General features: G+C 46.0%; 2 protein-coding genes across 3 annotated transcripts in view; both read right to left on the bottom strand.

Moving 5' to 3' along the window:
- Positions 1–4,689: 4,689 nt before the first annotated feature.
- Positions 4,690–35,030, bottom strand: LOC135454092 (trifunctional purine biosynthetic protein adenosine-3-like). Its single transcript, XM_064726277.1, has 18 exons — positions 34,956–35,030; positions 32,107–32,255; positions 30,546–30,641; positions 27,746–27,920; positions 26,334–26,445; positions 25,828–25,887; positions 24,504–24,629; positions 20,873–20,960; positions 20,053–20,138; positions 19,462–19,630; positions 14,869–15,100; positions 14,640–14,734; positions 13,897–14,006; positions 10,525–10,723; positions 9,437–9,688; positions 7,009–7,158; positions 5,825–6,031; positions 4,690–5,104 (listed from the first exon to the last, which is right to left on the bottom strand). The coding sequence occupies exons 2-18, from the start codon at positions 32,249–32,251 to the stop codon at positions 4,839–4,841; spliced, it is 2,568 nt and encodes an 855-aa protein (XP_064582347.1). The 5' UTR covers positions 32,252–32,255; positions 34,956–35,030; the 3' UTR covers positions 4,690–4,838.
- A 4,426-nt stretch (positions 35,031–39,456) lies between these two features.
- CLIC6 (chloride intracellular channel 6) overlaps positions 39,457–65,397 on the bottom strand; it is a 35,181-nt gene continuing 9,240 nt past the window's right edge. Inside the window, exons 1-6 of one of the 2 annotated variants that reach the window (XM_064704171.1) lie at positions 50,589–50,896; positions 49,046–49,155; positions 48,009–48,134; positions 46,585–46,691; positions 44,384–44,565; positions 39,497–39,831 (exon numbers count right to left, since the gene is read on the bottom strand). In XM_064704171.1, the coding sequence (XP_064560241.1) occupies positions 39,670–39,831; positions 44,384–44,565; positions 46,585–46,691; positions 48,009–48,134; positions 49,046–49,155; positions 50,589–50,657 (756 nt within the window). In that variant the 5' untranslated portion in view covers positions 50,658–50,896 and the 3' untranslated portion in view covers positions 39,497–39,669. Of the gene's footprint in view, positions 39,832–44,383; positions 44,566–46,584; positions 46,692–48,008; positions 48,135–49,045; positions 49,156–50,588; positions 50,897–65,397 lie in introns of those variants that run through there. The other variant, XM_064704161.1, reaches the window with a different exon arrangement.

The raw sequence follows: 65,397 nt of genomic DNA, 5'->3' as shown, positions 1-65,397 counted from the left end.
AAAGATAATTTGAACTGAATTTCCTTAAAAATAAAATGAGGTGTGATCATCAGTCCAAACCCTGAGCAGTACGGAAGGAATTCTGCTCTTCCAAGAGCACATGTGCAGCAAAATTACCAAAGGAGCCTGTCCAGGCTGTCAGTGAGTAACTCCTGAGCAAGGCCTCAGGAGCTGGCACTCACTCACTGCTCACCCCTCACTCACTCAGGGCACATACAGAGCTGTGTCAGGGTGTGCAGGACACCACAGGAGGCAGAAATTCCTCCTGGGAATGGATAAATGCATCTTTCTCCCATTTTTCTGAGTGAGAACTGTGGGGGCTGAGTTCAGCAGGACTCCCCAGCACAGCTCCCTGGCAAAGGATGGGACCAAGCTCCTTCCCTGGGGAAGGCACAGAGCCACCTCACATCCCCAGTTTGCCCCTCTCTCACTGCTGAGGCAGCACAAGGAGTTCCTCTGGCAATCCTCAGCCAGAATCCCAATACAATCCCACTGCCAGAGGGAATGGAGGCAGAATCCCAGCACAGCCCCACTACCAGGGGGAATGGGAACAGAATCCCATATTCAGAATCCCCACACCAGAATTCCCACAGTCCCACTGCCAGAGGGAATGGAAGAAGAATCCCATATTCAGAATTCCCATACCAGAATTCCCACAGTCCCAATGCCAGAGGGAAGGCAAACAGAATCCCAAATCAAGAAATCCCTACAGTCCCACGTCCACTGAGGGAAGGGCAGCAGAATCCCAAATTCAGAATTCCCACAGTCCCAATGCCAGAGGGAAGCACAGGGTTTCCTTCCTGGAATGTCAGCAGTGCCAGCAGGGCTGAGGGATTTAATCAAAACACAAGGAACTGTGACAGCACAATCCTGGTGAGACCAGCCACCCCTGCTTTAGTTTCTCTTTTACATTTGATTCCTCACCTTTCCATTTTCGGAGAAAAGGGCTGGACAGAACTCTCATGAACCCTGACAGGCAGATCAGCTCCACAGAGAATTCCTCCAGGACTCGGTCAATGGTGCTGTCGAATTCCGAGCGACTCCCGTACAGTTTGTGATCAATCACCTGGGGCAGTGAGACACAGCACAAGGTGGGATTGGGAGCAGCTGCTTGGGCAATAAAGAGGAATAAACCAGATTCATTCCAGGGCACTCCATGATTTGAAAGGAGGGTGCAGTGAGGTGGGGTCGCTCTTTTCTGCCGTGTCCCAGGTGAAAGGGCGAGAGGAAATGTTCCTAAATTGCACCAGAGGAGGTTCAGATTGAGATTAGAAACAATTTTTCCCTTTTAAGAGTGGTCAGGCATTGGAATGAGTTGCCCAGGGAGGTGGTGGAGTCGACTGGCCAGACCCTTGGGTAAGGGGAGGAGGAGGTCCTTTATTTCTACCTAATCTCTCATTTTCAGCCCCTGAGGTGAGTGCTGATTCCTGACTCTCCTGAGGACCTTCAAACAAGGGGCTCACAAAACTTTGTGCTCTTGCTTGTGAAAATGTGAGTGGATTTTGGTATCATTTTTTTTTAGACACGAGTGAGAAAAATATCACGTGAATCTAAGTCAGGAGCTGAAGAAGCTGCTTCAGAACCTTTCCATGCAGGGACAGCCTCTAGCAGAGTTTATTTCAATTTGTGCACAGCTGTAAAAACACCTCCTCAAAACCATTTAATATCAGAAGGAGGAGTTCCTGCCTTTGACATCCCAAGTCACGGAATGTTCTCAGCCAATGCTGGTGGTCCTTGCCAGGGGTTTTTATGGAACAAGCCAGAACAAATTCCTGTCCCAAAGAGCTGCCTTGTGGCCCACAGGCAGGAGAAAACTTGTGTGGGACTGGGCACAATGTGAGACTCAGGTTTTCATCCTGGAGAGGAGAAGCTGCAGGGAGAGCTCAGAGCCCCTGGCAGGGCCTGAGGGGCTCCAGGAGAGCTGCAGAGGGACTGGGGACAAGGCCTGCAGGGACAGCACCCAGGGAATGGCTGCCAGTGCCAGAGGGCAGGGCTGGGTGGGATCAGGGCAATGAGGAATTGTTCCCTGGCAGGGTGGGCAGGCCCTGGCACAGGGTGCCCAGAGCAGCTGGGGCTGCCCCTGCATCCCTGGCAGTGCCCAAGGCCAGGCTGGGCACTGGGGACAGTGGGAGGTGTCCCTGCCATGGCAGGGGTGGCACTGGGTGGGATTTGGGGTCCCTCCAACCCAACCCAACCCAGTCTGGGATTCTGTGATTCTAAGGAGGGATAAACCCAGGAGATAACACATCCTGTGCTTTAAAGAACCTGAAGTTTCACTGATTTCAGCCAAAGCTCGAGGCTCATGGGCTGCAGTTTCAGACCCAAACCATCCATTGAAATCCCTTCCCTGGGATGCAGCACTCACTGCTGAGCTGGGAAAAGCCCCCAGAGCCCAGTGAGGACTCCCAGCTCTGTGCTCCATCCATGGGGGAAGTTTCACACTGAAGTGAAACCTCAACACTCAACCAGCATTTCAGCATTTCCTGACCAGCCACAGGCTCAGCAGCTGGGAATAGAAAGGAGGAGGGGATGTGTCCTTACTGTTATAGATGGATAATGAGATCATTAGCTCTTGCAATTAAGGGATGGATACTGTGTGTATATTAAGAGAAGCTTCACTGATGTATAGTTATGTTATTGTGGTTTAGATGTCCTCTGTTCTCCCCACAGTCCCCTTTCCCCTCTGTATTGTTCCCAGCAGACAGCCTGGGCTGTCTAGGACAGGCAGAAAGAAGCCATGTGCATAAACCCCTTGCATGGGAGGGTCAGGAATGGAAAAGCTTGGTGCTGGGGGGGCATGACAACACCTGACCCTCCAATCAAGGCACAAGAAGTTAACATCCACCAAAAAACTGCAAAGAAGAGCTGACTGACAGACTTTGGGAGGGCCCAGGGGTGGCTGGTGCAACCCCCAGGGGTGTAAAAGGCAAAGCATCAATCTTGAAGATTAGGCAGCCACGAGGGCAGCTCCCAGCGCTGCAATTTTTCCTTATTTCATCCTTGTGCTGTAATCCCTGTTAAGGTTTAATGTTACAGACATCTTTTATGAAAAATCCTTTCCTTAGGATTTTTCCTCCTGAGAAGCTGAGAGGCCTCAGGAACAAAATGTAAACAATGATTATCTGCTGCTGTGGAATACAACAGGTAGATCTGTGATTGGCCCATGTTAGTTGTTTCTAATTAATGGCCAATCACAGCCCAGCTGGCTCGGACAGAGAGTCTGAGCCACAAACCTTTGTTATCATTATTTCCTATTCTCTTCTTAGCCAGCCTTCTGATGAAATCCTTTCTTCTATTCTTTCAGTATAGTTTTAATGTGATACATATAATAAAATAATAAATCAAGCCTTCTGAAACACGGAGTCAGATCCTCGTCTCTTCCCTCAAACTAAGACCCCTGTTAGCGTTTACCAAACCCTTGAACCCTTTTGCAGCGAGCCGTGGTTTCGCGCTTACCCGCGTGGGGATGCCGGCGCGGGCGGCGCTGCGCAGCTCGGGCACCCCGGGCCTGTTGGAGATGACCAGCACCAGCTGGGCACAGCTGCCCGGCTCCCGGGCACCGCCGATCAGGGCAGGCAGGGCCGTGCCTCCAGCAGGGAGAGAGCACACAGGGGACACGTCAGCACCCGGCCTGGGCAGCCCTCTGAACCCTTCCCTCAGGGACATCCCCAGAGCCCGGCCTTGGAAGAATTTACCACAGTTTCCCCCACCTGGATGGACAGTTTCCCTCCCATGGACTCTTGTTTAACAATGAACCACTCCTGTTCCCTTCCCCACATGTCCCAAAGTCTCCTTTCCCTGTTCCCTCATTGGGTGTGGTATCCCTGGTGGCCAGCCCCATCTCCCCTGCCCTTTACCCTGCCCCTTGTGCCACCCCAGTGCCCTCAGACCATTGGCCACTGACCCCACACTTAACCTTGTGCTTTGTCTTTTGTCCCTGGTTTCCCTTCAGCCTGCTGAAATAAACCTTGCTGGAACTGACCCTGCAAATGCCCTCCTGCCTCTCTTGGCTGAGCAAGCCGTGGTGAGTGTGGATGTTATAGATACATTTTATAATAATGGGTTAGTGCAAATATTAAAGTGCATCTTATATGTGTGATGTTAAAATAACTTTGTTATAAAGATATTTTTTTATTTCTGATGTTAATTAAGCTCAGTGAAATAGCTGATATCAGTGTGCTTGTGTTAAACTCCCTGCTTGGGTGGGATAACACCCAATGCACACAGGATGAGCACACCTGTACACATCTGCCAGCTATCAGTGCTCACTGTCTGAAGGCAGGGTGGGCCAGGGCAAAACTGAAGGTGATGATGAAAAAGGGACTGAAACCACACCCAGGGAATACACAGGCTCTAAAAAAGTGGACCCAAGAGGAAGATATGCTAAACAATTCTTAGAACATGTAAACTGGTTTGGGGAAAAAGTTTGGTATGCATAAGCATCTATGAATATGCAAAGGGCTGATGGAATGAAAAGGTATTTAAGGGGTATCCCTGAAGATAACAGGGTGCTCTTGGCTGAGTAACAACCTTTGCACTGTGGTCCTTGCCTCCTGTTGTCCTTTATTAAACTTTTTACATTTTCACAGGAGAGTGAACCTGTTTTTCACAGTGGACTTGACTGCCTTGCCTGAATGCCTCCCCAAGCAGCTTTTCCACAGGAGGTGCTTATTGGGGATTATAGGTAGCAGCATGCACCATGCAAACCCCTCTGTGCCACACCACAGCCCTGGGAGGGGCTCTCAGCTGCTGCTCACAGATCTGCTCACCCACAACCAGCCCTGAGGGTGGGGGCACTGACAAAGCTCAGTTTCTAAGCAGGGCAGCACAACTCTGACCTAAAGTGAAACCCTGGACTGTGAGGGGTCTGGAGACTCCACTGGAAGAAAGGCCAGGTGGTCACACCTGAACCAGCCTCTGCTGTGTGAGCAGTTTCTCTGTGCCAGGACAAGTGACAGCTCACCTGCTCCAGAGACAAGAACAGCCACCTTCACCTTCCTCCTCCTGGGCTGGGGCTGGATCTCAGCAGTGCTGGAGTCCAGCAGCTGCTGGGGGCTGCTCAGCTGCAGGGCCTCTGCAAGATTCTCCACTTCAATGCGAGAACCTGCTCCAAACACATAGGGAAAGGGTTAGATTTTACCTTTCCATTAAACTGACTTTGTGTAGTTTATTAATAATGTTTCAACAGCAAGAAATTGCATCAGCAGTGAGTTTATGCTGGCACAGCTGGAGCTCCAGAGGGATTCAGTGCTGGAACAGCCCAGGTCCCAGGAGCTGTGCTGGCCTCTGGTGCTCACAGAGTTGTTCACAAAGGCCCAGGCATGGCCATTTCAAGGATTAGTCCCATCATTATATCTCTCATGTTACAAAATGGTGCTGACAGAGCTGAGGGGACATTTTGGCTGCCCAAACTGTTGGGTTTGCAGAGGGATTCTGGTTCATGTCCTGCTGGATGCCAGCCAGTGCCACGCCAGGGTTCAGCCTGACCATCACCACATGTGACTGTACAAAGCTGTGACCTGTCCTCAGCCTTTACACAGATCTGTGTGAGCTGGGGAGGGCTGGACAGGAGGGGAGGTGGTAAAATATCCCCTGATTTTTGGAACAATCAGCACAGGGATTCCCTGAAGCCTCAGGGAGGGGAAGAGGTGATCCAGGTGCTGTCACTCTGAAACAAGAACTCATTTCTTATTTATTTAATACTGAAATGTAGATGTGGAGGTGTCCAGCAGCCTCCAGCCTAGTGAAACAACAGGAAAGTGGTGTGAACTACACAGACTTTGCAACAGGGAGACTCTTCAGTCCCACAAGGACACCTGCTCACCTGTGTGACAAGGGGCAACCACCCTCCCAATCAGCCAGGCCTCCTGCTGCCTCTGGATGTCCTGGAGAACGTGCTGGGCCAGCTCCTTCTGCACCACCAGGACAGCCCCAATGCCACAGGGAAGGCTCTGGGCCATCTCCTCTGCAGAGAGGTTCCCCTCCTTGTAGAGCCAGCCAAAGATTTCAGGGATCTTCCAGCTGAGAGCATCTGGGAAAGAATGAAATTGCTGTGTGGGCAGCACAAATGTTTATTATTATTTATTATTTACTGTCTGCAATGACGGGGATGTGTCACAAGAGCTGATAGAGAGCAATTCTTGCTGCCACAGAATCCCCAGATCCCTGCCAGCCCATGCAGTGCCAGCTGTGCCCCACGGGCACCTTGTGCCCAGCGCAGAGCACTCAGTGCCACCTCCAGGGCACACCTGCAGGGATGGGCACTGCAAAGCTCCCTGGGCAGCCCCTGCCAAGGCCTGAGCTCCCTTTCCATGGGCAAATTGCTGCTGCTGTCCCAGCTGAGGGGACCTTAAAACCCATCTCAATCCATCCTCTGCCATGGCAGGGACACCTTCCCCTATCCCAGGCTGCTCCCAGCCCCAGTGTCCAACCTGGCCTTGGAAATTTCTTTCTTTCCTTTCCAATTTCATTCTAAAGAAATACAACCCAACACACAGACACCTTTCTTTTCCCCTCCTCCTCCCCACTGTATTTTTAGACTCACATGAACATGGTTTTCTTTAGTATTTCAAACTTCTGAATTCTTTGCCCAATTTTGGCTTCATCAGAAAAAGTTCTGCCTTACAGATGTCAGATATGGTGGGGAAGCTACCAAAAAGTGCATTAAATGTGTGTGTGTAGAGCAAATCATGCAAATTTATTGCCCTACCAAACCTCAATATTTGGTCAAAATGTTTTGTTTGGAGAGGTGTCCTGAGGAACACACAATCTTCCCCAACACTTTTTGTCCTGGAGAGGTGCTGCCTTAATCTCCTTTGGAATTTCCCTTCTCCAACCAAGAGTGGGGATGGTGACTTGGAACAGGAGTGGTTTTGGCAGCCCCTTGGGAAGCAGCCCCTTGGGGCTGTTCCCCTCTGCAGGGACATTTGTGAGGACTCCACAGGTGAGGCTGGAGGTCAAGGCCGTGCTGGGCCTGAGTTCTGTGCCCCAGGAACCCTCAGCACTCACCCAGGACGGCGCTGACGTGCTCGGGCAGGAGCCTGGAGATGCCCCCCAGGAGCCCCTCGGCCGTGGGGGCAAAGCCCTTGACGTGCCCTGAGCGAAGGAGGGGCAGCAGAGCTGGGCTGAACATCTTCCCTGGGGTCAGCAAAACATCTCCTGCAAGGAACAGCCTCAGCTCAGTCCTGGTCAAAACTCAGGAGAGGTTTGGAATCAAAAATCACAGAAGGGTTTGGGTTGGGAGGGATCTTAAATCCCACCCAGTGCCACCCCTGCCATGGCAGGGACACCTCCCACTGTCCCCAGTGTCCAGCCTGGCCTTGGGCACTGCCAGGGATGCAGGGGCAGCCCCAGCTGCTCTGGGCACCCTGTGCCAGGGCCTGCCCACCCTGCCAGGGAACAATTCCTCATTGCCAAGATCCCACCCAGCCCTGCCCTCTGGCACTGGCAGCCATTCCCTGGGTGCTGTCCCTGCATCCTTGTCCCCAGTCCCTCTGCAGCTCTGCTGGAGCCCCCTCAGGCCCTGCCAGGGGCTCTGAGCTCTCCCAGAGCCTTCCATTCTCCAGGCTGAAGTCAAAGGATTTGTTTCAAAGGTCATGGGGTGTTTTTGGGAATGCCTCCTGGACAGGTTCTCTCCCAGTCCTTGCAGAAGGCCTTGGGAAGGAGGCAGATGTAGCCATGATATTTTCTGAAAAATCCTTTCCTTAGGATCTTTTCTTCTGAGAAGATGAGAGGCCTCAGGAACCAAATGAAAACAATGATTATCTGCTGCTGTGGAATGCAACAGGTGCATCTGTGATTGGTCTCATGTGGTTGTTTCTAATTAATTTTAATTAATTAACTAATTCTAATTAATGGCCAATCACAGTCAGCTGTCCGGTCTGTCTCGGTCAGTCACAAGCCTTTGTTTTCATTCTTTTTCTATTCTTAGCCAGCCTTCTGATGAAATCCTTTCTTCTATTCTTTTAGTATAGTCTTAATATAATATTTTTCATAAAATAATAAATCAAGCCTTCTGAAACATGGAGTCAGACCCTTGTCTCTTCCCTCATCCAAGAACCCCTGTGAACACCAGCACAGGCAGAAGTGCTGCCCACTCGTGCAGAGCCCTGGGCACCATCCCCACCCCACAGAGCCATGGGCACCATCCCCACCCCACAGAGCAGTGGGCACCATCCCCGCCCCACAGAGCCCTGGGCACCATCCCCACCCTACAGAGCAGTGGGCACCATCCCCACCCCACAGAGCCCTGGGCACCATCCCCACCCCACAGAGCAGCGGGCACCATCCCCACCCCACAGAGCAGTGGGCACCATCCCCGCCCCACAGAGCACTGGGCACCATCCCCACCCCACAGAGCACTGGGCACCATCCCCACCCCGCAGAGCCCTGGGCACCATCCCCACTCGTGCAGAGCAGCGGGCACCATCCCCACCCCACAGAGCAGCGGGCACCATCCCCACCCCACAGAGCCGTGGGCACCATCCCCACTCGTGCAGAGCAGTGGGCACCATCCCCACTCGTGCAGAGCCCTGGGCACCATCCCCAGCCCACAGAGTCGTGGGCACAATCCCCACCCCACAGAGCCCTGGGCACCATCCCCACTCGTGCAGAGCCGTGGGCACCATCCCCACTCGTGCACAGCCCTGGGCACCATCCCCACCCCGCAGAGCAGCGGGCACCATCCACACCCCACAGAGCAGTGGGCACCATCCCCACCCCACAGAGCCCTGGGCACCATCCCCACCCCACAGAGCCCTGGGCACCATCCCCACCCCACAGAGCAGTGGGCACCATCCCCACCCCGCAGAGCAGCGGGCACCATCCCCACCCCACAGAGCCCTGGGCACCATCCCCACTCGTGCAGAGCCCTGGGCACCATCCCCACCCCGCAGAGCCGTGGGCACCATCCCCACCCCACAGAGCCCTGGGCACCATCCCCACCCTACAGAGCCGCGGGCACCATCCCCACCCCACAGAGCCGTGGGCACCATCCCCACCCCACAGAGCCATGGGCACCATCCCCACTCGTGCAGAGCCGTGGGCACCATCCCCACTCGTGCACAGCCCTGGGCACCATCCCCACCCCACAGAGCAGCGGGCACCATCCCCACCCCACAGAGCAGTGGGCACCATCCCCACTCGTGCAGAGCCCTGGGCACCATCCCCACCCCACAGAGCCCTGGGCACCATCCCCACTCGTGCACAGCCCTGGGCACCATCCCCACTCGTGCAGAGCCGTGGGCACCATCCCCGCCCCACAGAGCCCTGGGCACCATCCCCACCCCGCAGAGCCCTGGGCACCATCCCCACCCCACAGAGCCGTGGGCACCATCCCCACCCCACAGAGCCGTGGGCACCATCCCCATCCGCACCAGCCCAGCCCCACGGGAGCAGCCGCGGCCCCGCAGACGCCCGGGGAGGAAGGGGAGCGCACCCAGCGTGGTGTGCCCGCAGGTGCCCGGGGCAGGCGAGGAGCAGCGCAGCGAGGATGTCAGCAGGACGCTCCGCACGAGGCCGAAGCCGCGGCCGTGGATGCCGGGGCAGCCCAGCCCCAGGAGCGCGTCCCCCTCCCGGGCCCGCTGCAGCCCCGGCAGGCGCTGGCCCCGCTCCACCGCGCCCACCGCGAACCCCGCCAGGCCACAGAGCCCCGGGGCACACGGAGCGGCCACTTCGGTCACCTCCTCACCTGCAACGGGAGACAGCGCTCAGCACCTCCTGCGTGCGGGCGTTTTACACTCACAGCATCACAGAATGGTTTGGGCTGGGAGGGGCTTTAAAGCCCACCCAGTGCCACCCCTGCCATGGCAGGGACACCTCCCACTGTCCCCAGTGTCCAGCCTGGCCTTGGCACTGCCAGGGATGCAGGGATGGAATTCCATCCCAGCTCCTCCCCACCCTGCCAGGGAACAATTCCTAATCCCCAATATCCCACCTAACCCTGCCTCCCTCAGCTCAAAGCCATTATTGCAACTCCATTTTAAATTTATGGCATCTCCTAAAGTCAGCAGCACATCCAGGGACACACAGGTTGGTTTTGTTGGAGTCTTGAGGTGAGGTAACAAACCAAGAAGATTCAGATGTATTTTTAAAATCCTTCTTGGTTTGTTACCTCACCTCAAGACTCCAACAAAACAAAGCTTCATGAGAGAAGAAGTGATTTTGTCATTATTGGTTCTGGTACTCACGTGGCAGCTCCCTGAGTATGGGAGAGGGCTTGGAAACATTGACACTGAGCAGTGTGAGGCTTCCAGTTCTGTTCCCTTTGGTTCAGGGATAAAAAAGGAAGGACAAGGAAGGTCTCTTCCAACCTTGTGATTCTGTGTGAATACTGAACCCCATCTTTCTGTGCTGACCCATTTTACAGACCAGGAAGAACTGAAACACAAATTCCCAACTGTTTTTCCCACCAAACACAAACCAACAACTCCAGGCCACATTCTGCCTCCACCTCCCAAGTCCATTTCTCTGGTGATAAATTCAACCTCAAACCCTTCACATCTCAGAGGAGAGGAGGGTCCCTACCCAGGAAAGCACAGCCTGCACTCCTGCAAGCCTCAGCAATTCCTTCTTTGATGGTTTCCATCACTTCAGCATCGAGTTTGCCACAGGACAAATGGCTGAGGAAGAAGAGGGGCTCAGCCCCCTGGGCCAGGAGCTCATTGACACACAGGGCCACCAGGTCCTGCCCAATGGTGTCGTGTCTTTTACACACCTGGGCCACCTGCAAAACATGGTGGGAAGGAGAAACAGGCAAAACTCAATTATTCATCAGTGAAATCAGCAGAAACCTTCTTCTCTCTGAAAGGAAGCATGTCTGGTTTTGGGCTGTTTGGAGGGCCTGGAAAGGCCCGGGGTGGCCTTGGGGCAGCCGCGTATCAAAGGACGAGAAGAGGCTTCAGTTCTTTTCTCGGTCTCGGTGTTTATTAATTGTTTATCTAAAAGATTTTCTCTGGGCCCGACAGAGCTCTGCTCAGCAGCCAGCCATGAGCACACTCCCTGCCCTCCGGGCGGTCACCTATCTTTATACCCATGGTTACGTGTACAATATTTATCATTTTTCCCCAATACCTTTCACCCTTATTGCCCAGTGCACTTTTAGTAATGACCAATCCCAAAGTGCCACCATCACCACAGAAGATGGAGAAGAAGAAGAAGAAGAAGGACAGGACACGCCCCAATTCCTCCATCTTACTTCTCTAAACCCCCCTGTACAGAAATCCTAAACCCTGTGTTTCACTCTCTAATTAACTGATCCCTTCACCATTCACCCCGGTGAAACCCTCCTGTCCTCATACAGGTGTCGTCTCCTGTGTGGGATCAAAGTCCAGCCACCAGACACTTCTGGAACATTCCAGGGCTCCCGAGCCCCCCAAGGGTGCTCTCAGTGACACCTCAGTGCTGAGCTGCTGAGATCTCACAGAAGCACTACAGGACATACATGGAAGACAGAACTTGGTGCATTACCTGGTTGAAATCAAGAGAAAACAGCTCATTTTCTTGCAGACAGAAAAAGAAAACTCTATTTTGCTTTTTTTTTAAATATTAGTTCAAATTTCAGCCATAGAAATTCTATTTCAGCTATTCTAGAAATTGTCATTTTGAGATTTTTGTTTTTTGATTGCTTTCTGGAATATTATCGTAGAAAATCCATGATTATCATAGAATCATGGAATGATTTGGGTTGGGAGGGACCTTAAACCCACCCAGTGCCACCCCTGCCATGGCAGGGACACCTCCCACTGTCCCCAGCGTCCAACCTGGCCTTGGGCACTGCCAGGGATGCAGGGGCAGCCCCAGCTGCTCTGGGAATTCCATCCCAGCCCCTGCCAGGGAACAATTCCTCATTGCCAATATCCCAAGGGTGCAAAAGGCCTTGAATGATCAGTGGATAAACTTCCAAGGAGGTTCCTTTCACTGGGCCAGTTCCACCTGTGCAGAAAGGGCCAGGACAGAGGGGTGGGTGAGGAGAAAACATGGAATAAACACCACTGGATTCCCAATGGGGAGGGAGCAGCACCCAGACAGAGCCTGGGCTTGGATTCCTGACTGATTTCCCTGGCTGACTGGGGAATGCCATGGAAACAGGCAGCCCATGGCCTCTGCTGCTCCTCCCTGCCCCGGATCCAGCAGCAATCCTGGCAGGCAGCTGCCAGCCTGCCCTTGGCCAAGGAGGAACCTTGGGGACACAGCTGGGGATGTCTCTGTGCCAGGCAGGGGAACAAAGGCCCACAGGAGCCTGCACCAAGCACTTTTCATGCCCAGAGGAGCCTGGGGAGGTGAGACTGCCAAAGACTGGGGGATGATTCTGCTCAGTGTCCTGCTGTTTGTTGTCCTGGCATTAAAGGCAGAAACTGTTGGAAACACAGGACATTGCTGTGCCTGGCAGTGAAAGGAGCTTCAGATCTCCACTCTCCTGATGGCTGAAAACCTCCTGATTCTATAGATAAATAAATCCCCAGGTCAGCTTATCCTGACTCAATGCATAAATATATCCCTGGTTCAATTTATCCCAATTCTCCACATAAATATATTCCTAACTCAGCTCGTCCTGTGTGTTCTTGGCTAATTAAAATTCTTTATTTCCTGGCTTCTTTAATGTTTATTTCTTCCATCCTTCCTCTCCCCAATGCCCTGGGCTGTTCTCCTTCTCCACACACAATTTATTAGTCTGAGTCTGCCAGTTGTCATTCCAACAACTCCCTGTGCTCCAACAGACTCTCCTCAAAGCCAATGGAACCTCCAATTTATAGCAGAAATTCTGGGCTTCAGTGCCTCAAGTTTTCAGCTAAATTTGGGGTTGTTATCATTTCACCACAAAATATCCCCATCCTCAGTTAAGTGTGCCCAGGCCTGGCACAAATAACAATTTCCAAAGTGCAGGTGCCCACTGTGGTGGACTCAGGAGAGTTTGTGGAGCTCAGGAGGTTGTAGCTGGTGGCACTGAAACAGCCCTGGCAGGTGGTTGGAACCCTGGTTATGGAGAATTTCAGACTTTCTGTGCTAACAAACACCGACCCCCAAGGGAACACTGCATTTGACCTGAAACTGTGGAGAAAGCTGTGAAAATTAAATGATAAAACTGAAATTATGGGGGTGTAGTTTAAATAGAATTGTGTAATATCATGTGGTAAAAAACTTAAGAGTTTAAAGTTTTAGAATATAGTAGTATATAAAAAATAAGATATAAGTTTTAAAGCAGAAGCTACTCCTTTTTTACCTTCTTCTTCATAGGTTTAAGTAGCATTGTGTAATTAGATAAAAAGTCCATATTACAAGTCATGGGTAGTTAGTTACTAAGTTAAAAGTAAAAATAATTCATGTGTAATTTCTGAATTAGATAGTTTGTCCTTAAAAAACCTTATAGAAAGAGAGACTCAGCTCCATTTACCTTGTTAGTAAAGTACTGTAAAACTCACAACTTGTAAGACTGTAACATAAATAAAAACTAATAAACATCTAAGTCCAAGATACAACAAGATACAGACATGTAAAGAAACAGCATAAAGACATCGAAGTGAGTAAAGAAAAACTGAAGTCCAAAATAGGGGGGATGAGGAAATGCCTTAATCTTAAGGCTGAAATCCTCTTGCAAAACTATGGAGAAAAACTCTTTTTCCCTATATGAAAGTATAGAGAGATGAAAGTGTTCAAATTGCTATCAAACAAAAGCCTCCATATTGAAGTTAGCAGATGGTAAAGTAGTTGTAATCTATAAGTAGTTTAAACAGAGAAAGAGACAAAAATGATAAGACCCTATACCCCCAAAGACAGAAGACCTCTATTCCCAGAGATAGAGATGATTTTAGAAATAAATTTAAAAAAAATAAAAATAAAAATCAACAGCAGGTGCCATCAGCTGTGCTGCAGTGGAGCTGCCAGTTAATTACTAATTACCTGCAGTTTGGGTCCAAGGCCCTTGGTCTGGGACACCAGGATGGGATCATCATAGCCAGATGCCTTCAGGTCAAAGAAAGCAGCAAAGCCTCCTCCCTCTGAGCGACCTCCTGCAGAGGGCAAACACAGCATGGGCTGGATTATGGGAAATAAAATACCCAAAACTCTCACCAGGAAAAGAACTGCAAATATCCCCAAATCCCTGGGGCTGGCACAGCTCATGGAGTGCCAGCTGTGCCCGGTGGGCATCTTGTGCCCAGCCCAGAGCACTCAGTGCCACCTCCAGGGCACACCTGCAGGGATGGGCACTGCAAAGCTCCCTGGGCAGCCCCTGCCAAGGCCTGAGCTCCCTTTCCATGGGCAAATTGCTGCTGCTGTCCCAGCTGAGGGGACCTTAAAACCCATCTCAATCCATCCTCTGCCATGGCAGGGACACCTTCCACTGTGCCAGGCTGCTCCAAGCCCCAGAGTCCAACCAGCCCTTGGTAATTTCATCTATTTATTTCCACTATATTCCTCTCCATTCTGCACCTCTAAGAAGCACAGTCCCCTCCATGGCAAGGCAGGCATTTGTTGATTCATCACAAGAGGAGTGACAAGAAAGAAATTGATTTTCTTTCTTTGTGCTGATCCCAGCTCCAATTTCCCAAGCTCAATTTCAATGCCACGAGTGCATTGCCCAATCCCCAGGGAGGAAAAAACCCCAAACACTGAGGGAATTCCCAGATTCTTCCCAGTCCTACCCGCCCTGGTGCCTCTCACAGCTGATGTTTGTGGCAGGCAGCTCAGAACCTCCCTGGCTCCAGCTCCCACGTGTCTGTCCTTGTACACCAGGGCCCTGTGGGGAGGGAAGGATGAGCTGGCAGCAGCAGGGACCCTTTGTGCAGGCCCAGCAGAGGTGGCCCAGATGTGAGGGGCAGGGGGGAACATCTGGGAGAGGCAGGGGGGGACATCTGGGCCGTGCTCACGTACAGGGGCTGGCGCAGCAGCCGCAGCCCCCGGTGCCCGATGTCCCTCCTGAAGGTGGCCCCCTGGAAGTGGATGGTGGCCACCCCCCTGTTGGCTTCTCCCAGGGCTTCCATCAGGTCCTGCCTGATGGCAGTGATGGACAGGACTCTGCCACCAGTGGTCACCACCCTGCCATCCTTCAGCGCCGTGCCCCCGTGGAACACCTGCAGCCCCAGCTCCTCGGCTTGCAGAAGCCCTGCAAAGACAAATAATTCTCTGAGGGTTTTGAATTGCATTCTCTGGGGACAATCTCAGATTTAAGGTGGGAGGAGCCCCCCAGGATCATCCAAATGCACTTCAGCCCCACCAGCATCACCCCAATCCCTGTCCCCAAGGCCACATCCAGACTGCTCTGGGACAATTCCAGTGACCCCAAACCTCCCTGGGCAGCTCAGCCCAAGGCCTGACCACTCTGCCAGGGAAATTTTCTGTGCCAATCTCCAACCTGAGCCTGCCCTGGTGCCATTTGAGGCCATTTCCTCTCCTCCTTTCCCTGCCCCTCCTGTCAGGAGCTGTGCAGAGCACTGAGCTCCCCCCTGAGCCCCCTTTGCTCCAGGCTGAGCCCCTTCCCAGCTCCCTCAGCTGCTCCTCCCAGGCTGTGTTTTCCAGACCTTTCCCCAGATCCATCACCTTCTGTGGGCAAAACACTGAAGATTCAAGTCCTTTATTAGTCAAGGGAGAACAACAGAATTTTCACCTTTGCTTTTTTTCTGGGAAACAGCATCATCAGTGAAAGACTGCATGGGCCCCAGGAATCCTCTTCTGAGCCATTCCATCATGGAATCCCAAACTGGTTTGGGCTGGGAGAGACCTCAAAGCCCACCCAGTGCCACCCCTGCCATGGCAGGGACACCTCCCACTGTCCCCAGTGTCCAGCCTGGCCTTGGGCACTGCCAGGGATCCAGGGGCAGCCCCAGCTGCTCTGGGCACCCTGTGCCAGGGCCTGCCCACCCTGCCAGGGAGGAAATTGTTCCTAATATCTGATCTAAACCTGTAATTTTTCAGTGTGCAGCCATTCCCTGGGTGCTGTCCCTGCATCCCCTGGCAATTGTCTCTCTCCAGCTTTCCTGGGGCTCCTCCAGGCCCTGCAAGGCCGCCCTGAGCTCAGCCCAAAGCTTCTCCTGTGCAGGTGAGCAATGCCAGCTGTGCCAGCCTTTCCTGCCAGCAGAGCTGCTCCATCCTCTGCCCATCCTGGAGCCTCCTCTGGGCTCTCTTCTACAAGTCCACATCTGGGGCACCCCAAAATTAAAGAAAAATCCCAGAGGAGCAGAAATGTGGGATCCAGGAGCCACCACAGGACACATCCCTGCCCTGGGCCAGGAAAGCTGTGCTCTCTCTGGGAGCTGTGGGGAGTTTGTGCAGGGTTTTCCTGCATGAAATCTCAATTCACAGCCATTTCCTGCCTGGATTCCCCCCTTTCCCTGGCATTAAACCATCAGTGCTGATGTTACCTTGCTATCTCCCACTATTCCATCCTGCCCACTCCACACAATTCCCTGGAACTGCTCCACAAACACTCACGGGGCTGCTCTGACACAGGGGAGCAAAACTGTGCAAGGTTTGGAGTTTGTTTGGTTTCCTGTTTGGAGGGAATGATAAGGGAACAGGAGGAACTGCTGCCATCACCTGGGGAAACGAGAACCAAGCACAGTTTGTTTAAATTCTTATTTTGATAAGGGGACAGGAGGAAGTGCTGCCATCATCTGGGGAAACGAGAACCAAGCACGGTTTGTTTAAATTCCTATTTTGATAAGGGGACAGGAGGAAGTGCTGCCATCATCTGGGGAAACGAGAACCAAGCACAGTTTGTTTAAATTCTTATTTTGATAAGGGGACAGGAGGAACTGCTGCCATCACCTGGGAAATGAGAACCAAGCACGGTTTGTTTAAATTCTTATTTTGATAAGGAGACAGGAGGAGGAAGTGCTGCCATCACCTGGGGAAACGAGAACCAAGCACAGTTTGTTTAAATTCTTATTTTGATAAGGGGACAGGAGGAAGTGCTGCCATCACCTGGGGAAACGAGAACCAAGCACAGTTTGTTTAAATTCCTATTTTGATAAGGGAACAGGAGGAACCTCTGCCATCACCTGGGAAATGAGAACCAAGCACGGTTTTCTCTTTGCTACAGGCTCAAGGGATTCTTTCCCCTGGCCCTGCTACAATGGAAATCCAGCCCCTTTGCATCCTGTTTTAAGGAATACTCAAGAATAAAAGGTTTGTAAAGCCATTAAGATCAGAGAATCACAGAATATCCTGAGCTGGAGGCGCACACAGGGATCACCCAGTCCCACCCCTGGCCCTGCACAGGACACCCCAACAATCCCACCCTGGAAGCATCATCCAAAAATATGTGATTCCATGTGAAAAAGAGAATAAAAACTAATAAACCCCATGAAACTCTTATGTGGAAGAAAATAACAGAATAATAACATAATAATTAAATAAATAATAATTATAATTATATCATTATAATGAATAAAAGAAATATAATAATATAATAAATAAATAAAAGAATAATAAAAGAATGGATTGGATTCCATTGGTTTGACTGGTTTTTTTTGTGATTAACAAGCAGGGCGTCAGAAACCCTGCCAGGGACAAGGCACCAGAACACAACATTGTCCCTGGGCAATGGAGAAATGGAGAATCTCTCTTTTCCCCAGAGAGAAAATGCCAAAAATTGCTGCCAGAACTGGGGAGCCCTGGCCAGGAGCTGACACCAGCAGAGGGTGGGACTGGCAGGGCAGGAGCTGAGTGGGATGGAAATGGTTCTGTAACAGTTCCCTCTGGTTTTAAACACTGGGAACATCTCCATGAGATCCTGAACCAGGAGTACTGGGACAGAGGAGATGGATATTGGATACCTGCATGAATCCTGAATATCTATATCAATGTCCAAATGGATATTGGATACCTGCATGTATCCTGAATATCTATATCAATATCCAAATGGATATTGAAGACCTGCATGAATCCTGAATAGCAATATCCAGATGGTATTGATATCTAAATGCATATTGAATACCTGTATGCATCCTGAATATCTACATCCAATATCCAAATGAATATTGAATATCTGTATAAATCCTGAATATCTACATCCAATATCCAAATGAATATTGAATATCTGTATAAATCCTGAATATCTACATCCAATATCCAAATGGATATTGAATACCTGCATGAATCCTGAATAGCAATATCCAAATGGTATTGATATCTAAATGCATATTGAATACCTGTATGCATCCTGAATATCTATAGCCAACATCTAAATGAATACTGAATACTTGTGTGAATCCTGAACATCTATATCCAATATCCAAATGAATATTGAATATCTGTATAAATCCTGAATATCTACATCCAATATCCAAATGAATATTGAATATCTGTATAAATCCTGAATATCTACATCCAATATCCAAATGAATATTGAATACCTGCATGAATCCTGAATATCTACATCCAATATCCAAATGAATATTGAATACCTGCATGAATCCTGAATATCTACATCCAATATCCAAATGAATATTGAATACCTGCATGAATCCTGAATATCTACATCCAATATCCAAATGAATATTGAATATCTGCATAAATCCTGAATATCTACATCCAATATCCAAATGAATATTGAATATCTGTATAAATCCTGAATATCTACATCCAATATCCAAATGAATATTGAATACCTGCATGAATCCTGAATATCTACATCCAATATCCAAATGAATATTGAATATCTGTGTGAATCCTGAATATCTACATCCAATATCCAAATGAATATTGAATATCTGTATGAATCCTGAATATCTACATCCAATATCCAAATGAATATTGAATACCTGCATGAATCCTGAAGAATATCAAGATATCAATATAGATATCAATATCAATATAGATATCAATACCATTTGGATAATATAGCTATTATAATATATCTATTATCCAAATGGTATTGATATTTAAATGATATCCAATATCCAAATGCATATTGATATCTAAATGCATATTGAATACCTGTATGAATATCTATATCCAATACCAAATGAATATTGAAAACCTGTATGAATCCTGAATAACTCTGTTGAATATCTATATGGATATTGAATATCTATTTCTAATATCTGTATGAAGATTGAATAGCAATATCAAATATCCATATGAATATTGAGTATCTATGTCTAACCTATATACAGATATTGGATACTTATGCAAATAGTGAACATGTGTATCAAATATCTATATTGATGTTGAATATCTACATGGATATTGAGTATATATATCAAATATCCATATAAATATTGAATATCTATATCTAATATCCAAATGAATATTGAGCATTTCTATCTAATATATGTCTATAGAATATCTATTCTAATATCTATATGAATATTGAATACCTACATGAATATTGAATACCCATCTCTAATATCTGAGTTACTATTGAATACCTACAGGAATACAGAATATCCCAATGCCCACCTTGCCCAGACCCCGGAGCCCTGTGAGGAAGCAATTAAATAATTAACAATCTCCCAGAGTTACCTGTTATCTCCATGCCCTTGTCAGAGTCCCCTGGGTATCCTGGGCTGGCCATGACCACACACACAGCAGTTCTGTTCTCCAGCCAGGCTGGCATGCAGCTGCAGAGTTTGCCATCAATTGTTGCTTGAATCACTTCATAAAAATCATTTTTAAGCAGAGGGAGAATTACCTGTAGAAAAGTTTTCGGAGTGATGGAAGTTTATTTTTATTTTGCTGGCTTGTTGAAGTTCACCTTAGGGAAAATTCAGTTGATGGAATACAATCTGTATGTGCCAAGCCAGTTTTCCCTTGGAAACTCTGGGTTTTAATTTAATATTAGCAGCACCTTTTGGAACCAAAAAATTTAGAAACATAAGGTGTGAGCTTATGTAGAATGAACATGAATTTAGGCCTCTCCCATTCTGCTTCTCTCCAGAAAAAACAAAATCTGAGGAACAGATGTTTTAACTAATAAAACAGGAGCTGACAAGTCAAAATGTTACCTCAGACATTGTCTAAGATGTTCACATCCAGATCTTTCCCTAGAAATAAACTACAACAGGAAGAGGTAAAAAATGGAGCAACTTTAATTTTCCAGTGTGTTCCACTCACCTGACACTGGGGATCCCCAAACTGGCATTTAAAGTTTAAAATCTTCACCCCCTCTTTGGTCAGCATCAAACCTGTTTGCAGCACACCTGGACACAAAGCCAAGCAAATAACTTAAACATTTATTTATTTCTTTCTTTGGAGAACTCCTTTAAAAGAAACAGAGCATTTTGGAGCATTCTGCAAATCAGAAGGCATTAGGAGCAAGAGTTCTGCAAGCCACAATAATTCCCAAATATCCATAAAAGTGACAAGCGGCCACCTAAGGAGCAGGGCACCACATTTTAAACCCCACAAAGCAAAGGTTCTCTGGCATCGTGCACCCAACTCCATTCTTACTCAGGCACTGTAAAAAAGGCCCCAAAAAGCAGAATTTGAAGATGTTGGTGGGAGCCCAACTCTTTGGATGTCTGAGATCTCCTCAGTGCCAACAGCAGCCCTTGGCATTAAGTGGCACCTGTGGGCACCACCTGCCTTTTCCAAAACAGCCTCTGGATAAAGATCTGGAGAAAATGGACATTGTTGTATGTGTAGGAGTGAGCAGTACTGCAGGACTGAAGTGTATGTTCTGCCCTGAACTGCAAATAAATTTGTTTTATTTCAAAATATTTAATAAAATCAAGCTGTTTTAAGGAAACAAGGCCAAGGTTCTCTCCCAAACAAAGAGCTGTGAACCAAATTGAGTGAAGCTTAACACTGCATGGAAAATGAGCTGCTGCTGGGTTACTTTTTTAAACAAACACCATCTGGAACTCAGGAGCATTCTCTGACAATGGAAGTGACCTGGAGAGGGGCTCACCTTGGCTTTCAGGTGCTCACTCACCTACATAGGCTGCTCCTTCTTGTCTCAGGCTGTCCACGATGTGCTGGAGGATGGCACCCCTGATTTGCTCCAGAAGAGCCTCTGGGACCTGACAAGCAAATGAGAGCCATGAGGCAGTGGTGGCATCTGCTGGCCCTGCTGGAACGACTGGGCAGGGCTGAGGAGCTGCCTGAGATGTTTGCTTAAATATTTTTCTCTATTACAATTTTGCTGCTTTTTCTTTATTACAATTTTGTACCCCCAAGTCCTGCTCCTTCCCTTGGAGCAGGGAACAGGCAGCAACATAAACTGCGTGTTCTTACAGAGCAAAACCAGTCAAAAAGTTGGTTTTATTAAAAAAACCCCCACAGTTCCACGAGTTTATCTCATGGAGCACTTGCCAGCAAGGACAAGGAGTCTGGGAACAGAACCCACAGGCAAAGAAATGGTACTGTTCTCCTTTACTTATGGATATTTGACCAGAACCTTCCAAATCATCCTCGGAGAGTGTTTTGCTGGCATCTATCTGAGTAGAAATGATTCTCAGCCCTTAACTAACAGAAAGATTTTAAAAAATATTTTTCTTTATTACAATTTTTTGCTGCTGTCCCCTCCAAGCCCTGCTCCTTCCCTTGGTGGGGGGGTGCTGCCTGAGGGGGAGAATCTCACTGCTCTGCCTCCCGAGGGGGTTTGGGTGATCCTGAGGGGGTTTGGGTGGTTCTGAGGGATGGAATCTCACTGCTCTGTCTCCTGAGGGATGGAATCTCACTGCTCTGCCTCCTGAGGGGGTTTGGGTGATCCCAAGGGGGGGAATCTCACTGTTCTGCCTCCTGAGGGGGTTTGGGTGGTCCTGAGAGGGGAATCTCACTGCTCTGCCTCCTGAGGGATGGAATCTCACTGCTCTGCCTCCTGAGGGGGTTTGGGTGTTCCTGAGGGGGGGAATCTCACTGCTCTGTCTCCTGAGGGGTTTGGGTGGTCCTGAGGGATGGAATCTCACTGCTCTGCATCCTGAGGGGGCTTGGATGATCCTGAGGGGATTTGGGTGGTGCTGAGGGTGGAATCTAACTGCTCTGCATCCTGAGGGGGTTTGGGTGGTTTCTGAGGGGATTTGGGTGGTCCTGAGGGGTGGAATCTCACTGCTCTGCCTCCTGATGGGTGGAATCTCACTGCTTTGCCTCTCGAGGGGGTTTGGGTGATCCCGAGGGGGGAATCTCCCTACTCTGCCTCCTGAGTGGGTTTGGGAGGTGCTGAGGGGAGGAATCTCACTGCTCTGCATCCTGAGGGATAGAATCTCACTGCTCTGCCTCCCGAGGGGGTTTGGGTGGTGCAGACGGATGGAATCTCACTGCTCTGTCTCCTGAGGGATGGAATCTCACTGCTCTGCCTCCTGAGGGGGTTTGGGTGGTCCTGAGGGGAGGAATCTCACTGCTCTGCCTCCCAAGGGGGTTTGGGTGTTCCTGAGGGGGGAATCTCCCTGCTCTGCCTCCCGAGGGGTGGAATCTCACTGCTGTGCCTCCCGAGGGGGTTTGGGTGATCCTGAGGGATTTGGGTGGTGCTGAGGGTGGAATCTCACTGCTCTGCATCCTGAGGGGGTTTGGGTGGTGTCTGAGGGGATTTGGGTGGTCCTGAGGGATAGAATCTCACTGCTCTGCCTCCCGAGGGGGTTTGGGTGGTGCAGACGGGTGGAATCTCACTGCCCTGCCTCCTGAGGGGTGGAATCTCACTGCTCTGCCTCCTGAGGAGTTTGGGTGGTCCTGAGGGATGGAATCTCACTGCTCTGCATCCTGAGGGGGTTTGGGTGATCCTGAGGGGGTTTGGGTGGTTCTGAGGGGGGAATCTCACTGCTCTGCCTCCTGAGGGGGTTTGGGTGGTGCAGACGGGTGGAATCTCACTGCCCTGCCTCCTGAGGGGTGGAATCTCACTGCTTTGCCTCTCGAGGGGATTTAGGTGGTGCTGAGGGGTGGAATCTCACTGCTCTGCATCCTGAGGGGGTTTGGGTGCTGTCTGAGGGATGGAATCTCACTGCTTTGCCTCCCGAGGGGGTTTGGGTGGTGCAGACGGGTGGAATCTCACTGCTCTGCCTCCCAAGGGGGTTTGGGTGCTGTCTTAGGGGGGGAATCTCACATCTCTGCCACCTGAGGGGGTTTGGGTGGTCCTGAGGGGGGAATCTCACTGCTCTGCCTCCTGAGGGGGTTTGGGTGTTCCTGAGGGGGAGAATCTCACTGCTCTGCCTCCTGAGGGGGTTTGGGTGATCCCAAGGGGGGGAATCTCACTGCTCTGCATCCTGAGGGTGTTTGGGTGGTGTCTGAGGGGATTTGGGTGGTCCTGAGGGGTGGAATCTCACTGCTCTGCCTCCCGAGGGGGTTTGGGTGGTGCAGACGGGTGGAATCTCACTGCTCTGCCTCCTGAGGCGGTTTGGGTGCTGTCTGAGGGAGGAATCTCACTGCTCTGCCTTGCCGAGGGCTATGGGTGGTCCTGAGGGGGGAATCTCACTGCTCTGCCTCCTGAGGGGTGAATCTCACTGCTGTGCCTCCCGAGGGGGTTTGGGTGATCCTGAAGGGAGGAATCTCACTGCTCTGTCTCCTGAGGGGATTGGGTGGTGCTGGGGGTGGAATCTCACTGCTCTGCATCCTGAGGGTGTTTGGGTGGTGTCTGAGGGGATTTGGGTGGTCCTGAGGGATAGAATCTCACTGCTCTGCCTCCTGAGGGGGTTTGGGTGGTGCAGACGGGTGGAATCTCACTGCTCTGCCTCCTGAGGCAGTTTGGGTGCGGTCTGAGGGAGGAATCTCACTGCTCTGCCTTGCCGAGGGCTATGGGTGGTCCTGAGGGGGGAATCTCACTGCCCTGCCTCCTGAGGGGTGGACTCTCACTGCTTTGCCTCTCGAGGAGGTTTGGGTGATCCCGAGGGGGGGAATCTCACTGCTCTGCATCCTGAGGGTGTTTGGGTGGTGTCTGAGGGGATTTGGGTGGTGCTGAGGGTGGAATCTCACTGCTCTGCATCCTGAGGGGGGAATATCACTGCTCTGCCTCCCGAGGGGGTTTGGGTGGTGCAGACGGGTGGAATCTCATTGCTCTGCCTCCTGAGGGGTGGAATCTCACTGCTCTGCCTCCTGAGAGGGTTTGGGTGTTCCTGAGGGGGGAATCTCACTGCTCTGCATCCTGACGGGGTTTGGGTGTTCCTGAGGGGGGAATCTCACTGCTCTGCCTCCCGAGGGATTTGGGTGGTCCTGAAGGATGGAATCTCCCTGCTCTGCCTCCCGAGGGGGTTTGGGTGTTGTCTTAGGGGGGGAATCTCACATCTCTGCCACCTGAGGGGGTTTGGGTGCTTCTGAAGAGGTCTGGGACTGGAACCTGGGCTGAACACAGCCAGAGTGTTTCTGTCCTTGGAGAAACACGCACTGCAAACGTGGTGGAGCAGTGCTGTAAGGACCAACAAGGACCCTCAGGTTATGCTCAGGCCCCACAGGGAATTCTGCAGGGATTCCTGACGTGGTGCTGATGGGAGCAGAGAAACACAAAGTTTAGGAATAACAGAAGAAGTAAAAGAGAGGTTACTCCAGAGAATTAAAGCCCAAAGGATGACTGTCAGGGTGAGAGCATTCCAGGAGCAGCAGGGCCTGCAGGGCTGTGCAGGGCAGGGCTGGGGCAGTACCTGAGGCACGGGGCAATAGGCGCCCATCCCTGCCGTGCTGGGGCCCTGCTCCCCGTCCAGCAGCCGCTTGTGGGGCTGAGCCGGGGGCATGCAGGCCACGGTGACACCGTCGGTGAAGCAGGAGCACTGCAGGGACAGAGACAGGCACAGCGGTGACAGCGGTGACAATGGCCACAGCACAAGGGACAGCACTGCTGAGCCTCAGCTCAGTTCTGCTGGAAAATATACAAATTGCAGAAGCCCACACTGCAAAGTGTCACCGAGATATTTTATGAAAAATCTTTGCCCAGGATCTTTCTCCTGAGAAGCCTCAGAAAAGAAATGTAAACAATAATTATCTGATTGCTTGGGATGTGGTCTGGAGGTTGCATCTTTGATTGGTTCCATATGAATTGTTTTAATTAATGACCAATCCCAGCCCCGCTGTATCAGGACTCTGGTCAGTCATGGGTTTTTAGTATTCATTCTTTTCTAGCCTTCTGATATATCCTTTCTCTCTTTGGTATAGTTTTAGTATACCATTTCAATACAATACAATATATAATATACAATATATAATATACAATAAATAACATAACATATCAGCCTTCTGAGAACATGGAGTCAAATTCTCCACAGCAAAGGATATTCAATCCCACTCAGTGCCACCCCTGCCATGGCAGGGACACCTCCCACTGCCCCAGGCTGCTCCAGCCCCAGTGTCCAACCTGACCTTGGGCACTGCCAGGGATGCAGGGGCAGCCCCAGCTGCTCTGGGCACCCTGTGCCAGGGCCTCAGCAGCTTCTGAGTGAAGAATTTCTCAGGATCCATTTATTCTGCTACAAGCCCATTGACCTGAAGGATTCATTGTTTCTTTCTCATGTTTAAATTACCAAGAGAAATGGTGGCTCTCATTACAATTCCCTTTTGATTAATCAGATTTTGAGTCACATGGGAACATATGCCTGTCCTCTGCCATGTGAATAGCCTAAAAGAGGCACTCAATATTAGCACAAAGTTACAGATGTAACACAAATTACCAAGGCAAAGTTCATAAAAACTTGTTTTGGGTCACTTTAGGGAAAAAAAAATTCCCCTTAAAATAACCACTATAAATGCAATGTCATTGTTGATGTAGAAGAAAAATCTACTGACAACGTGCATTGGTTAGCATGACACAGGGCTTAGATTTCATGGTATGCAATAGACATTAATTTCTCAAAGTGCAAATAAAACAAAAAAATAAAAAGAAAGAAATTTGAATAAATAAACATGGGTATGTATACAGAAGCACAGCAATAATGCCAAAAGGTAAGAGCACAACATCACACCATTAATACCTACAGAAAGTTCTTCCCCTTGAAGCAGTTCTTCAATAACAACCATCTCTCCAAACATTCTGTCCTGTAAAAGAACAAAACAAAAGAGATCCCCAGTGAGCAGATATGAATCCACTGCCTAAATCGTCTCTTCATTTTCTTCTAACAAAATAACCAATGTCTATGAGAAGTGCCGGCTTGCTTGAATGCCAGTGGGGAAAGCCACTGGAATTTCATTTGGACATGAGGAGGCAACACTGAAATATTCCCTATCAGGCCTGGGAGACAAGGAAAAATTCCAATTTGGAGGGGCAGAGAAGTGGAACCCGAGGCTGGAACAGCAATTCAGTCACAAAAGCTCCCAGCCCTGCCTGGGGCACACAGGAGGAGTCTGAGGAGACCCAGGGAAACTCTTGAGTCAAATGAACAATTTCTCCCAAAAACACTGGCCCCTGTATCAGGAATTACAAACTCCCAGAGTACAGAGCACCAAGATTTGGACTGGCAGGGGTTAATTACGGATTTTTGTACCTGCATAATCTCCTGGACAGCTCTGCAGGCCTCCTCCTTGCTGGCTGCAATGGTCACTTCCCTCCTGGCCGCTGGTCCCCGTGCCCGCACCACCCACGCAGGGAAGTCTGTGCTTTAAGGGAAGCACAGAGGGGTCAGACATCCCTGCTGCATCCAGAGAAATCTCCACTTTGCTCCTGGATGCTCCCCACACTCCCACTGTGCCTCCAGAATTCCCCCACTTACTCTGAAACACAAGCTAAATCCAGAACTTAAAAAAGAACAAAGCATCACCCTGGTAATGAATGGATTTTAACTTTACCAATCACCCTCTGGCTTGTGAATAACCAAAAAAACCTTTTTTGAAAGGCTGAATTTCCTGTTTCCTGAAATAACACCTCACTCTTATTTCCACACTGTGATTTCTGTTAAACCTCAGCCCAGTTTATACCCCCAGGCTCCCTTTTTCCCATCTCTCTGTGCACACCTGGGACAGTTTTCCCTTTGGAGCCCTGCACGTGCTGACAGAGAAGGTGTTGGCCTTGTCTCTGTGTGGCAGCAACATAAACTGGGTGTCCTTACAGAGCAAAACCAGGAAAAAGGTTGGTTTTACTCAAAAAAAACCCCACAGTTCCACGAGTTTATCCCACATGCACTTGCCAGCAAGGACAAGGAGTCTGGGAACACAACCCACAGGCAAAGAAATGGGACTGATCTCCTTTCGTTATGGATATTTGACCAGAACCTTCCAAATCATCCTCAGAGAGTGTTTTGCTGGCTTCTGTCTGGGTAGAAATGATTCTCAGCCCTTAACTAAAAAAATATTTTTTAAATACTTTTCTTTATTACAATTTTTTGTCTATGAATGACTTATTGAGCATCTTGAAGGAGTAGATGGAAAAGAAGAAGAGCTGGGAATTCAGAACAGAAAAATCAACTGCTGCAGTTCACAAAATCACAAAAGGGTTGGGTTGGAAGGACCCTAAATCCCACCCAGTGCCACCCCTGCCATGGCAGGGACACCTCCCACTGTCCCCAGTGTCCAGCCTGGCCCTGGGCACTGCCAGGGATGCAGGGCAGCCCCAGCTGCTCTGGGCACCCTGTGCCAGGGCCTGCCCACCCTCACAGGGAACAATTCCTCATTGCCAAGATGCCATCAAACCCTACTTTGAAGCCATTCCCTGTGTGCTGTCCCTCCATCCTTGTCCCCAGTCCCTCTGCAGCTCTCCTGGAGCCCTTCAGGCCCTGCCAGGGGCTCTGAGCTCTCTCTGGAGCTTCTCCTGTCCAGGTGAGCTCTCCCAGCCTGGCTCCAGCAGGTCCACAGCTGCACCTTCATCAGCTGTGTCTAATTCCAGAGCTGATTAACCCAGCAGGAGCTGATGGTTTCCCAAGCCCCCAGTGATGGCAGAGGAGCCCCATGGCAGCCCATGTACCTGGAGATGAACCTGCAGGCCTCCTGGGGGGTGCTGAAGGCTGCCCAGCGAGCTGTGGGGAGCCCGTGGCGCTGCAGGAAGGCTTTGCTGGAGCTGCTGCTGGAGGCCAGCTGGGCTGCCCTGGCCCCGGGCCCGAAACACCGAACTCCTGCTGCCCGCAGGTCATCCACGATCCCTGAGGCAAAAAACAGCACAAGCACTGAGGGGACTCCTTGGGGACACGGAGCCACCACAGAAACAGCACAAGCACCAAGGGGACTCCTTGGGGACACAGAGCCACCACAGAAACAGCACAAGCACTGAGGGGGTCTTTGGGGATACAGAGCCACCACAGAAACAGCACAAGCACTGAGGGGGCTCCTTGGGGACACTGAGCCACCACAGAAACAGCACAAGCACTGAGGGGCTCCTTGCGGACACAGAGCCACTACAGAAACAGCACAAGCACTGAGGGGATCTTTGGGGACACAGAGCCACCACAGAAACAGCACAAGCACTGAGGGGGCTCCTTGGGGACACAGAGCCACCACAGAAACAGCACAAGCACCAAGGGGGCTCTCTGGGGACACAGAGCCACCACAGAAACAGCACAAGCACTGAGGGGGCTCCTTGGGGACACAGAGCCACCACAGAAACAGCACAAGCACTGAGGGGGCTCCTTGGGGACACAGAGCCACCACAGAAACAGCACAAGCACTGAGGGGATCTTTGGGGACACAGAGCCACCACAGAAACAGCACAAGCACCGAGGGGATCTTTGGGGACACAGAGCCACCACAGAAACAGCACAAGCACCGAGGGGATCTTTGGGGACACAGAGCCACCACAGAAACAGCACAAGCACTGAGGGGATCTTTGGGGACACAGAGCCACCACAGAAACAGCACAAGCACTGAGGGGGCTCCTTGGGGACACAGAGCCACCACAGAAACAGCACAAGCACTGAGGGGATCTTTGGGGACACAGAGCCACCACAGAAACAGCACAAGCACTGAGGGGGCTCCTTGGGGACACAGAGCCACCACAGAAACAGCACAAGCACTGAGGGGATCTTTGGGGACACAGAGCCACCACAGAAACAGCACAAGCACCAAGGGGGCTCTCTGGGGACACAGAGCCACCACAGAAACAGCACAAGCACTGAGGGGGCTGCTTGGGGACACAGAGCCACCACAGAAACAGCACAAGCACTGAGGGGATCTTTGGGGACACAGAGCCACCACAGAAACAGCACAAGCACTGAGGGGATCTTTGGGGACACAGAGCCACCACAGAAACAGCACAAGCACCAAGGCGGATCTTTGGGGACACAGAGCCACCACACAAACAGCACAAGCACCAAGGGGGCTCCTTGGGGACACAGAGCCACCACAGAAACAGCACAAGCACTGAAGGGATCTCTGGGGACACAGAGCCACCACAGAAACAGCACAAACACAACGGGGGCTCCTTGGGGACACAGAGCCACCACAAACACAGCACAAGCACTGAGGGGGCTGCTTGGGGACACAGAGCCACCACAGAAACAGCACAAGCACTGAGGGGGCTCCTTGGGGACACAGAGCCACCACAGAAACAGCACAAGCACTGAGGGGGCTCTCTGGGGACACAGAGCCACCACAGAAACAGCACAAGCACTGAGGGGTCTCCTTGGGGACACGGAGCCACCACAGAAACAGCACAAGCACTGAGGGGGCTCCTTGGGGACACAGAACCACCACAAACACAGCACAAGCACTGAGGGGCTCCTTGGGGACACGGAACCACCACAGAAACAGCACAAGCACCGAGGGGGCTCCTTGGGGACACAGAGCCACCACAGAAACAGCACAAGCACTGAGGGGATCTTTGGGGACACAGAGCCACCACAGAAACAGCACAAGCACCGAGGGGGCTCCTTGGGGACACAGAGCCACCACAGAAACAGCACAAGCACCGAGGGGGCTCTCTGGGGACACAGAGCCACCACAGAAACAGCACAAACACCGAGGGGATCTTTGGGGACACAGAGCCACCACAGAAACAGCACAAGCACTGAGGGGGCTCCTTGGGGACACAGAGCCACCACAGAAACAGCACAAGCACTGAGGGGATCTTTGGGGACACAGAGCCACCACAGAAACAGCACAAGCACTGAGGGGATCTTTGGGGACACAGAGCCACCACAGAAACAGCACAAGCACCAAGGGGGCTCCTTGGGGACATGTGACAAAAGGAGATTCCCATCCATCACCCCTTGGTTACACCTCCCTTTGTCTCAGGTAATTAATGCACCTTCCAATGAGGTTCTGAATATCCACTGACCCTTCTCAGCCTGTGGTTTTAGGGCTCTTTAGCTCTGTACTTTACTAAGCACTCCCACAGTTACCCACCCCATTTTAAAGCAGATTTCAAGGTGCTGATTTTTTCTGTCAATATACATTCTATATATATTGACAGAAATATATATTATATTACAATGTAATATAATATATATATATTATATTAAATTACATTATATTATATTTTTATAATAAATTTATTTCATTAGAACTTTTTTAGTATACATTTATTTTATTATAGTATCAAATTTTCAGTATACTTATATTATATTATATTATATCTTTATTATATTATATTATAACTTTATTTTATTATAATTTTATTAAATTATATCCTTATTTTATTATAATTATATTTTACTTTATTATAATTATATCTATATTATAATTGTATCTATATTATAATTATTATATTATATAAATACAATTTCTATTTTTTTCCGTCAACTCAGTTTTATTTAATTATTTTATTAACTTACCAGCTGCCAGAAGAGCTTCTGGGCCGACTACCACAAGCCCAATGTTGTGATCTTTGCAGAACTGGGTAACAATAGTGTGATTGCTCACTAATACAGCTGAAAAGGAAAAATCATTAACTGAATGTAAAGCCTAAACAAGAGAGAGGGGATGAGAATGTCTTTTTTCTACCGTCCTAAAAGTGTGATTAAAGTCAGGAAGCAGCCCACTAAGGGTAAAGTGGAATATCAATGTAATAATAGCAGAGTCCAAAAGGAGCTGAGAACAACTCCAGTTTGCACTACTGTTTGTAATACACATCTGCTAGCTGATTAAATCTCCTTTATTTGCCATGTGTAATCAAGATATATTTTTAAAAGCTGCTTATCACAACAATAACAACTTTGAAAAATAAAACTTCAGATTGGGAAAGAAACTCAATTTCAACAGCTGAGTAAAGATTTACTCAAAGCATTGGACAGAGATGTTTCTATTCAGAATTAAGAACTTTGAGCCCTCTGCTTCTGGGTTAAGTTTCACTGGAATTGGTCACAGAATTCAAGCACAAAAGTGGAAGAGATGAGGTGTAGAAATACAGTCTCATATAAGCCTCACTAGCTTAAGCAGCAAGGTAAAAACAAACAGAGCAAGGTGTTTCAGGAGGCAGCTCTGGAATTCAGAAACAGAGCCCAAAATAAAACAGAAATCTTTGCCTTCAATCATTTGTGGCACCAGTAAGAGACGAGCGACTGGCACCTGCCTGTGGGATTCACACTCTCTGACCCTGAGAGATGCAGAGAAAAGAATGATCAAAACAATTCTTATCTCATTTGTTGTGCCAAAGGGAAATGCATTGTGGAAGATTGTTTGCCTGAAGGGAATTGGTGATTGGATTCTGGTGTGATTGTTTTGATTCACTGACCAATTGAATCCAGGTGTGTGAGTTGGGACTGTCAGCAGACAGTCATGAATTCTGAGCAGTTGAGCGAGTTGGGTGCTTGGGCAGATTCAGTTTAGATGTAATGTAATATAGAATAACATGGTATAATAAAATAATTAATTAGCCTTCTGATAAGATGGAGTCAGATGCATCATTTACTCCCCCTCGTTGGGGTTGCCCTGCATTTACTATACCTGCCTGTCCCCATCATATTTCCTGAAAAATCCTCTTTGCCCAGGATTCTTCTCCTGGGAAGCTGAGAAGCCTCAGAGAAAAAGGAAAACAACATTATCTCATTTACTTCTCCTGTGTTTTGCTGCTTGGGAATGTGGTTGGAGATTGTTTATCCAATGTGTGAATTGTTTTGACTTAATGACCAATCACAGTCAGGCTGGAAGGAGTCATGAGTTTTCATTGTCATTCTTTGTAGCCTCCTGTCTGTATCCTTTCTCTATTCTTTAGTATAGTTTAGTATAGGATTCTATAATATCATATCATAATAATAAATTAGCCTTCTAAGAACATGGAGTCAGATTCATCATTTTCCCCCTTCATCCTGGGCACCCAGCAAATACCACACCTGCCCAGTTGGTTTGTCTCAATTGTTGATTGCTTGGACGGGGATTTTCCTCCCCACTTTTTACCTGAATTGGAGATTTTGCCGTTGTCAGCCGTGCCTGCATTTCCTGGAGCCACAAACACGTGTTTGACGTGGGGGGACTGGGCCAGCTTCCAGGCCAGGGCGTGCTCCCTGCCGCCGCTGCCGACCACCAGCACCCGCTCTGCCATGGCCCTGCGGGACACAGCCGTGCACATCCTCAGCTCAGTCAAAGGGAAAACAGACAATTCCTCCCAGGCTGAGCCTGGGAATCTTAGAGGAAAGAATTCAAACAGTTATTATCTCTCTTTCTGTAACCATTGTTTATAGTTATGGTCCTCCACAGTGTGTTATTCATAGTCACCAACAGTGTGAGATTCACATTCCCTGAAAAATTCTTTGCCCAGGATTTTTCTCCTGGGAAGGTGAGAAGCCTCAGAGAAAAAGGCAAACAATAATTATCTGATTTGCTTCTCGTGTGTTTGCTCCTTTGGAATGTGTTTGGGGATTGTTTACCCACAGGTGATTGTTTCATTGGATTCTGAATTATTTTGACTCTTTGGCCAATCAGTGCCAAGCTGTGTTGGGACTCTGGAGAGTCACGAGTTTTCATTATTATCTTCTTAGCCTTCTCTAAGTATCCTTTCTGTATTCTTTAGTATAGTTTTAATATAGTATTCTTTAATATTATATAGTATCATAAAATAATAAATGAGCCTTCTGAGAACATGGAGTCAGATTCATCGTTCCTTCCTTCATTGGGGGCACCCCACAAATGCAATACACCTTAGCAAGTCAAAAGACCTGCTACTTTATATACCTATATAAAAAGACCTGCTGCTTTCATTAAACAGAGCCTTCTGATCCACCTGAGGACTGGAGTCCTTCTTTCTGTCCCTGTCACACAGCAGCACCCCTGCCTCAGCCAACAGCACAGGGATTCCATCCCACCGCCACAGCTTTTGGGTGACATTCACCCACTTTGGGGCACAAAGGGGCTCGTAGGCTGTGGGACACGGTGGCTGTGCCAGCAGTGCCACTGGATGGACACATTGGTCACATCTGGTTGAAATATGGACAACAAATGCACTGGGAATTGTCCCCACTTGTTCCAGCAGAGTCAAGGTTTCATCTCTTAAGCAGCCACAGATAGGAAATAATCATGCCTCAAGTAGGTCTCATCAGATCCTTTGCACAAATGTACAGGACAGGGCTGAAAGTGTGATACAAATGCTCTAAAAATATATTTTAACATATTATATATATATCTGTTTTATTATAATATGTTTATATACACATTATATATAATATATTTATATAATTGTATATATTACATATACATAGATGTGTATATACATATTTTATTTATGTTTATATACATATTTTATACATTATATGTGTTTATTTCTAAACAAAAAATAAAGAAATCTGTATCTAATAAACAAATTAAAATATATAAGACAGAACTAAGCAATGAATATATAATTAATAACTATATAATAAATAGATGTGCAAAAATAAAAATGTAATTGTTCATCTCCTTTTCATATTTAATAAACATATCTCAGTCTGAATGCTGTGGTTGGTCTAGAAGCTTTTAAGAGTGCAATCATGCTCAGCAGTAAATGGCAAAGGCAGATTTCAGGACAGATTTTATCCATGGACAATTGCTTGGAGGACACTTCAGCAGAGCAGCACATTCAATAAAAGACAATTGTTCATCTCACTGGCACACTGACATTTCGAGCATATGTATTCCTCAGCAATATTTCGTGGCAGAAATGTTATCATAGGTCACATCTGCAAACTTAATTTCTCCCTATGTGCTGCATGTGGACAAATGTCAGGGAGAAAAACGCACCCCAGAACGTGACCTTTAAGGGGGTGCTGATGGAGAAACCAGTCCTCAGCCAGGAGAGGGACCATAAATTAAAGGTACCACAGACTGCAGCAAGTGCTGCTGCCTTCTCCCAAGGAACCACAACCCCTGGGTTTAATTCATTGAGCAGCTTCCAAAGGCAAACGGGAGCTAAGTGGGGACACTGAGGGAGAATATTCCAGGCAAGATGTTCATGGAGCTGGGATACACCAGAAATTGTGCTTGGAGCTCCTGAGACAGGATTACACCATCTTAGCTCACTACAAAATCCAATTTAACTCTCTGTATTTCATCCTTCTGGAATTGCCCAAGTACAAAGTCAGGAATTCTCAGAGCCCAGCCCTGGGAACTGCAGACTTTTTGGGGTTGTTTGCTTTTAAATTTCAGCTGTTGTGCTCTAGGCGTGCAAACACAGAGCACGTGCTTCATGTTCTACCAGGACTTATTTCCTTGCACAAGACTTTTCTCAGCCTTTTTGTTGGCTAACAATCCAGACTGTCAGGCTTTGTCCTTCCTTTCGTCACTGCTTGAGAAATAATCCCTGGAAATGGCTGTGAATGTGAAGATGATTTACAACTGCTCTGTCTCTAACAAGGGCACACACGTTCTCTGCCAGGCTCCAGAATGGCACAGCAGTTAGCAATGAAAAGGAAAGTGGTTTTAAAAGCAATTCCACACCCCCCACACCCCCACCAATAATCTCACAATTCTGTGAAGTTTCTAAAGCAGAATGAATTAAAGTTCTGAACTAGGAAGAGAGTGGAAGCAAGCAGTGCCTCCAGTCCTTTGGGAAAAATTCACTTTCCCATTCCACCTCCTAGCGAGGACACTAAGGATGTTATTTGCAAAGCCAAGCAAAAGCATGCTGGAAGAGAGGAAATTTGGTGAGTGAGTTGGTCCAGGAGGGAAGGCTGGAGAGAGGGACAGAGCTGTGGAGGAAAAGAGAGCTGCAAGGACTCCTGGTGCTGGGAGGAAGGCTGTGGAGAGCGACATCTCCGTGGAATTATTTCCCTTACCGTGTCTGACCCTGCTGTTTGCCCGCACACAGGAGTCCTCCAGAAGGATCTTCCTGCTGTTCCTGCTTCAGCTCCAAATGATTTCCGATCTCCTAAAGCCAAGGATAAGAGGTGGAAGAGGCAGCCAGACCTGCAGCAGCCCTTGATCCTCCACCCTCACTGGAGCATCCCCAGCAGCATCCCCTTGATGCCTCCCACCCTTCAAGCCCTTCCCACACCCTCAGCACTGCGGGCCCTCCTCTCTCTCCATCTTCCTTGGTTAAGGGCACAAACAGCTCCTCCCACCAGCCTGTCTGACCATGGAAATAGGGCTCAGCCCTGGAGAAAAAACCCACCTACAATGTGTCACAAAGCTGAGCTCAGCACTCAGATCCCATGCAGGACCAGCTTTACATCCCCTGCCAGGGGAAGGATCTCAGAGAGGCAGACAAAAAAACTGTGCTAGAAAATCTGAAAAGTTTTTGTCAGTTGTTCTTGTCTTTTTGAACTTTTAAATTTATTTCCTGTGATCTTCTTTCTTTTGGAAACATAGAAGCAAAAGTGAGCAACACCAGGGAAACACCAGCAGCTGGCTCCAAGGCTGCAGAACGGCTGTGCAGCTCCCACAGGACTGCCACGCTTCAGCCGGGCACAAAAGCCCCTCTCCTTTCCCACAAGGAGTAAAATCAGAGCTCCTCCTGATTTCCTAGGCTTGCCCTGCATCACTGATCCAGAACCTCCTCCAAGTACAGTGAGGCTCCCTTGGCAGAGCAGATTCTGGCCCTTGCACTGGCCTCTCCTTCCTGCATCCTCCCTGACCCTCGGCCTCCTCTGCAGGCTCAGCAGTTGGCTTTGGGCAGCAGGGGAGTTGGGGTTCCCCTTCCCTTGTCCATCTCTTTTTGCATCCCATCCATCCTCTGCTGCAAAGCCATCCAGGGAGCTGCTTCCTCCAGGCAGGCAGCAGCTCCCTGGTGCTGTGTGCCTCCTTTGGGAAGCTCAGTGGGACTGTCCTGTGCTCCTCAGCAGAGCCCTGCATCCTCATCCGCTTCCCGCTGAGAGAGCCCTTTGTCCTCATCTGCTTCCCAGGGGACAGGGACTTGGACATTGTCAGTCCCTGGGTTCACACACAGGAAGGAAAAACGAGACCTGTTAACCTGAAATCAGGCGGGGGCTGCGGGGGCCGTTCCTCTGTCCCTGCCTGAGGCCACGGCCAGAGCGGCGGCACAGACACGGCACCAACAGCAGCCACTGCCGGGCTGCGCCTCGCACTGCGCTGCCAACACCCGGGGGAGCTGGGGCAGCAAACAGGAGCAGGGAGACGAGGATGGAGAAGAGAAACAAAATGATGAAGACAACAGCAGAGACGAAGAATGCGAAGAAGAGGAACAGAATAGAATAGAATAGAATAGAATAGAATAGAATAGAATAGAATAGAATAGAATAGAATAGAATAGAATAGAATAGAATAGAATAGAATAGAATAGAATGATTATGGAAGAAGAGGAGTAGAACGAGAAGAATAGGAAAAATAATTTAAGAATACAGAAATGAAGAGAAAATGTAATGGATAGGTCTGTTAGAACATACTTAGCATTTAGTACATATTGTATGTTTATACAACAATTCATGATATAAAAACATGAATATACAATAGGTTCTAATTACCATACATTATAATGTCCAGGAAATCACCAGATAAGGAACACTGTTCCAATTACTTTAGAATTAGCATGTTTTCTAAGGATGTTTCTAAAAAGGCACAAGAACAGAGTGCCCAGGTTTCATTTGCTGTCTCTCAGCGGTGCCGATGCATTTCCCCAGGCAGTGGCACGGAGCCCCCTGTGAGCAGGGAGTGCTCAGCCCCAGCGCAGCGGGAGAGTTGCCGGCCGGGCGGGCAGGGCAGGGCTGGCGCTGCTCTCTGCAGGCCAACTGAAGGCGCCCGTTGGGGCCGGCTGAGAGAGAGCTGTGCTGGGAGAGAGCCCTTGGCAGCGGGGCTGTGCAGCCGCCAGAGCGGAGCCAGCACAGCCCCGCGGGTTCGCTGCCCGCGGCCCGGCAGCCCGGCTGGGGCTGTTCCTCACAGCCCGGCCCGCCTGGAGCAGCCCCGGCCCGGCGGGAGGGGTTCCCCCGCTGCAGCCCCAGCCGAGGCGGCGGCAGCAGCAGCCGCTCTGTGCCGCTCACACCGATCCCTGCGGCAGCGGCTGCACGGGGCTGTGCAGCCACAGAGCCCAGACCAGCGCGGCCAGGCCTGAGCAGCGGCTCTGGGGCTCTGCTGCTCCTGCTGGGCAGCCCCTCAGGGCTCAGGGGATGGAGCCGCTCTGGGCGCCTCCGGCCTCGGGGCTGCTCCTGTGCTGCCCCAGGGCAGGGCCTTGCTCCGGCATCAGGGTTTCTTTCTTCTGGGATCACTCTCACAGAATCCAAAGATCTCTGGTGCTGGCACAGCCCTGCCAGCCCATGCAGTGCCAGCTGTGCCCACCTTGTGCCCAGCCCAGAGCACTCAGTGCCACCTCCAGGGCACACCTGCAGGGATGGGCACTGCAAAGCTCCCTGGGCAGCCCCTGCCAAGGCCTGAGCTCCCTTTCCATGGGCAAATTGCTGCTGCTGTCCCAGCTGAGCCTGCCCTGGCCCAGCCTGAGGCCGCTCCCTCTGCTCCTGTCCCTGTTCCCTGGGAGCAGAGCCCAATCCCCACCCGGCTGTGCCCTCCTGGCAGGGCGTACAGAAGGATTTTTGGAATCCTGGATGCTGAGAATTTTAAACTTTCTGTGCTGAAAGGCACAGACTTGCAAGAGAGCACTGCATTTGACCTGAGGCTGTGTAGAAGACTTCCAAAATTAATAATAGCACAGGGATTACAGGTGTATAGTTGGTTAGAAGTGTGTACTATCAAAGGGTGGAAAACTTAGAGTTTGGGGTTTTAGAATATAGTAATAAATTTGAAGCAAGATGGAGGTTTTAGTGTGGAGACAGGTTCTTCTTCACCTTCTTCTTCATGAGTCTGGGTGGTGTTTTGTAACTGGGCAGAAAAGTCCGCATTGCAGGCTTCGAGGGATCAATTGTTGGGTTAAAAGGGAAAATAATCCAGGTGTCAGTTTTAAATTGGATAGTTTAGTCTTAAAAGACCTTATAACAAGAGATTGTTGGCCATTTTGTGCCTTCTAATGAAAAGCTGCTGAACTCATGGTTGTGAGGCTGTTACACCGATAAGAAATAATAAACACCTGAGTCCGAACACAAAACACCATCTCAAGTGCCTTCAATCCTGACCTCGACAGAGGTAGAAAATACAGAGAATCCACAAAGGATTGTTCCTTTCTTAGGCCCTCTCCTCCTCCTCTCTGCTTTCCAAAACCAAATAAGAATCACTGAAGGATGACAAATCCCACATGAGTATTTGTTACTGGATGCTCAGCATTTCCTCTGCCCACAGGGACAGCCAAGTGTCCCCCTCCTCCCTTGCCCAAAATCCACCAGCAGAGAGTCCCCAGGCCAGCGTTCTCTCTGGGGGAGCAGCAGGAGGGAAGTTTGAGGATTCTGCAGCTCTGACAGAGGGGAAGTGTCACATTCACATTCCCTGAAAAATCCCTTCGCCCAGGGTTTTTCTCCTGGGAAACTGAGAAGCTTCAGAGAAAAAGGAAAACAATTCTTATCTCATTTGCTTCTCCTGTGTTGTGGTCATGTGGAATGTGTTTGGAGATTGTTACCCACGGGTGATTGTTTCATTGGATTCTGCTATGAATTATTTTGTCTCATTGACCAATTGGGGCCAAGCTGTGTCAGGACTCTGGAGAGAGTCACGAATTTTCATTATTATCTTTTTAGCCTTCTGTAAGTATCCTTTCTGTATTCTTTAATATGGTTTAGTATAGCATTCTTTAATATTATATAGTATCATAAAATAATAAATGAGCCTTCTGAGAACATGGAGTCAGATTCATCATTCCTTCCTTCATCTGGGAGAACCCAAATACAATAGGGAAGGCAGGAATTCTCCTTTCTGTCTTTTCCACACCAAAGGAGACAATCATCTACCCAGGGAGGTGGCAGAGTCACCAGCCCTCGAAGAGTTTAAAAAAAGACTGGATGTGGCACTTGGTGCCATGATCTAGTTGAGGTGTTAGAACATGGGTTGGACTCGATGATCTTAAAGGTCTCTTCCAACCTAGAATTTCTGTGATTCTGTGAGACTCCTGCAATGGAAATAGGAACTGGTCATGGTGGAGCTGCCCTGCAGGGCTCCAGCCCAGAGGAGAGGCCTGGGGGACACCAGGTGACGTCCTGGGCTCTGCCCTGGGTCCCTCAGGGCTGCTGGCTCAGGCAGTGGAGCAGAGAGAAACCATCCAGCCCGAGGTGAAGCTTGGCAAGAGCTGTGTGGCACAGAGCAGAGCAGCACTAATGAAAGGTTCAGAGTGTTCAAACAGCCTCATTCTCCCCAAAATGCAGTGATTTGTTCTGTGGTACTGCTGGAAGCGTGTGACCCACACCGCTCCCCTAAATCTGCAAACCTTTCCCATTGATGGATGCCTTTCCCTTGGAATGGACAACCGACTTTGCAGCGTGCAAGACACACAAACACAAACACACACTTAATTTAAGAAGGAGTAAATAATGCAATACAATCATTAGAAAAGGATTGGCCAATAGCAGAACTTAAAATCACACTGCAGAATCTCTGCTGGTTTTTGCTTTTCCAGCTTGGCTGTTGTCCATCACAGAAGCAATAAACAGAGGCATCTTCAGGTTACTTCATTCTCTTTGCCACATCCAAGTAAGCATATTCAATCTCCTGGTCAGCAGGGCACGTGTTTGTGAATTCATCTCTTGCATATGCATTTTTCAAGTATCTGGAAATCCCTGTCATTTCAGGTGGGAAGTGAAAATTTCGGTATTTTTTTGCAACGACCTTTCATGAAAAGAAAAAAGGGTAAAGAAGAAAAACGTCATTACACATATGATCTGCAAATCCCAAAAGACCCCAAGCCTACTCTTTATGCCTGTTTTTCATTTCCAGTGTGTGAGTCTGGTGTTGTTGGTGACCAAGGGCAAAGAAGAAGGAAAGACATAAAAAGAAGAGATGGGGTGGAGAAAGTTGCTGAACTCCCTGTAAAGGATTTGTTTTGTGTCTATATCTCTATTTTTATCTATATCTTGCCAAAGATGTGCAAAGCCATGTGGACCAGCAGAACAAACTGGAAGAGATCCAGGTTAACCCAGCAAACTTAAGCTAGAATGAACAGAATAAACCTACAGGAATAAACTTGTAAACTTTCACAGAAACACATGAATGAAAAAAATGAAAAAGATTAATTTTAAAAAATGAAAAATATGAATTACAATATTAAAAATATGAAATAAAAATATTAATTAAAAGTAAGAAAATACAAATTTAAATATATAAAATATTTAAAATTAAAATATGAAAAATATTAAATAAAAAATAAGAAAAATATGAATTAAAAGCCTTAATTTCAAATGATCAGGGAGGACAGCTCTTGGCTGAGCCCTGATCCCTGCCTGCAGGCAGCAGGGGTGATGTGGCAGTGTGACATTCCTCCTGTGTCCCTCTCCAGACATTCCCCTGACCCAGGGCATTGTCCCCCATGCTGGCCCTGGCTGCTTCCCAAGGTTTGCTGTGCCTCAGTGTGGCAAAGGGCTCATCCCTGGCTGCTGTCTGCAGCAGCATCAGCCAGGACATGGCTGGGCAAAGTTCTCTCTTGTGGAAAGAGATTGGATCCCCTCTTCCTCTGACACAGTGGGAGTCTAACAGGGAACTTCCTGAGGCGCCCTTGTTGTTCGAAACCAGTGAAATTCCAGTGTGCTCATTTCTCTTCCAGAGAGAATCATGGAATCACAGAATGGTTTGGGTTGAAGGGACCTCAAAGGTCATCTTGTTCCACCCCTGCCATGGCAGGGACACCTCCCACTGTCCCCAGTGTCCAGCCTGGCCTTGGGCACTGCCAGGGCTCCAGGGCAGCCCCAGCTGCTCTGGGAATTCTCCAAGGCCTCCCCACCCTCTCAGGGAGAAAATTGTTTCTAATATCTGATCTAAACCTGTAATTTTTCAGTGTGCAGCCATTCCCTGTGTGCTGTCCCTGCATCCCCTGGCAATTGTCTCTCTCCAGCTTTCCTGGGGCTCCTCCAGGCCCTGCAAGGCCGCCCTGAGCTCAGCCCAAAGCTTCTCCTGTGCAGGTGAGCAATGCCAGCACAGGAATATCCTGAAACTCACCCAGTGCCCCCCTGCCATGGCAGGGACACCTCCCACTGTCCCCAGTGCCCAGCCTGGCCTTGGGCACTGCCAGGGATGCAGGGGCAGCCCCAGCTGCTCTGGGCATTCTCCAAGGCCTCCCCAGCCTGCCAGGGAGGAATTCCTCATTCCCCACACCCTATTTAACCCTTCTCTCCTTCAGCTCAAGGCCATTCCCCCTCGTCCTGTCCCTCCATGCCCCTCTCCAGCTTTCTGGGCTGTGACAGTGCCAGTCCCAGTCCCAGGAGCTGTTCAGGTGTTGGGGTTCCTGTCACAGATCCCCTGACTTCTGGGACTCTGGCTGGGCCCTCCCAGGGGGCTCCTCTGTTGGGGGAGACCCTCCTGGGGTGGTTTGTGTCAGGAAAGAGAGATGTACTGGATTTTTCAGTCTTCAGATTCTTGTTTATTGTTATCTTATCTAGAGTTTTGCACGCTGTCCACACCAGGCTCAGTGCACTGGAAAAGCACCACAAAATGGCCAACAATCTCTTGTTCCAAGGTCTTTTAAAGCTAAACTATCCAACTAAGAACTGACACCTGGATTATTTTCCCTTTTAACCCAATGACTGATCCCAAAGAGCTGCAGTGGGGACTTTTCCACCCTATTACAAAATGCCACCCAATCCCATGGAGAAGAAGGAGGAAGAAGAAGCATGAAGAAGAAACCCAGGACAACACCCTGTGCCCTCCATCTTGCTGCCATCCACAACACATTAAAAATCCCAAAACTTCAATTTCTCACCAAGCAATGCACCTGCACTGCTCTCTGTAACCTATTTCACACTTTTGTGGATTCCAGTCTATTCTGGAGTTTTGGAAACTTTCTCAATGGATGAGGGTCAGAGTCAGTGCACCCCAGAGCAGACACAGAAATATTCCTGGTGCCCTGGGTTTCCACATTCAGGTGTGTGTGGATGCCCCACAGTCCTGCTGGGAGCCTTGCCTGGGAGGCACTGGGTGGAGGCCAGCCTGTCAGAATTGGACATTAAACATGGCAGAGACAGAAATGGGGATGGACAATACAAGGTAGCCTTCCTTGGCTGTGCTCATGTGCACCTTGCATGTGAAACGGGGATGAGAACACCTCTGCAGCCCTGACTGCAGCACTCACCTCAGCCCTGTGCCTGGGAGAGGCTCAGCACTGCACTCACAGCACAGATAGCAAACAGCTCCTCCAGACCCAAGTGAGGATCCCCCTGCTGTAAGGAAACGGCCTCAGTGTCCCTGGGTGTGCCCCCAGAATAGAGAAAGGATCCCTCTGCCAGCTAGTGCTGGAACCCAGGGCACAGGGAATGCTTCTCTGCCTGTCCTGGGAAGTGCTGATCCCCAGGAGAGCACTGCCTTTAACCTTCATCCATGGAGAGCACTGCCTTTAACCTGAGCCCAGGAGAACACTGCCTTTAACGTGAGCCCAGGAGAACACTGCCTTTAACCTGACCCAAAGGAGAACACTGCCTTTAACGTGAGCCCAGGAGAACACTGCTTTAACCTGAACAGGTGCTTTAACCTGAGCCCCAGGAGAGCACTGCTTTAACCTTCATCCATGGAGAGCACTGCTTGTAACCTGACCCAAAGGAGAGCACTGCCTTATCCAAAGGAGAACACTGCCTTTAACCTGACCCAAAGTAGAACACTGCCTTTAACCAGATCCCAGGAGAACACTGCTTTTAACCTGAGCCCCAGGAGAACACTGCCTTTAACCTTCATCCATGGAGAGCACTGCTTTTAACCTGACCCAAAGGAGAACACTGCCTTTAACCTGACCCAAAGTAGAACACTGCCTTTAACCTGATCCCCAGGAGAACACTGCTTTTAACCTGACCCAAAGGAGAACACTGCCTTTAACCTTCATCCATGGAGAGCACTGCCTTTAACCTTCATCCCAGGAGAACACTGCCTTTAACCTGACCCAAAGGAGAACACTGCCTTTAACCTGAGCCCAGGAGAACACTGCCTTTAACCTTCATCCATGGAGAGCACTGCCTTTAACCTGAGCCCAGGAGAACACTGCCTTTAACCTTCATCCATGGAGAACACTGCTTTTAACCTGAGCCCAGGAGAACACTGCCTTTAACCTTCATCCATGGAGAGCACTGCTTTTAACCTGATCCCCAGGAGAGCACTGCCTTTAACCTGAGCCCAGGAGAACACTGCCTTTAACCTGAGCCCAGGAGAACACTGCTTTAACCTGAGCCCAGGAGAACACTGCCTTTAACCTGATCCCCAGGAGAACACTGCCTTTAACGTGAGCCCAGGAGAACACTGCTTTTAACTTGAACAGGTGCTTTAACCTGAGCCCCAGGAGAGCACTGCTTTAACCTTCATCCATGGAGAGCACTGCTTTTAACCTGACCCAAAGGAGAACACTGCTTTTAACCTGAGCCCAGGAGAACACTGCTTTTAACCTGATCCCCAGGAGAACACTGCCTTATCCAAAGGAGAACACTGCCTTTAACCTGACCCAAAGGAGAACACTGCCTTTAACCTGAGCCCAGGAGAGCACTGCTTTTAACCTGACCCAAAGGAGAGCACTGCCTTTAACCTTAACAGTTGCTTTAACCTGACCCAAAGGACAACACAGCTTTTAACCTTCATCCATGGAGAAAGCTTCCAAGCCTTTGGCATGAACTGGAATCTGTGTGTGTGAAATAGGCAGTGGTAGAGTTTATCACAGGGTGAAAAACTCGGAGTTTTGGGTTTTTGGTGTGGAGGTGGGTAGGAGACAAGAGGGAGGATTTGGGGCATTGTCTGATCTCCTTCTTGTTCTTCATCTGCTCCATTTTCTGCAGTGTTGGGGGCACAGAGGGATTGGTGAGAAAGAGCCACAATCAGATGTTGTTTGAACAGACAAATAATTAGTTACTAGGTGTTAATATTATATAATAAAAATATTTTAGGTAGAAAGGTAGAAATAAAATACATTCTAAAAGTTAATTGAACAAAATAGCTTTAAAAGACCTTAAACCTGTGTGTCTGGTGACTTTTGGTGCCTTTTTCTTCATACACTGAGATGCAGACGAGTACTAAACTACTGATAAGAGAAAAATAAACAACAGCCTGAAGAAAAAGAAACAAAAGTCCCGTCCATCTCTCAATCCTAGCACAAAACTTTTTAAGGATCTCCCCATCAAGGGATTTTTTTTGGGGAGAGGTTTCCACAATCTAGAAAAGGATTCAGCTGCTGTGCTTCCCTAAAGAAGCAAATGCAAACCTTGATGATGTGGAGCTTTGGCAGGAGGTTGCAATCAGCTAAAGTGAGCTCATCCCCATCCAGGAATTTCCGGCTGGAAGCAGCGATCTCCTCCCTGCTGTAAGCATCGATTTCATCTGGCAGGGGGCTATTTAAATAGTTGTCCAGCTTCTTCAGGGCTTTAAGCAAAGATTTTTCCAAATCTGGGTTAAGACAATAAAAAGATCATTCAAGGCTGCACCAAGGTCCCCGTGACACCAAGCGACTCCTGCATCCTGTCTGCTGGCACCAGCCCAGACATCTGGCTGTGCCAGCTCCTGCAATTCCCTGATCCAAGCTTAAACCTTAATGCTGGGATAAAGGCTCTAAGGAGCTAAAGGGAGTTCTGGGAAAAACCATCCTGGGGCTGTTGTTACCAGGAATGGCTCCTCAAACCCCTCAGACCCCTCTGTGGGGTGGGGTTTGGCTCCGTGGCCTGGCCCTGCCTTCACACTGACTCCAGTGCTGGCCCAGGCAGGGCAGCACAGCTGGAGTGACAGCAGCAGGTCCTGGGTGCCCCTTTGGGGTGTCACAGCCAGGCTGGAGCGACAGCAGCAGGTCCTGGGTGCCCCTTTGGGGTGTCACAGCCAGGCTGGAGTGACAGCAGCAGGTCCTGGGTGCCCCTTTGGGGTGTCACAGTTAGGCTGGGGCGACAGCAGCAGGTCCTGGGGTGCCCTTTGGGGTGTCACAGCCAGGCTGGGGTGACAGCAGCAGGTCCTGGGGTGCCCTTTGGGGTGTCACAGCCAGGCTGGAGTGACAGCAGCAGGTCCTGGGGTCCCCTTTGGGGTGTCACAGCCAGGCTGGAGCGACAGCAGCAGGTCCTGGGTGCCCCTTTGGGGTGTCACAGCCAGGCTGGAGTGACAGCAGCAGGTCCTGGGGTGCCCTTTGGGGTGTCACAGCCAGGCTGGGGTGACAGCAGCAGGTCCTGGGGTCCCCTTTGGGGTGTCACAGCCAGGCTGGGGTGACAGCAGCAGGTCCTGGGTGCCCCTTTGGGGTGTCACAGCCAGGCTGGGGTGACAGCAGCAGGTCCTGGGGTCCCCTTTGGGGTGTCACAGCCAGGCTGGAGTGACAGCAGCAGGTCCTGGGGTCCCCTTTGGGGGTGTCACAGCCAGGCTGGGGCGACAGCAGCAGGGCTGTCACAGACATCTTTTTATGAAAATTCTTTCCTTAGGATTTTTTCCTCCTGAGAAGCTGGGAGGCCTCAGGAGCAAAATGTGAACAATGATTATCTGCTGCTGTGGAATGCAACAGGTGCATCTGGGATTGGTCTCATGTGGTTGTTTCTGATTAATGGCCAATCACAGTCAGCTGGCTCAGACAGAGAGTCTGGGACAGCTGCCTTTGTTATCCTTCCTTTCTTTTTCTATTCTTAGCTTAGCTAGCCTCTAGTGAAACCTCTTCTTCTATTCTTTTAGTGTAGTTTAATGTAATATATATCATAAAATAATAAATCAAGCTTTCTGAAACACGGAGTTCGATCCTCATCTCTTCCTTCAACATGAAACCCCTGTGAGCACGGTCACACAGGTCCCTGGGATGCCACTTTAGGGTGTTCAAAGCCAGCCCAAGGATCAGGCCTGAGAGCTGAAGGACACAGACAGGATCCTGGAATGGTTTGGGTTGGGAGAGACCTCAAAGCCCACCCAGTGTCACCCCAGCCATGGCAGGGACAGCTCCCACTGTCCCCAGTGTCCAGCCTGGCCTTGGGCACTGCCAGGGATGGGGAGACCACAACCAACCTGTGCCAGGGCCTCACCACCCTCACAGGAAAGGATTCTCCCTAATATTTCGTCTCATCCTGCTTCCTCCAGCCCAGGGCCATTCATGGTGCTCAGGAGGCTCCTGCTTTGGGGGTGTGCCAATGGCTGGAGTCCTCATCATTTATGGAAATAGGGAATCCCTCACTTGCAGAGGGCTCTGGGGAAGGGGCAGCCTCACAGACCCCAGGGCTGAAGGAGTGAGGAGAGGCAGGAATTGGTGCTGCCCTGGTGACAGCAGCTCTGCTTCCACCAACTCTTGGAATCCTGCACTAAAGGAGGGAACAGGCACAGATTTCCAAAGCCTCCACCCTCTGGAATATCACTTTGAGCTGAGCTGGAAATGGAGCATCTCCAGCAGTGTCCTACAGCTGCACGGGTCTGGTTTCTCCCTCCCAGGGCTGATGACAGGAATGCAGCACCTACTTTCATTTGCATCTTTTCTCGGGTTCTTTATAAATGCAGAGAATTTTGCAAAGACATCGTTTCCTGCAGAGTTCGACTCGGGGTGCTTCGGTGCAAGTTTGGGGTACCTGAGAAGTTCAGAGAAACAAAAAGAAGTGACCCAATTATCCTTTATTTTTTTTGTCTCCATAATTAATACAGGGGAGAGGAATGGCAGATTTGTCTTTTCAAACTAGCTGTGGGGCTGCTGGTAGATAAAACCAGTGCTGGGAGATAAAACAAACAATGGGAAGGATTCCACTGATTGATGAATGGAAAAAGAGATTTGCTTTTACTAATGAACTTCAGGTTTGCTGATAAATGAAATTAGACATTGAGAGATGAAAGAAACAATGGAGAACAAAAACCCCTAAATTCTGTAAGAATTAAAAATGAAAAGGGAGGGTTATACGTTAGAGGGAAATCTTTGGGAAATCTTCAGTATCAGGTGTTTTGGGGAGTCTGAACCTCTCAAGTGCCTCAGAAATGGGGAAAAAACCCTAAATTCCATAAGAATTGAAAATGAAAAGGGAGGGTTATACATTAGAGGGGAATCTGTGGTATCAGGTGTTTTGGGAAGTCTGAACCTCTCAAGTACCTCAGAAATGGGGAAAGAGAGAAGGGAAATGCAGCTGGGAAATTGGGATAAAAAGGGAGGCTGCATCCTCCAAAAAATCTGAGAGATCCCAGAGGAATGCCCCATGGCCTCTCCCTTTATTGGAATAAAGTCAAAGGACTCCTCTGTCTCCTTTTTGGACATAAACCTCTGGAGTTTGTGGATTTATTTTCCTAACAGAGGCGTTCACTGCCCTCAGCTTCACAGAATCCCAGAACCACCAGGCAGGGAAACACCTTCACCACCATCCAGTCCCACCATGGCCACCCCAAACCATGTCCCCAGGGCCACATCCAGATCACTGGAACCCTTCCAGAGATGGAGATCCACCCTGGGCAACTCACTCGATACCTGACCCCTCCTGAAGGGAACACATGTGTCCAGTCTCCAATCTGAACCTCCCTTGGGGCCATTTCCTCTCATCCCCTCACGTGGGACGTGGCAGAGGAGCCCAGCCCAGCTCCCTGCAGGGTCCCTCGGGTGGTTTTGGAGAGCAGAGAGGTGACCCTGAGCTTCCCCTGCCTGCACCCAGTGAGCACCGTGAGCTGTGGGGTGTGAAGAGGGGAGCCCCAGAGCAGGCCCGCTCAGAGCAGGAGCAGGCCAGGTTTCCCCAGGATGGATTCCACACCCAGCAGTGAGTTTGGGATGAAGGGCAGCAGTGGGAGCAGCACAGCCGTGACCTGGGCACAGCCTGGGGGCACCCCAGTGACTCCCCAGCCCCAGGTGTGCTTCAGAGCCCCCCCGAGCTGGGGGATGCCCCGTGCAGGCCTGAGGGTCGGGAACGCGGTACCGGGGCGGCGCCAGCTTCTCCTCCAGGAACTCCTCGATCTTGTTCACGTCAGTCTTCACCTCCCCATCGAAGGTCATGAACGGCGGGTTGGTGCCTGGGGCCAGGTTCTGCAGGTCTGCAGGTTTTCTGGGAAAGGAAAAGCCATAAAAAGTCCTGTCACGGACATATTTTATGAAAAATCCTTTTGCTAGGATCTTTTCTCCTGAGAGGCTGAGAGGCCTCAGAAATGAAATGTAAACATTGATGATCTGCTGCTGTGGAATGCAACAGGGGCATCTGGGATTGGTCTCATGTGGTTGTTTGTAATTAATGGCCAATCTCAGCCCAGCTGTCTCAGACTCTCTGGTCACTCACAAGATTTTATTATCATTCCATTCTTTTCCTTTTCTAACCTTCTGATGAAATCCTTTCTTCTATTCTTTTAGTATAGTGTTAGTATATAATTTTCTTTAAATATAATATATATAATAAAATAATAAATCAGCCTTCTGAAACACGGAGTCAATTCTCATCTCTCCCCTCATCCTGGGACCCCTGTGACACCACCACATTTTCAGCTCACACTGAAGTGGGGCTGCTCTCCAGTTCTGGATTCACTCCTCAGGTGAATATCTGTAAAATATTTTAGCTGGGTTGTTTTGCAGAGCTCCTGGAAAATCAGATGAACTCAATGTTCTGATTTCTAGTAAATACCATGAGAGGTAATTTAAGGTCTGAACCTGCAAAAGTTTCAGATAAACCTCTAGGAAACAACTTCACAATCAGCAGGTGCACTCTTACTACAGCAGAAATATCACCTGGAGATTTACAAATGTAAGGATTTATCTCCCAGCACTTCAGTAAGAGGAATAAATCAGCTGAATCAGTAAATCACAAAGTCCCTCTCCCTCCTTTTTACGAGGCTCTGGAAGGAGCTTTAAGGTCTTCTCAGAACCGTTTCTCCCAGCCTGGCAGAGAAGGGTCACCCTTGAAAATCCCCATTTTGGGAAAGCTGTGCTGCACGGTTAAAATGTCAGAATTAAAAGCCACAATCTCACCTTTTCAGATCCACGGTTGTGACATTAAAAATGACACCTTTGAGCCACAGGATCATGAAGAGGCGCTGAGAGAACGGGCAGTTCCCGATGCTTTCCCCATCACTGCCAGCCTACAATTGGAAAAATTACAAATGATAAACACATCTGCGTGTAAATCACAGCAGTCCCCCCAGAGGAAACAGCCTCCACCTCATTTGTCTGTGTGGGCATAAATCTGCATGATTAAAATGAGTTAAATCAGTTTATGACCACAGGAAAGGAACAGAGAAGTATTTACCAGCCTAAACAGAGATACGATGTCTAAAGCACTGAAGGGAACAAGCAGAATAAATCAATTCATTTAGAATTTCAGCCTGAAGGGCAGTGGGAGCCCTGGAGAAGGTGGCCAAGGAAGTGTTGCTCTCAGATAATTTATATTGCAGTTTGTGAAGAGGCTTTGTTAAAATGAGGCAAAGTCTTGCAGAGGTGCTGCTGAGTGAGACTCGGTGTGACACTGCATGAGAGCAGGGGTCTCATTTTTAAGGCCTTCACATGATTCTCCTAAAGCACAGCTTTAAAATTGAGATTAAATCAGGGGCAGAAGTACTACAACCCAAGTGTCTCACAGTTAATAGGTTAATTCATTAGGGTTTGCAGCCCTTATAAGCCAACAAAACACAGAATCAAACCAGTTCTGTTTGTCCTTTTTCCCTCGCTCAGTGCTATGAAACAAATCTCAAATACAGCAAAAACTCCTGCATAAACAAACACACACTGCTATCAAAGAAATCTCAAATATATCAATAACTCCTGCATAAACAAACACACACTGCTATCAAAGAAATCTCAAAAGAAATCTCAAAGAAATCCACGCTGCTATCAAACAAATCTCAAATACAGCAAAAAATCTCTGCATTAAAAAACCACACTGACATCACCATCTCAAATACAGCAAAAACTCCTGCATAAACAAACACACACTGCTATCAAAGAAATCTCAAATATATCAATAACTCCTGCATAAACAAACACACACTGCTATCAAAGAAATCTCAAATATTATCAATAACTCACTAGAAAGCAACAATCTCACACTGCTATCAAAGAATCTCAAATATATCAATAACTCCTGCATAAACAAACACACACTGCTATCAAAGAAATCTCAAAAGAAATCTCAAAGAAATCCGTGCTGCTATCAAACAAATCTCAAATACAGCAAAAACTCCTCCATAAGCAAACACACACTGCACAGTGCTCACCATCACAAATATATCAATAACTCCTGCATAAACAAACACACACTGCTATCAAAGAAATCTCAAATATATCAATCTCAGTGCTGCTATCAAATAAATCTCAAATCTCAGAGAAATCTGTGCTGCTATCAATCTCAAATATATCAATAACTCCTGCATAAACAAACACACTGCACAGTGCTCACCTTCACAAATATATCAATAACTCCTGCATAAACAAACACACTGCACAGTGCTGCTATGAAAGAAATCTCAAATACAATAATAACTCCCGCATAAACAAAAAACCACTTCACAGCGCTCACCTTCACAAAGAGCTCAATGTCTGGGATAAAGGGCCTGGCCAGGGGCAGGCAGGAGCTGGAGGGATGCATGGCAAAGGGCTGGATAAATTCTCTGGTTCTCCTTGTGAACCTGAGGAATCTCCTGGAGAAATCCCTGTGCTCTCTGCTCCAAAACCACTGGGAAAAGCAGGAGTGCCTCCAGCACTGCCAGGGGATGAGAACTCTCAAAAATGCTGGGCCAGCTGCACTGCTGGCTTAGAAAAGCCTTGTTTCTGTCAGGAGTGCCCGGTTTTGTAGGTGGCAAAGCTGAGAGCTGCTCAAAAGCTGCCATTGTGGTTTTCCTCCCACTCAGAGCAGTGCTCTGCAGCCAGGAGACACAAAACTGCTGTGGAACTTGGAAAACTGAGCCTGAAACGCTGCCAGCGGGGCTTAGAATGGAGGGTGTGCATTTAAATGTGCATTTAAACGTGCACTGTAATGCACAACAGCTCCATCTGGTCTCATCCTGCCTCTGGTGCCACCCCAAAGGGAAAAGCAGGGGCAGAGTCCCATGGGGACCCCTGGCAGTGAAGTTTTGAAATCTTTTACATTTTTGTTGGCATTGATTCTAAACTTTTAATTTTAAATGACAAAGCCATGCCCAAGACAGTTCTTCTAATCAACCTTTTATACTATGAGATTTTTTTTTTATTTTGGCAGTGCCAATAATTTAAGACGTCAGGATGTATCCAGTAACCAGTGCAGAAAAAAGAAATTAACAATCTTAAAACAACATTCTGTCAGTACCATGCCACACTCCCCTTTGCAAAAGAAAATGTTTTTGCTAACTAAATTTTAATATTTTAAGTGAAAGTTTCTGGTGCTGGCAATGGGCAGGAGCCTCATGGTGAGCCCAGGCTGTGCCCAGGGCAGGAGCAGCAGCCTGGGGACACTGCTGGGGACAGGCCCTGTGTGGAGGAGCAGGCTGGGGCACCTGGATGTCACCGGCTCCTTCCTGTGGGAACCCTGGTGCTGAGAATTCCAGACTTTCTGTGCTGCCAGGCACTGACCCCCAGAGAACACTGCACTGGCCTGAGGGCCTGGAGAAGCTTCCAAAATTCAATAATAAAACTGAGATTAAAGGTGTGGAGATTGAATAGAAGTGTGTGATATCACAGGGTGGGAAACTCAGAGTTTCAGGGTTTAGAATACAGGAATAGACAGAAAGCAAGGTGGAGGGTTTAGGGTGGAGGCTGCTCCTTCTTCTTCCCCTTCTTCTCCATGGGTTTGGGTGGTTTTGTGTCATTGGATAAAAAAGTCCCCATTGCAGACCACAACTAGTTAGTTATTAGGTTAAAAATAAAAATATTTAAGTATCATTTCTTAATTGGACAGTTTATCCTTCAAAGGCCTTGTAGAGAGAGAGAGACAGGGCTCCATTTTTAGTTTGTTGGAGTGAAGTGCTGCAGAGCTCAGGGTTTGTGGGACTGTGACAGAGATAAGAACTGATAAACATCTGAGCCCCAACAAGAAATACCCTCTCACACATTTAATCCTGACCTTGGTGGAAAGAAGTCAAGACTGCACAGCCTTGGAGAGAAAGACAGTGAGCCATTTTGTAGCTTGTTAGTAGAATGCAGTAGAACTCACAGCTTGTAATCCAGATAAGAAATATTAAACATCTGAGTCTGAACATGAAATGCCATTTCAAGTGCTTCAATCCTGACCCTGACAGAGGCAGAAGAGAAGCCAAGACCCAGCTCCTTCCCAGCTGCACCTCTGGAGCTGCAGGAGCTGCCACAGCCCTGCTGCCCCTGCCCAGCTGTGCTGCCAGATGTGCCCCCAACACCTGCCCACACTGGGATGGGCTGGGAGGGACCTCAAAGCCTCCAGTGCCCCCCCTGCCATGGCAGGGACACCTCCCACTGTGCCAGGCTGCTCCAAATCCATCCAAACCGGCCTTGGGCACTGCCAGGGCTGGAGAATCCACAGCCTCTGCAGGCACCTGTCACAGACATGTTCTCTGAAAAGTCCTTTCATTAGGATTTTTTCTCCTGAGAAGCTGAGAGGCCTCAGAAATGAAATGTAAACATTGATTATCTGCTGCTGTGGAATGCAACAGGTGCATCTGGGATTGGTCTCATGTGGTTGTTTGTAATTAATGGCCAATCACAGCCCAGCTGTCTCAGACTCTCTGGTTTTATGATCACTCCATTCCTTTCTATTCCTTTCAAGCCTTCTGATGAAATCCTTTCTTCTATTCTTTAGCACAGTTTTAACATATCATTTTCTTTGAATATAATATATATCATAAAATAATAAATCAGCCCTCTGTGCGCGGGGGCGTGCACGGCCCTGGAATCCGGCTATCTGGTGAGGGGCGAAGGCCAGGGCCCCTGCGCATCAGAAAGCAGCCCCCCTCGGCGTCTTGGCCTCGGGCTGAGCTGGGGGATAGCTCGGAGCAGCGCGGTGAGAGACGAATTAGGAGGCGACCACTTGCTGGGGTTAAACTGTCGGTTTATTACAGAACCAACAAGGAGGGGAAACACCCAGCAAATGGCCCCGAACAGGGGGCAGGAGAGGGTTTTAAGGGAAAAGGGGGGAAGAAGGCAGGGAAACTCGGCTAACCAATAGAAATATATATTTGGAGGAACGAAACATAACTGATATACCAAAGTAACCAACTGTTATAAATCATAGGAGGGGCTCCGGGGCTACAGCCAACCATACCTCCCAGAGAAAAGAAAATTCTCGAAACCTGGGAGGAGAAAAGGGGTGATTGACTGAGACCAAGGAGGAGACACTTTCACTTTATAAGAGAAACCAGGGGAGGAGCAGTTTCATTTCCATAGCAACCTAACTGACAGGGTAGCAGCCGGAAGTCCTGGGAAAGGAAGAAACCATTTAATACAGAAAATAGGGGAGCAACTAACAAACTTAAGAACACACCACAGCACTTCTGCAACATGGAGCCAAGACTCTCATCTCCTCCCCCTGTGAACAGCACCAGAGGCACCCGGTGCCAGGCCCTGCCAGGCCGTGCTGGGCACTCTGCTCCCTGAGGCTCCTGAAAATGGAGAAATCCCGAGGAGCTGAGGAGCTCTGGGCAGCTGACCCAGGCACGGCAGAGCTGAGGTGACCCAGGGGCCTCCTGAGATGTTTGTGCTGAGGAGCAGCAGGATCCTGCTCTGGTGGCACCTGCAGTGCCCTGGGCACCACGAGGCACCAGCTGTGCCCGGGGTGGGCGCAGAGACACAGGGAGGGGACAGGGACAGCCCTGGAGCTCAGGGACACCCACAGGGCTGGGAGCTGCGCCAGGAGAACCTGAGGGGTTTGGTGAGAGCAGCTCAGGAGCTCAGGCTGATCCCAGAATCCCAGAATTCAGCTCAGGAGCTCAGGCTGATCCCAGAATCAGAATGAGAATGCGAATCAATATCAGAATCAGAATCCCAGAATTCAGGCTCAGGAGCTCAGGCTGATCCCAGAATCAGAATCAGAATCAGAATCAGAATCAGAATCAATTTCAGAATCCCAAATTTCAGTCGGCTCAGTGATCCAGAATCAGAATCAGAATCAGAATCAATTTCAGAATCAGAATCCCAAAATTCAGGCTCAGGAGCTCAGGCTGGTCCCAGAATCAGAATCAGAATCCCAGAATTCAGGCTCAGGCTCAGGCTGATCCCAGAATCAGAATTAGAATCAGAATCAATTTCAGAATCAGAATCCCAGAATTCAGCTCAGGCTCAGGCTGATCCCAGAATCAGAATCAGAATAATCAGAATCAGAATCCAATATCAATGGACATCCCAGATCAGTCAGGAGCCTGATCCCAGAATCAAATCAGAACTCAGAATCAATATCAGAATCATAATCCCAGACTTCAGGCTCAGGCTCAGGCTGATCCCAGAATCAAATCACAATCAAATCAAATCCCAAAATTCAGCTCAGGCTCAGAGGCTGATCCCAGAATCAGAATCAGAATCAATACCAGAATCAGAATCAGAATCAATATCAGAATCAGAATCCCAGAATTCAGGCTCAGGAGCTCAGGCTGATCCCAGAATCACAATCACAATCACAATCCCAAAATTCAGCTCAGGCTCAGGCTGATCCCAGAATCAGAATCAGAATCAGAATCAGAACCAATATCAGAATCAGAATCCCAAAATTCAGCTCAGGCTCAGCCTGATCCCAGAATCAGAATCAGAATCGACAATCAGAACAGAATCAGAATCGAATCTTCAGAATCAGAATCCCAATTCAGCTCAGGCTCAGGCTGATCCTCAGAATCAGAACAATCATCAGAACAATTCAGAAGAATCCCAAAATTCAGGCTCAGGCTCAGGCTGATCCCAGAATCAGAATCAGAATCAGAATCAGAATCAAATCAATTAATCAGAATCCAGAATTCAGCTCAGGCTCAGCCTGATCCCAGAATCAGAATCAGAATCAATATCAAAATCAGAATCAGAATCCCAGAATTCAGCTTAGGCTCAGCCTGATCCCAGAATCAGAATCAGAATCATCAGAATCAGAATCAATATCAGAATCCCAGAATTCAGCTCAGGCTCAGCCTGATCCCAGAATCAGAATCAGAATCCCAGACTTCAGGCTCAGGCTCAGGCTGATCCCAGAATTCCAGATATAGATGAATCATATCAGAATCAGAATCCAAATTATCATCAATCAGAATCAGAATCAGATCAAATCAGAATCATCAGTCAGACTCAGTCAGATCCCAGAATTCAGTTAGATCAAACTTCCAAAGCCTAAAACTCTCTGGAAAGCAATTCATGTTGGACCCAAACCTCCTGGCAGCTCAGCCCAAGCCTACACTTTTGTGATATAAATTATATAAATTTAGATAAAATTAATAATTAATAAAATAATGAGTCAATCTTAATTTTATATAAATGCACCTAAACTTTATATAAAATTTAGATAAATCGATATAAATTTCATAAAGCATATAAATTTATATGGTCACTATAATAATTAATCGATCAAACATAATTTTATATAATTTTTATGCATTTTATATAAAATTTAGATAGATTTATATACATTTTATAAAGTTTATAAATTTATATAATTAATATAATAACTAATCAATCATCATTTAAGATATCAGATTCATAAAAATTCTATATAAATTTACCTAGCTTTTATATAAATCTTATCTAGAATTTTTATAAATCTTATATAAATTTTAGAATCTTATGTAAAAATTTATATTATGTTTATGTTTTTTTATATTAATTTCATATAAAATTTTATATATAATTTTATATAAATTTTAGATAAATTTATATAAATTATATAAAGTCTATAAAATTATATTGATTAATATTTATCCTTTTTATTTATTTATATATCTATACATATATACACACTATTTATATTATTTAATAAAAATATATACTATTACATATTTTAAAATATATACTGGCTATAAAAAAGTTTTTAAAATTCAAAATTACTTGTCTGGCAACAGTGCTGCTGTTAAAAAATGCCATAAAAATTAAAATTATAATTAATTTCTGTTCACTCAATGAAACTCTAATGCATTTATTAACATTTTGTGTTCTATTTGGGTCAGATCCCATCCAATCCAGAGCTTTTTTCAGGAAGGGATCACCTGGAATTTTTCTCTCTGTTTTCATTCCATGGCCTCAGGTGGAGAACAAACACCCAAACACTGAATTTTACAGAACCCTTTTGATGCCACCTGCCGGGCTTGAAATGTTCCAGGCTGAATTTGAAGATTTTTAAGATACAGCAGCTGCAATTAAAAATTCGTTATCAGGGAGAAAGTCCCAATTTTGCCACTCATTATTCCAATGATTTTCAGTAGCCCCAGAGCTCTGCCTACCCACCAACACCCAGCTCTAAAATCAGATATTTCAGCTGCTGTTTATTTTCTCAGCCAAACAGCAGGAAAAAAACCCTAAAATAATGTTTAAATTAAAATGTGGCTGGTGATTTCTGCAGATAAATTGTATTTTTGGCAATTCTAGCATTAATTCTTGCTGTGTGTGACATCCCCAAATGGAAATTCAACAAGAGAGGTGTGAAAACAGCAGCTGGACACTCCTTCAGGTAAAGAAAAGAAAAGAATTTTCCTTTCATTTTTTTCAGTTCATAAGCACTTTCCACTCTCCCAGTTTGCCCAATAGTTTTTTTCTATTATAAGTTATTTTTATTATAAGTTTATCATATAAGTATATTCATTTTCAGTTCATAAGCACTTTCCACTCTCCCAGTTTGCCCCAATTAAGTTGTTATTATTTATTTATAAGTTATTATTATTTATTTATAAGTTATTATTATTTATTTAGAAGTTATTTATAAGTTATTATTCTTTAAAAGATATAATTCTTTATAAGTTATTATTATTTATTTAGAAGTTATTTATAAGTTATTATTCTTTAAAATATATTATTATTTTTAAGTTATTATTATTTATTTTTAAGTTGTTTCCTTTCTCCTCAGGGGCATGGACAGAACCCTTCAGAGCAGCATCCAGGCACTATGAACTCAGTGCTGAACAAAAATGGGATGAAAATTCTGCTCCTCGCTTAAAATCCAACAGAAATTCTATTCACAGCCCATGGGCAGGGCTGAGGGAAGGCCTCAGGAATTTTGGAAGTGTTTTTATAAAACTCTGATGGGATTAAAGGGTTTTGGCCCAAAGGAGACACCAGGGGAAGGGGATGGAAAGAACTGAGAGCAGGGGATGGTGATGGAAGGAATTAATTTACACTAAAGGTGAGAAAAGGAATTAATTTTACACTAAAGGTGATAAAAGAAATTAAATTTACACTAAAGGTGATAAAAGGAATTAAGTTTACACTGCAAGTGAAGAAAGGAATTAGCTTTAACTTTACACCTACATAGAAAGGAATTAAGTTTACACCTGCACAGAAAGGAATTAATTTTACACTGGAGGTGGCAAAAGGAATTAACTTTACACTAAAGGTGATAAAAGGAATTAATTTTACACTAAAGGTGATAAAAGGAATTAATTTTACACTGCAAGTGAAGAAAGGAATTAGCTTTAACTTTACACCTACATAGAAAGGAATTAACTTTACACTGGAGGTGAAGAAAGGAATTAAGTTTACACCAAAGGTGATGAAGAGAATTAACTTTACACCTGCACAGAGAGGAATTAGCTTTACACTGGAGGTGAAGAAAGGAATTAAGTTTACACTGAAAGTGAAGAAAGGAATTAACTTTCCACTGGAGATGAAGAAAGGAATTAACCTTGAAAGGAAATAACTTTACACTGGAAGTAAAGAAAGGAATTAACTTTACACCTGCACAGCGAGGAATTAACTTTACACTGGAGGTGAAGAAAGGAATTCATGAACAAATTAGGAATTAAAGAAAGACATGAATTATCTTTCCACTGGAGGTGATAAAAGTAATGAAGTTTACACCTGCACAGACAGGAATTAACTTTACACTGAAGGTATGGAAGGAGTAACTTCAACTTTACAACTTCATAGAAAGGAATTAACTTTACATTTGCACAGAAGGTAATTAACTTTACCTTGGAGGTGAAGAAAGGAATTAACTTTACACTGAAAGTGAAGAAAGGAATTAACTTTACACCTGCACAGAAAGGAATTTACACTTGCACAGAAAGGAATTAACTTTACACTGAAGGTGATGAAAGAATTAACTTTACACCTACATAGAAAATAATTAACTTTAACTTTACACCTGCACAGAGAGGAATTTACACTTGCACAGAAAGGAATTAACTTTACACCTGCACAGAGAGGAATTAACTTTAACTTTACACCTGCACAGAAGAGAATTAACTTTATTCTAAAGGTGATAAAAGGAATTAACTTTACACCTGCACAGAAAGGAATTAACTTTACACCTACATAGAAAATAATTAACTTTAACTTTACACCTGCACAGAAAGGAATTAACTTTACATTGAAGATGAAGAAAGGAATTAACTTTACACTGACAGATAAAAGATAACTTTAACTTTACACCCGCACAGAAAGGAATTAACTTTCCACCTGCACAGAAAATAATTAACTTTAACTTTACACTTGCACAGAAAGGAATTAACTTTGACACAATTGAAGTGAAAAGGAATAATTTACACTTGCACAGAAAGGAATTAACTTTACACCTGCACAGAAAAGAATTAACTTTACTCTAAAGGTGATAAAAGGAATTAACTTCAGAAAATAATTAACTTTAACTTTACACCTGCACAGAAGAGAATTAACTTTACACTAAAGGTGATAAAAGGAATTAACTTTCCACCTGCACAGAGAGGAATTAACTTTAACTTTACACCTGCACAGAGAGGAATTTACACTTGCACAGAAAGGAATTAACTTTACATTGAAGAAAAAATGAATTAACTTTACACCTGCACAGAAACGAATTAACTTTATTCTAACAGGATAAAGAATAACTTTACACCTGCAGAGAGAGGAATTTACACTTGCACAGAAAGGAATTAACTTTACACTAATGAAAAAAATTAAACTTTACACCTCGCACAGAAAAAATTAACTTTATTCTAAAGAAATGATAATTATAAGGAATAAGAATTTACCCTGCACAGAAGAAATTAACTTTAACTTGAAATGAAGAAAGGAATTAACTTTACACCTGCACAGGAAATAATTAACTTTAACTTTACACCTGCACAGAAGAATAACCTAACAGTTACTTCAAAGGTGATAAAAGAATAACTTTATGAAAAATAATTAACTTTAACTTTACACCTGCACAGAAGAGAATTAACTTTACTCTAAAGGTGATAAAAGGAATAAACTTTCCACCTGCACAAAGAGGAATTAACTTTAACTTTACACCTGCACAGAAAGGAATTTACACTTGCACGGAAAGGAATTAACTTTACATTGAAGATGAAGAAAGGAATTAACTTTACACCTGCACAGAAAGGAATTAACTTTACACCGGCACAGAGAGAATATTAACTCACTTGCACAGAAAGGAATTTACACTGAAGGTGATGAAAGAATTAACTTTACACCTGCACAGAAAATAATTAACTTAAACTTTACACCTGTACAGAGAGGAATTAACTTTTCAAGGTGTATCAGCAGGATTAATTCCTGAAGCAAAATTACCATTTATTAACCTGCCATCGGTTTTGTTACATGAGGTGATATAAGAATTAATTTATCTCCTGCCATAAATTTATTTCAGGATAGATTATGCTATAAACCTCAGCGGAAATTGTTACTTTAACTTACCCTGCTCAGAAGATGAAAACTTGAACTGTTGGTGATAAAGGATAATTTTAATCAGATATTAATTAATTTATGAGAGATATTTTTAACTTAAGTTGATAAAAGGAATAATTTATGAAAAATTTAAGTTATTTATGATCTCTGAGAGAAAATTATTTTTAGCTATTTGGTTTTTTTGTTATGGATATTATTTCTTGCATTTGATTTATGGATAATTCCTGCAAATTATTTTATTATGGATATTTTGCTCATAATATTATGAAACTTTCATTTAATTTGTTCAGGAGTATTTAAAAATTGAATATGTTGGGTTGGGATATTTTTAACATTTATTTATTGGGATATTTATAACTTTTTTAGGATATTTATGACTTTAAGTTATTTATGTTATGGGATATTTTTTATTTATTTATGGGATATTATTTATGTTATGGGATATTTTTAGCATTTTATTTATGGATATTTATGACTAAGTTATTTATATTATGGGATATTTTTAACATATTTATTTATTGGACACTTTAACATATTATTTATGTTATGGATTATTTTAACATATTATATATTTGTGGGATATTTTAACATATTTATTAATGGGATATTTATGACTTTAGGTTATTTATGTTATGTTTATTTATGGGATATTATTTATGTTATGAGTATATTTACTTTTATGGGATAATTTTAGCAATATTAAGGAGGATAATTTAAAATTATATGTCTTTATTGATTTTTAACTGATGGTTTTTTTATTCACTATTTACATACTTAATAATTTATATGATATTTTTTATTTATTTATGGGATATTATGTTAGGGGATATTTGTAGCATTTTATTTATGGATATTTATTACTAAGTTATTTATATGATGGGATATTTTTAACATTTTATTTATGTTATGGGATATTTTTAACATATTTATTTATTGGACACTTTAACATATTATTTATGTTATGGGTTATTTTTAACATATTATATATTTATGGGATATTTTAACATATTATTTGTTTATGGGATATTTATGACTTTAGGTTATTTATGTTATGTTTATTTATGGGATATTGTTTATGTTATGAGTTATTTTTAACATACTATATATTATGGGATAAGTGAGCAAAACCCAAGGGAGGGCAGGTGAAAATTAAAATGTGCTATGTCTTCTATTGCATTTTTGGAGGCTGTGGTTTCTTATATTCACCTTATTTACAATCAATAAATTAAAGATTAAATTTATGTGTGAAATCACTCTTTACAAAAAGAGGAAAATACACAAATCCTGTGATTTTCAACACTGCTGTTGCTTTGGGCCAGGCCCCTCATGGTGCCACAGGAATTTCCAGCCACAGCCATGGCTCTCTACAGTTGTTTGGTTTTTGTTTTAAATCCCTAAAATCCAATGAAATCACAAAGGCAAAATGCAAATTTCAGCTTTCTTTTCTCAAACGTGTCTCCCTGCACCAGACCTGCATTAAAAGCCACTGCAGCAGCTACAGGATTTAGCAGAGCTCGGGAAAATGAAATGGCAAAATAAATGGGAAATTAAATAGTGGAGTGAAAGTCTGAAAAACCTGAGCTGAAAAACTTGAGTGTGAAAAACTTCAGCAGAGCTGGAATTCATCTTGCCCAATTTGGGAGCATCCTTCTCCTACAGGAGGAATTGCCATTTTGCAATTCTGGTTTGCATTTTGGGCTGTCCTTGGTTTGTGTCTCGGTCAGGGATTGGAGTCAGCACCATTTGTTGGCTTTTCCAGCAGATGATGATGATGATGATGATGATGATGATGATGAATTTTTGTCTTCTTTTAGGAGGGAATTCCTCCCTGTGAGGGTGGGGAAGCTGCCCCATCCCTGGGAGTGCCCACAGCCTGCTCTGATCACTCCTTTAATCCTTGCCCAGTCTGATTCCCATTTCCAAGATGATTCCAAGCAGGAATATATTTGCAGGATATATTTGCAGGAATATATTTGCGGGAATATATTTGCGGGATATATTTGCGGAATATATTTGCGGGATATATTTGGAGGATATATTTGCGGGATATATTTGCAGGAATATATTTGCGGAATCTATTTGCGGAATATATTTGCAGGAATATATTTGCAGGATATATTTGCAGGGATATATTTGCGGGATATATTTGCGGGATATATTTGCGGGATATATTTGCAGGATCTATTTGCAGGAATATATTTGCAGGAACATATTTGCAGGAACATATTTGCAGGAACATATTTGCGGGATATATTTGCGGGATATATTTGCAGGAATATATTTGCGGGATATATTTGCGGGATATATTTGCGGGATATATTTGCAGGAATATATTTGCGGGATATATTTGCGGGATATATTTGCGGGATATATTTGCGGGATATATTTGCGGGATATATTTGCAGGAATATATTTGCAGGAATATATTTGCGGGATATATTTGCAGGGATATATTTGCAGGGATATATTTGCGGGATATATTTGCGGGATATATTTGCGGGATATATTTGCGGGATATATTTGCGGGATATATTTGCGGGATATATTTGCAGGAATATATTTGCAGGAATATATTTGCGGGATATATTTGCGGAATATATTTGCAGGAATATATTTGCGGGATGTATTTGCAGGATATATTTGCGGGATATATTTGCAGGAACATATTTGCAGGATACATTTGCAGGATACATTTGCAGGATATATTTGCAGGGATATATTTGCAGGAATATATTTGCAGGATATATTTGCAGGAATATATTTGCGGGAATATATTTGCGGGATATATTTGCGGAATATATTTGCGGGATATATTTGCAGGAACATATTTGCGGGATATATTTGCGGGATATATTTGCAGGAATATATTTGCGGGATATATTTGCGGGATATATTTGCGGGATATATTTGCAGGAATATATTTGCGGGATATATTTGCGGAATATATTTGCAGGAATATATTTGCAGGATATATTTACAGGATATATTTGCGGGAATATATTTGCGGGAATATATTTGCGGGAATATATTTGCAGGATATATTTGCAGGAATATATTTGCAGGATATATTTGCGGGATACATTTGCAGGAATATATTTGCAGGATATATTTGCAGGGATATATTTGCAGGGATATATTTGCAGGAATATATTTGCGGGATATATTTGCAGGGATATATTTGCAGGGATATATTTGCGGGATATATTTACGGGATATATTTGCGGGAATATATTTACGGGATATATTTGCAGGAATATATTTGCAGGAATATATTTGCAGGAATATATTTGCGGGATATATTTGCAGGGTATATTTGCGGGATATATTTGCGGGATATATTTGCAGGATATATTTGGAGGATATATTTGCGGGATATATTTGCGGGATATATTTGCGGGATATATTTGCAGGAATATATTTGCGGGAATATATTTGCGGGAATATATTTGCAGGATATATTTGCAGGGATATATTTACAGGATATATTTGCGGGATCTATTTGCAGGAATATATTTGCAGGGATATATTTGCGGGATATATTTGCGGGATATATTTGCGGGATATATTTACGGGATATATTTGCAGGGATATATTTGCGGGATATATTTGCGGGATATTTTTGCGGGATATATTTGCGGGATATATTTGCGGAATATATTTGCAGGAATATATTTGCAGGAATATATTTGCGGGATATATTTGCGGGATATATTTGCGGGATATATTTGCGGGATATATTTGCAGGAATATATTTGCGGGATATATTTGCGGGATATATTTGCGGGATATATTTGCAGGATATATTTGCAGGAATATATTTGCAGGAACATATTTGCAGGATATGTTTGCAGGAATATTTGCAGGAATATATTTGCGGGATATATTTGCGGGATATATTTGCAGGAATATATTTGCAGGATATATTTGCGGGATATATTTGCGGAACATATTTGCAGGAATATATTTGCAGGATATATTTGCGGGATATATTTGCAGGAACATATTTGCAGGATACATTTGCAGGATATATTTGCAGGATATATTTGCAGGAGTGGAGGAATCCCCGAGCCCTTTGAGCAGGGCAGGAGCAGTCAGTTCCAGGTCAGAGCTTTGGATGTGCCAGCAGCAATCCCGCCCTCCTGCGCTGGGAATTCTGTGCCCAGGTGTTTGCTCTCCAGCCCCAGGCCATGCAATGGAAGCACAGAACATTCCAGGCGATCCCCTCCTGGCAGGAATGTTCTGGAAGCACTCCCAGGTCACAAGCACGGCCCAAAGGCTCTTACCCTTATCCAGGGCAGCAATTTGGGCTCTGGCCCTCCCTGCTGCTCCTGATCCAGCTCAGCCCGGGGACCCGGGCAGGGAATTACTGCAACAAAAGGGGGTGTGTTCCTCAAAAGTGGCTGGAAAAAGGGATTAAAGGATTTCCTGCTCTGCACTGCATCTACACTGAGCCTGCAACACAGCTGGGCCAAGCGAAATGCAAAACGGCATTAAAATGATATAAAAAACTACCTATATAGCTAAAAATTAATTTTACAAAACAAATTATATGTATTAATTGATATGCATATTAATTTATATATGCATAAATTCTTTGTAAGAAATTATATATATAATTATATATATTATAGATTTATACATATAAAACAATATAATGTATAATATATAATATATCATATATAATGTATAATATATAATATATAATATATAATATATAATATATTATGATATACGATATATGATATATATTATATATATGATATATATGATATATATGATATATTATATATATGATATATGATACATTATATATTATATATTACATATTATATATTATAAATAATATTATTATATATTTATATTGTATCTAAATATATAATAATAATATATTATTTAATATGTTATTATATGCCTATATAATAAAATTATATATATTATGTAATAAATTCAGTAAAAAAATGAAAATTTCAGTTCTATGTAATGTAATAAATACATATAAATAGTAGGTATATAAACTATAATATATATATATAATATATATATAATTATATATAATATATATATAAACTATAAATTGTATTTATAAATTGTATGCATCTTAATTTTATATGTGTATAAATTATATGTAATGAATTATATGTAATAAATTCAGTAAAAACTGAAATGATAAATTTTATTGAATATAATAATAATTGCATATAATAAATATGTAATTAATAGTACGTAAATACTAATAAATAATAAATAGTACGTAAATGATAAATTATATCTATATATTATATATATAAACTATAAATTATATTTCTAAGTTGATATGCATATCAATTTTATATGTGTATAAATTCTTTGTAAGAAATTATATGTAATAAATTCAGTAAAACTGAAATTATAAATTATTTGTAATATATGTAATAAATTATATGTAATATAATAATGCAGATAAATAGTATATGTGTTCTAATAAATTATAAAATAAGTTAATAAATCAATAATAATTTTAAAATTTATTATTAATAACAAATTAACTAATTTATGTGATATAAATTAATACATATAAATTCTATACAATACATACAAACAAAATAAATACAAATTATATG

This window comes from Zonotrichia leucophrys, chromosome 1 (genome assembly GCF_028769735.1).
Source record: "Zonotrichia leucophrys gambelii isolate GWCS_2022_RI chromosome 1, RI_Zleu_2.0, whole genome shotgun sequence".
NCBI lineage: Eukaryota > Metazoa > Chordata > Aves > Passeriformes > Passerellidae > Zonotrichia > Zonotrichia leucophrys.
This window is presented reverse-complemented; position numbering and strand designations above follow the sequence as displayed.

Excerpts from the sequence above, each read along its gene's own strand:
- LOC135454092 (XM_064726277.1), bottom strand. The coding sequence starts at position 32,251 with ATGGCAGAGCGGGTGCTGGTGGTCGGCAGCGGCGGCAGGGAGCACGCC. Across the intron at positions 27,921-30,545 it reads AGAAGCTCTTCTGGCAGCTG|GGATCGTGGATGACCTGCGG; the intron begins GTAAGTTAATAA and ends TTTTTGCCTCAG. Across the intron at positions 19,631-20,052 it reads TTGGGGATCCCCAGTGTCAG|GTAATTCTCCCTCTGCTTAA; the intron begins GTGAGTGGAACA and ends ACTTTTCTACAG.